Genomic DNA, 72,089 nt, shown 5'->3' with positions numbered 1-72,089 from the left:
TCCACTCCTGCCTCACAGTGATCCTGTGAGACTCAAATGAGAAGGCATAAGCAAAAATATTGCAAGAATTGCTAAGTGCACCAACAGTTTAGTGTTTTGCTGTAAGAATTGCTAAGTGTACCAACAGTTTAGCGTTTTGCTAGAATGCCCAGTGTTCTCAACTGTATCTGGGGAAGTGGAGTTTTAAAACATACGGATTTCTGGGTCCCAGCTCTAGAGTTGTTGAGTGGGCCTGGGGAGTGGTGTCAAGGGAATCTAATTTAATTTCTCTAGTCAAGTTTGATGATCAGCCAGGTTTGAGAATCACTAAACTATACTGTGAGCTCTGTAGAGCAGGGATTATATACTGTTCAACCTTGTATTCTCACTGCCTAACATAGTTCTTAGTATACAATAGATGGTCAGTAAATGCTTTCTGAGTGATTAAAAGACCAGACCTGTATACATAACTAAACAGAGGAAAGGCACAGCATTTCCGGAATCACCCTCCTCCTCCAATATGCATGTCTGTGTTGACCTACCTTCCTGTCATTCATTTAGTGGGTTTGTCCTTGAATTAACTAACACTGAGCTAATTAACACCCATGACTGTAATTCTTGAGCAGCTTGCACTGTTCAGAATCAGCACGGATGACGATCTCTGGCGTTCCTACTTTAGAAGTGGTTGCGAAGGTTAAGGGGATAATAGATAAGAAAGTGATTTTCAAGCTGCAGCTTGATCCAGTATAGGTAGTTAACGTTGTTATTAAAAAGAATGCACTAAGTAACTTTACGGTTCTCCAAAGCTCAGTAGGTATGGTGGCTGTAGAAGAGAGAATATTCTTTAGTCAGGGTCTCTATATACACAGCTTCATTAATGAACTCACTAAGGTGATTCAGAGGACAGATTTAAAATAAAGAGGCGTGAAAAGTTGAAATTATAAACCTGGACAGAGGTATACAGGCTAAGGGAACCCAAAGAATGCTGAGGGATAACAGTATTAATATTAAAAAAGTGGAATTCAAAGCAAAAGTGTTCAACAGGTATAATCTGAGCCCTTTATAAGAATGAAGCATGAGCTCCATAATGAAATATAGCTATCACAAATAGTTATGCACCAACTAACATAACCCTAAAATATAAGTAGTGAAACCTTCAGAAAATACCAAAAAAAAAAAAAAAAATTAAGAAATTGACAGAATCACAAATTGTAGAGGGACAACTTATTAAATCTCTTTGAATTGTGTTCAAGTGGACGCAAAGGTAGAGGTAAAGAGGATGTGAACATAACTTACAGACATTTCTGTAGAAGTATACTGAATCCTACAAACAGAGAATAAGCCTTTTTAAAAGCACCCATGGAGCTTTACCAAAACTTTACCATATTTTAGGTGTAAAGATATCTAATAACAAATAATATTGACCTGAGCTGCTCAGTGTGGGAGCCACTATTCACAAGCGGCTATTGAGTGCTAGAAATATGGTTAGTTTGAATTCAGATAGGCTGTAAATATACAATGCTTACCAAATTTCCAGGACATACATAGCACAAAAAAAGGAATGTAAAATACTTCATTAATTTTTAACATATTTCGTATTCTCTCAAATACATAATATCTTTGGCTATATTGTATTTATTATTTAAATTAATTTCACTTGTCTCTTTTATCTTTTTAAGGTGACTACTAGAAAAGTAAAGATTATATTCATGGCTTGCATTTGTGGCTCACATTATATTTCTATTAGAAAACACGTATAAATTAAATTTCTTGTCCATGATTTAATAATAGTAATAATAATAGTGATAACAAAAAGCCAAAAGATTGGAAGGGATCCATATTTGTGCCCACTCCAAAGAAAGGTGATCCAATAGAATGAGGAAGGCATCAAATAATATCACTAATAGCACATGGAAGTAAAATTTTGCTGAAGATAATTCAAAAACATTTGGAGCAGTACATCGACAGGGAACTGCCAGAAATTCAAGCCAGATTCAGAAGTGGGGTATCATTGCTGATGTCAGATGGATCTTGGCTGAAAGCAGAGAATATCAGAAAGATCTCTACCTGCATTTTATTGACTATGCAAAGGCATTTGACTGTGTGATTCGAAACAAATTATGAATAACGTTGCAAAGAATGAGTATTTCAGAACACTTAATCGTGCTCGTGTGGAACCTGTGTATAGACCAAGAAGCAGTTGTTGGAACAGAACAAGGGGATACTGAGTGGTTTCAAATCAGGAAAGATGTGCGTCAGGATTGTATCCTTTCACCATATTTACTTAATCTGTATGCTGAGCAAATAATCTGAGAAACTGGACTATATGAAGAAGAACGGGGCATCAGGATTGGAGGAGGACTCTAACAACCTGCGATATGCAGATGATACAACCTTGCTTGCTGAAAGTGAAGAGGACTTGAAGCACTTACTTATGAAGATCAAAGACTACAATCTTCAGTATGTATTACACCTTATCATAAAGAAAACACAAATCCTCACAACTGGACCAATAAGCAACATTGTGATAAATGGAGAAAATATTAAAGTGGTCAAGGATTTCATTTTACTTAGACCACAATCAATGCCCATGGAAGCAGGAGTCAAGAAATCAAATGATGTATTGCGTTGGGCAAATCTGCTGCAAAAGACCTCTTTAAAGTGTTGAAAAGCAAAGATGTCACTTTGAGGACTAAGGTGCACCCGAGTCAAGCCATGATATTTTCAATTGTCTCATATGCGTGTGAAAGCTAGGCGATGGATAAGGAAGATCGAAAAAGAAATGATGCCTTTGAATGATGGTGTTGGTGAAGAATATTGAATATACCATGGACAACCAGAAGAACAAACAAATCTGTCTTGGAAGAGATACAGCCAAATACTCCTCAGAAGCAAGAATGGTGAGACTATGTCTCACATACTTTTGACATGTTATCAGGAGGGACCAGTCCCTGGAGAAGGACATCATGCTTGGTAAGGCAGAGAGTCCGCAAAAAAGATGAAGACCCTCAATGAGATAGATTGACATAGTGGCTGAAACAATCGCTCAAACATAGCAGTGATTGTGAGGATGGCTCAGGACTAGGCAGTGCTTTGTTCCGTTGTACATAGGGTCGCTATGAGTCAGCACTGACTGGACAGCACCTAACAACGACAACATGATAATCAACAAAACCTCAAACCGTTTAGAAATTAAGAAAACAAGATAACAAATTGTAAACTCCCATTTAAAAACTTTTTTGAGTTGAAGAGGAAATCAAACCGGCAATGTGAGAACATCTAGGAAATAAATATGGATTATAAAAATAATATACATCATCACATAAGGGATTTACTGGCTGCTAACTGAGTGGTTTGAACCCACCTGGCAGCTCTGAGGCAGAAAGACCTGGTAATCTGCTCCCATAAAGATTACAGCCTAGAAAACCCTATGGGACAGTTTTATTCTGTCACGTTGAGTCACTATGAATTGAAAACCAACTCAAGGGCACACAACAACAACAATAACAAGGCACTTACCTCCCCCTTCCAAAAAAAAAAAAAAAAAATTAAGAGCCCTAAATACTTTCATTACCAAGTAAGAAAGAACGAAAATAAATGACGCAAACATTCAACCCAAGAAATTAGGAAAACAAAACCAGATTATCTACGGAGGTCAAGCTGGGGAAAGAAGACTAACAGTACACAATGGATGTCTAATTGCAACAAGAGCTCACTTATATCTAATTCTTTCAAACATACTATAAGGTTAACCTTATTACTCCAATTTTGCAGGTGAGGAAACAGATTCAGCAGGGTTAACTGACTTGTTCAAGGCCTCAAAATGAAGTTGTAGGTTTGTGATTGGAATTCTGGCTCTGATGTCCATGCTATTTCCAGTTCATCACACTGGCTCATGATGTGTTCAGTTACATAGTTGAAACTCCACAGGTTATAGAATAGGAATATGAAGGTGAGGGAATTGATAAGTCCAAACTGTCAGGTTTGCCTTGATCTGGCTGGCATTTCTTGGTTTACTCTTAGGAACTTCAGAGTCCTCCTTTATAAGACGAAGGAATGGCAATAGGTGATTGAGGCCTTTTTGGAAGGTAGCACTGAAAGGTGCTTTGAGCAGTTCAACTTCCCCAGTGTGTAATGGGTGTTACTGGTTCCTGCCAGAACAGGCCTCCCATCATGGGAGGGCATGCAGTCACATGTGTGGGGCATTCCTGACACGTGGCCCGTTATGAGTTCCCTGGGGTTTGGGTTGTCTAGCCAAGGAATATTCTAATACTGACTTCACATTTGGCCACTTAGCTGTTAAGTCTTCATTAGTTGTAAAACAGACTCAACCAGAATTTTTTTCTGCTTTTCTTTTAGGGAGAAAGGGAAAATCACAAAAAAATCCAAATTAATCATTCCTTGGGCATTCTGGTCAGTTGGATCCAGCTCAACACAGTTTTCAGACTCCTACTGTGTGCTAGACACCAAGGACAGAGCTACACACAAGACAGAGCACTTTTTTTTTTTTTTCCTTTTGTAAGAACAGAAGTCCTCAAGGGTTAACTTATGAGATAGGGGCCTGCTGTAGGGCTACACATAGGAATAAAGAAGAATAGAATCTCAGTCACAAGCCAGATCCCAAAGATCCTGAGTCACAGTGAGGGCACTGGAAGGGCTAGGGTCTTCCCAGGAACGCTACTCGAATACTGCCTCTCTTTCAGCTACCACCAATAAATTTATCTCTAATAGTGATCACTGCTATGTCAAGCACTATGCTAAATACTTTTCCATTCTAAAGACTCTCTTTATCTCATAACATCTACTGTCTCGTGGCTATTATTTTAGCTTCCTTTACACGTGTGTTTTGGTTTCTGGGTCTGTTATTAATTTCATAACGCTTTGTGTCTGTATTTCAAATGATTGTAAAATGCCCTGATTAGTCAGTCCGTTGATTTATTTAACCAGTGTTTATAGTTCTCCTGTTATGTGCCAATGTTGAGCTAGGTCCTGGTGATTCTACATTTAATGAGAGAGTTGTGTGTCCTAAAGCGTGTGTCTGTGTGTTTGTGAAGGAGGGAAGGAGGGGGAGAGATAGAGATAGATAGGTAGATGGATAGACTGATGGATAGAGAGACCAGTAAACCAATAAACAAACGTGATCCAACTTTTACTTTAAGAAGATCCTCCTTGATGGGTGGAGGAGAGATCAGGGGTAGGAAAGAGGGAGCAAGAATGGAAGAGGTGAGAACAGGTAAAAAGAAGCCTCTTCCAGTAATCCAGGTGAGAATGATGGCTTGGACTATATGGCTAGCAGTAGAGATGAAAAGAAGATGAAAAAATGTGAAAGTTTTTTAGAAGATATCCAAACTTACTGGTTGCTTGGATATTGGCTATTAGGGAAAGGGAGATTTCTGGTTTAAGCAACTGAGTTGGTGGCCATTACATTGGGCAAGTCTAGAGAAAGGGAGGGAGGTGGGGGAATAAGAGATTAAAATAATAAATTGTGGACTTGTTAAGTTTCAAAATAACAGAGAGAAAATATTAAATAACCAGTTGCATTCGGCAGTGTGAATCTCAGAGGAATTATTTGGACTGGAGATACAAGTTTGGGAGTATAGCTTAATAGATAGTGCTGAAGCCACGGTCATGGAAGAAAGAGATAATCCAGGGATAAGGGAAGAGATCCTCCAAAGAACCCTAAGGAACACCATTCAAGGGTCAAGAAGATAAGAAGGGGCCAGCTAAGTGACTAAAAAGGAAATGTCAGTGAGGTGGGAGGAAAAACCAAGAGATTGTAGTGTTATGGAAGCTGAGAGAGGAACTCGTGCAAAGGAGGAAAGTCAACTGTGACAAGTGCTGAGTAAGTTGAGGACAGAGAGATGACCACTGAATTTGGTAACATGGAGGTGGTTGATGATCTTAACAAGAGACGTTTTTGTTGAGAGATGGGAGTGGAAGACAGAGTGGGGAGAACCAAGAGTAAAAGGATGAAGCTAATGTTCCCTTTGTCCAACACTCTGTTTTATTCTTCTATCCTCACCATAGAGGGAACTTCTATCATGAATTCTGTCTGTATTTTTTCAATTCATTTAAAAATGCTATCATATGCAGATAAATATTCAATTCTTTCACTGTATTTTAAATTTTTCTAGAAAAATGTAGTTAAGTAGGAAAAGCCACAAGGGGGAATATTGTGTGTAGACAACTCTTGGCCAGTTTGGGTATGAATAAGAGATAGAGAAATGATGCAGACATTGGAGGGGTCAAGGCTTTTTTTTTTTTTTAAGGTTCCATAGCCAGAGTATCTTTCTAGGTGCAAAACTAATGGTGAAAATTATATGAGGGAGTGGCGACTGTATCCTCCATCAGTTGGCTCTGTATATTGTTTGGTTTGCAAACTACTCAGTCCTAAATAATTTAATTCCCAATTTGCTACAGATGGATTTAGCAATTGATGCAACTCGAATATGTTGATAAGCATGAGAACAGTTCAGTTCACACAGATTGAGTGTTGTCACATTTAAACTAAAGAGATGGTTTTGGCGTAACTCATGAACTGGGAACACAAATTAATAAAGAACGTCAGTATTGGAAAACCATTTTGCAATGTGTTGTTGCTGTCATTATAACAATCGCTGAACGTGGACTACAGCATGTTTGCTTGCTAATGGGAATGATTTAGTAGATAGAGGGGAAGTTGGATTATGTTCCAGGAATGGGCATAGATAAGTAAGTGCAGTCCTTCAAAAGGCAGGATGGAGTGGGGCTCAGTGCCCACAAGGAGAATTGGCTTTTATTAGACCTGAGAATACTTCCTCCATCATAGTAGATTAAAATAAAGAGACAATGAGTACAGAAACCATAGGCTTGAGAATAGATGGTAAGAAGATGAGGGATTTTGCTTCTGTTGGCTTCTATTTTTTCTCAACCAAGTATGAGGCAAGATCATCAGCTAAAACCATGGATGGAGATAGAGGAGGAAGTATGGCAGGCTCGGGGAGAGGAAAGTTATAAAATATTCATGTCAGTGAGTGGGAAAGTGAGCCTGTAGAGAAAAATGGTTGGCCCTCTGGGCAACAGGGAAAGCCCATGATTTTGGGATCATTACATTAACATGAAGCCCATCATCTCAGTTGTGTGATTGTTTTCTTTAGCAACATACAGCTGTTTGGGGGCAGCCTCAGAGAAAGGAGATGAGGTGGCTGGTGCTTGTAGACAAATATGATGGAGGGGGCTATGGGTAGGGAGTTGGAATATTTTCCAAGAAGTAATTAAAATGGCAGCTCATGAAATCTAGGATGGACAAGAAGGGAAGTGAAGGCAAGTAAAGACCAAGGGATGATGACTTAAGAGCATATGCTAACCCCAGAGTAGGGTTTCCAGAGGGTTATAGTGGATGGATTTGTGGGATAAGGATTGAGTTAGATTATGGGATATCCAAAGCAGCTTGAAGATATGAGCCCATGTATTTACTCATTGTTGTCCCTGAGGAGTCGAGTTTGCAAACTAGACTAATCGTAGGTAAAGGACCAGTCTATAGATGAGTCAGGGGTAACCGTCAAATCCCTTATGCTTACAGAGTTACCTAGAGGGGGCAAAAAATGTGTAGAGTAACTGAACAGTAGAAAACAAATCAACTGCTTCTGGACAACAATCTACTGCACAATGACCTACAAGATCAAGTGAACGCACAGCACGGAAATGGCATATTCATTAAGTTCTAAAATTTACTGTTGCATGCCTTTATAATGCCCTAACATATTGGCAGCATTGTCATAGGACTGGTCTCTGTACTTAGAAAAATCAATTTGGTAAACTTCACAGAAGTGGTGAAGTACCTGATTTAGACTTTCTTCACTGGTATGGCTTTTTAAGCTAGTAAATGTGATACATTGCTCGACAGGTTTTCTATCTGTTGGAGATATGTATCATAAAACAATACTTAGCTGATCTGTATAAGAAAGAGCAGGAGTGGAATCTAAAGACAAGCTGAAATATCAAGCTGTATTTATTATACTGAAAAGAGTCAATAGAACTTTATCACTTAAGTTATATATATATATATATATATATATATATATATATATGGTTGCCCTTTCCTGTGTTACCATATTTTGAGATGGATCAAACTGAGCAAAAATTCAAGTAAAAACAAAAACTTTCCATTTTGTGGGGACCCAAACACTTCATTTCTTCCTCAAAAAGATAGTCCATGTTTGTTGTTGCTGTTGTTAGGTGCTGTTGAGTAGGTTCCGACTCATAGCGACCCTCTGTACAACAGAACGAAACTCTGCCCGGTCCTGCGCCATCCTTATAATCGTTGTTATGCTTGAGCTCATTGTTGCATACACTTTGTCAATTCACCTCATTGAGAGTCTTCCTCTTTTCAGCTGACCCTGTGCTCTGCCAAGGATGATGTCCTTCTCCAGGGACTGATCCCTCCTGACAACATGTCCAAAGTATGTCAGATGCAGTCTCGCCATCCTTGCCTCTAAGGAGCATTCTGGTCGCATTTCTTCCAAGACAGATTTGTTTGTTCTTTTGGCAGTCCATGGTATATTCAATATTCTTCACCAACACCACAATTCAAAGGCGTCAACTCTTCTTCGGTCTTCCTTATTCATTGTCCAGCTTTCACATGCATATGATGGGATTGAAAATACCATGGCTTGGGTCAGGCGCACCTTCGTCTTCAGGGTGACATCTTTGCTCTTCAACACTGTGCAGAGGTCCTTCGCAGCAGATTTGCCCAATGCAATGCATTTTTTGATTTCTTGACTGCTGCTTCCATGGGTGTTGATTGTGGATCGAAGTAAAATGAAATCCTTGACAACTTCAGTCTTTTCTCCATTTATCATGATGTTGCTCATTGGTCCAGTTGTGAGGATTTTTGTTTTCTTTATGTTGAAGTGCAGTCCATACTGAAGGCTGTGGTCTTTGATCTTCATTAGTAAGTGCTTCAGGTCCTCTTCACTTTCAGCAAGATAGGTTGTGTCGTCTGCATAATGCAGGTTGTTAATGAGTCTTTCTCTAATCCTGATGCCCCGTTCTTCCTTCATATAGTCCAGCTTCTCGTATTATTTGTTCAGCATACAGATTAAATAGGTATGGTGAAAGAATACAACCCTGATGCACACCTTTCTTGACTTTAAACCAATCAGTATCCCCCTGTTCTGTGCGAACAACTGACTCTTGATCTATGTAAAGATTCCTCATGAGCACAATTAAGTGTTCTGGAATTCCCATTCTTCGCAATGTTATCCATAGTTTGTTATGATCCACACAGTCGAATGCCTTTGCATAGTCAATAAAACACAGGTAAACATTCTTCTGGTATTCTCTGCTTTCAACCAGGATCCATCTGACATCAGCGATGATATCCCTGGTTCCACTTCCTCTTCTGAAACTGGCCTGAATTTCTGGCAGTTTGCTGTCTATATACTGCTCCAGCCATTTTTGAATGATCTTCAGCAAAATTTTGCTTGCGTGTGATATTAATGATATTGTTCTATAATTTCCACATTCGGTTGGATCACCTTTCTTGGGAGTAGGCATAAATATGGATCTCTTCCAGTCAGTTGGCCAGGGAGCTGCCTTCCATATTTCTTGGCATAGACGAGTGAGTACCTCCAGCGCTGCATCTGTTTGTTGAAACATCTCAATTGATATTCGATCAATTCCTGAAGCCTTGTTTTTGCCAATGCCTTCAGAGCAGCTTGGACTTCTTCCTTGAGTACCATCGGTTCCTGATCATACGCCACCTCTTGAAATGGTTGAATATTGACTAATTCTTTTTGGTATAATGACTCTGTGTATTCCTTCAATATTCTTTTGGTGCTTCCTGCGTCTTTTAATATTTTTCCCCATGGAATCCTTCACTATTGCAACTCGAGGCTTGAATTTTTTCTTCAGTTCTTTCAGCTTGAGAAACACTGAGCGTGTTCTTCCCTTTCGGTTTTCCATCTCCAGCCCTTTGCACATGTCATTATAATACTTTGTCTTCTCGAGAGGCCCTTTGAAATCTTCTGTTCAGTTCTTTTACTTCATCAATTCTTCCTTTTGCTTTAGCTGCTCGACATTCGAGAACAAGTTTCAGAGTCTCCTCTGACATCCACCTTGGTCTTTTCTTTCTTTCCTGTCTTTTTAGTGACCTCTTGCTTTCTTCATGGATGATGTCCTTCATGTCATTCCACAGCTCGTCTGGTCTGCAGTCACTAGTGTGCAATGCATCAAATCTGTTCTTCAGCTGGTCTCTAAATTCAGGTGGGATATACTCAAGGTCATATTTTGGCTCTCGTGGACTTGCTCTGATTTTCTTCAGTTTCAGCTTGAACTTGCGTATGAGCAATTGATGGTCTGTTCCACAGTCGGCCCCTGGCCTTGTTCTGATTGATGATATTGAGCTTTTCCATCGTCTCCTTCCACAGATGTAGTCAATTTGATTTCTGTGTGTTCCATCTGGCAAGGTCCATGCGTACAGTCGTGGTTTATGTTGATGAAAGAAGGTATTTGCAATGAAGAAGTTGTTGGTCTTGCAAAACTCTATCATTCGATCTCCGGCATTGTTTTTATCACCAAGGCCATATTTTCCAACTACTGATCCTTCTTCGTTTCCAACTTTTGCATTCCAATCGCCAGTAATTATCAATGCATCTTGATTGCATGTTTGATCAATTTCAGACTGCAGGAGCTGATAAAAATCTTCTATTTCTTCATCTTTGGCCCTAGTGGTTGGTGCGTAAATTTGAATAATAGTCTTATTAACTGGTCTTCCTTGTAGGCGTATGGATATTATCCTATGACTGACAGCGTTGTACTTCAGGATAGATCTTGAAACGTTCTTTTTGACGATCAATGCAGCACCATTCCTCTTCAAGTTGTCATTCCCAGCATAGTAGACTATATGATTGTCCAATTCAAATTGGCCAATATCAGTCCATTTCAGCTCACTAATGCCTAGGATATCGATGTTTATGCATTCCATTTCATTTTTGACAATTTCCAATTTTCCTGGATTCATACTTCATACATTCCAGGTTCCTATTATTAATGGATGTTTGCAGCTATTTCTTCTCATTCTGAGTCATGCCACATCAGCAAATGAAGGTCCCGAAAGCCTTACTCCATCCGCGTCATTAAGGTCGACTCTACTTTGAGGAGGCAGCTCTTCCCCAGTCATCTTTTGAGTGCCTTCCAACCTGGGGGCTCATCTTCCAGCTCTATATCAGACAATGTTCCGCTGCTATTCATAAGGTTTTCACTGGCTAATGCTTTTCAGAAGTAGACTGACAGGTCCTTCTTCCTAGCGTGTCTTAGTCTGGAAGCTCAGCTGAAACCTGTCCTCCATGGGTGACCCTGCTAGTATCTGAATACCGGTGGCATAGCTTCCAGCATCACAGCAACACACAAGCCCCCACAGTACGACACAGTTCGACAAACTGACAGACACGCGGGGGAGTCCTTGTTCAGCGATTGTTATAATGACAGCAACAACACATTACAAAGCAGTTTTCCAATACTGATGTTCTTTATTAATTTGTGTTCTCAGTTCATGAGTTATACCAAAACCATGTCTTCAGTTTAAATATGACAACATAAATTTCTGTGAATCGAACTGTTTTCATGTTTATCAATCATATTTGAGTTGCACCGGTTGCTAACTCCATCTGTAGCAAATTTAGGATTAAATGATTTAGGGCTGAGTGGTTTACAAACCAAACAATATACAGAGCCAACTGATGGAGAAAACTGTTGCCATTCCCTCTTATACTTTTCACCATAGTTTTGCACCCCAGAAATATATTCTGGGTATAGAACCTTGTTTGTTTACTCTCCAGAAATTTTTGACGTGAATTTTCAAATGGCCCACTGTGATGTTGACAATCACTTGGTCCTCTTTTGGCACAATAATTTATATTATTAGAAGAAAAATTATTCCACAAAGCAGAATGTGTATTTCTGTGATTTCTGGGGTCTGCAGATGCAACAATTTCAGATTCTAAAATAGTTTCACTTTCTAAACTTATTATTTTTTTACTACAGCAAAGAATTCATATTCCTATTAGTAATTTCAGGACTAGCAGTACTAGTACAATGATTTGCACCCATTAAACTTGAGTGCCCAATGGAGGAAGTCTCTTCTGATTTATCAAGTTTTAAAAAGGAAGTTAATTTTGGAATGGCCTTTAAGGATTCACAAATCCTTTTATCTTCTGAAAGCTTTTGTTTTTGTACTCCACTTAGTTGTTGCCATTTCATTTTACCTGGATATAAATTTATGTCCCTTTTTAAATTTTGTTCTACTGTAGCAAATAAATTTGAGTAATTGAAAATAAACAAATTTATAAACAAGTAAAATTTATAAAATGAAATTTACATTCTAATTTGGACATTAACACAAAAATTTATATTTGCAAATTAGTACGTAAAATAAATTGATTTGGAACTTGTAGTTTTTTTCTTCAGGTCTGAGATAGTCCAAAGAAATAGTACTTACAAAGCAACAGGATATAATTTCATTTGTCTGTTGTACAACGTTTGTTGGCAGGCCCTTTACAGATCTCCATGAGGGTTTTATGTCCAGAGATAATACTTGAAAACCCGCACACTCACTTTCCGTCCTTTGATGCTGTGCTTCACGGTTCAGTGTACTACTGACGATACCTGACCAGGCTGAGAGCCATCAGAAAGAGCATGATAGAAATACAAGAATATGCTCAATCTGAAGATGTGCTTTCGTTTGCTTGGCACAGGATTAGATACATCAGGAAGCATGTGAGTATAGTGCCGGTGGCACGTTCTTACATGGTTGATGAGACAGAACTGATTGTGAGGTTATACCCAATAGGTTCAAAATGAAAAAGTAAATATAATTGTTATCATATACAAAATTTATAAAATGGTACCAAATTTATTTAGCGCCCTCTCAGTTCCCTTCCACTGTGGTGCCACTTTTCCTGGTGTCCCATCTGCTTAGCATCTATGGGTGTTTGCTTTGGGCAACTGATGCCCCTGTTTTGTTGATGCCTCTGTTTTGTTGATGCCTTAAGCATGTGCTTACCTTGCTTATTGAGTAACCTGTTCCTGGTCATAGGGCAAGCATATGTTTAGTATTAGTAGCTATTACCAAATGGTTTTCCAAGTGATTGTACCGTTTTCACTTCCTCCAGCTATGTATAAGATTTCCAATTGCTTCACACCTCACCAACACTTGATATTGTCAGTCATCATAATTTTAGCAATCCTGGTGAGTGTGGAATGCTATCTCATTATTGTGGTTTTAATTTGCATTTCCCTGATGATTAATAATATCAGGCACCTTTTCATTTGCTTATTGGCCGTATGGGTATTCTCTTTTTTTGAAGTCCTATTCAAGTCTTTTGCTCATTTTTAAATTGGATTTTTTTTTTGTTGTTGTTGCTTTAAAGAAGTTCTTTATATATTGTGGATATGAATCCTTTGTCATATATATGTAGTAAATATCTTCCCAATTTGTGGCTTGTCTATTCACTTTCTTAATTGTGTATCTTGATGAATAGAAGGTTTAAATTTTAATGAATACATTTCCTTATCTTTAAATTGAGGATAATAATAGGACCAATTTCATAGAGTGACTGTGAAGATTAAAAGAGTTTTTTGGATATAAAAGCACTTAGATTAGTGCCAGTCTCATAGTAAGCTCTTATTACATGTTAGCTATTGTTATTGGCTGATACTATTATATTATCTTGGGCTTTTTAATGTATAATTTTATATTTTTAGTAGGATGTTTTGGTTTCATATACCTTATTTCCCAAATTAGTTTTTAAGCTCTGTAAGGACAAATCTGGGTCTTGTATTTCTTGTATTTTCTTTGTGCTAGTCAGGTTTACCATATACAATACCACAGCAAAAGAATAATATTGAAATTTTGGTATTTTTTTTCACCTGAATGTCTGATATTATTAATTTGATCTTTTTGAAATGTTGATATTCTGGAGATAATGGTTGTGTTTCTTTTATACAGAGTTTTTACTTCTTTAAATATTTAGAGAAAGAGATAAAGAAAGCTTCTCTCAAGCAATAGAGTGAAAACTAATTCAGTCACTGAAGATCTGGACTGGAGTCTTGGTTTCTCTGTAAATTAGTTGTGCGATTTTCATCTCTGATCTCAGTTTCTCTAGATCAATAAAATGGGAACAGTATCATCTCCCTTTTAAGGCAACATTTAACTTTCTCTGATATTTCAATACTCAGATTAAAGAACACTTAAGTAATTGTACTTCTCCAACAAAAACACTATTTAGAAATAGCTGAACCACTGGAATATTGGAAATCTGTATTGCAGTCACTAGTTTTATTTGTATGTATATGTTAACAATATGAGCTAATAATAATAGAAAAGAGTATAGGCCAGTGTTTACTGAAGAAGGTACTCCGGAGATCCTAACTGGTGCTCCTGGCTAGGAGAGGGGGTTGCAAATAGATGAAAAACTTGAAAAACTGGTCAGTATCTTGAGTGCTAATCAATTGCATTTCAGGGGCCACAATTTGCATTTTTATGGACAAGAATTATTTACGTTACTATCAGTTTTCTACAACTTTCATGCTTATAAAAAAAGCTCAATGAAAGCTTCAGATAACCTAGATTCATAAACTAGTCAGAACCCCTATTAAATTTCAAAGTCTTTCATAATTTTTCTCTACACTATATGTTTTCTCAAAAAGGATGTTATTCTTGCTAATCCTTTATTTAAAAGTAGGCTTGAGTTTGTTATTTTTAAAAATATATACCTATAAAAAAAAATACCTATATAGCCCATTTAATGAGTATTTGGATAGAATATTTTCAATTGGAAAAGAGATTGAATCAAGAGAAAAAAATTCAGCATAGGAAGTGTTGCTTTTTGAAGGTGATTACAACTACTTTTTGAATCAATATATATTTCGTGAGTACCTACCACATGATTCAAAGGGAGTAATTGTGACACCTAGCCTTTACTGGATACCTACCATGCCCTCCCACCCTTAGTTTTGTGGTTTGGCTCCATGTTTGAGCAAAGATGTATGTCTGATACGGTATTTCCTGAAATCTGGATAATTTGGTCTAGAAAGCGACCATATATGAGCCTTCATTATTCACATAGAATTCACTTAATCACACTTGCTCGAGTGTAAATGGAAGATACATTTTCACATCCCTCCAGCCACCATCTGGTCTCTGCTTCCAAATTCCCTTGGAGAGTTGATTAAAGAAAAACATCGATGTCTAAGAACAAACAAGAATTTTCCTGGAGGAGTACATTCTGAATCTTTATTTTAAATAGCTATTTCTAAATAGTATTTTTGTTGGAGAAGTACAATTATTTAAGTGTTTTTTAATGTGAGTATTGAAATATCAGAGAAAGTTAAATGTTGCCTTAAAAGGGAGGTGATACTGTTCCCATTTTATTGATCTATTAAAAACTTTTCCATTATGAACAAATTCAAGTCCTCACATGTCAAACCTCTTTATTTTAGAACATGATCTTTGCTTTCTTTTTGCGTAACTAAAAGGTCCATTAATGTGCTTTTCCAAAAACAAAGGAATTCTTTGTTTTCAAAGGTTAATTCAAGCTTCTGACATTAAAATCTCCTGGCAGCTTTTTTTCTAACTCAAGTCCTGAAGCTTAAACAAACAAAAAAACAAGAAATGTGTTTCAGTGTTAGCCAGAGCACCATATTATGGATGAATTATTTCATTATAAGGGTGTGTAGGGCTTTCAGGCCTAAGCTAAAGGGTCAAAGTTGTGATTTCATAATTATTCAACCTATTTCTCATGTTTTTTTCTGTCTCTTATTATAAGCTATCCCTTCTCACTGCTTTTGGTGGACTTGCCTCTGAGGCCTTTTCTTCTAGCTTGTTGCTTCTCAATATTTTTAAGATATTGTGTACTATCGAGCCAATTCTGACTCATAGCAAGCCTATAGGACAGAGTAGAACTGGCCCACAGGGTTTCCAAGGAGCAGTTCGTGCATTTGAACCACCGACTTTTTGGTTAACAGTCTGAGCTCCTAACCACTATGCCGATAGGGCTCCCAAGTTCACGGTCAAAGCCCATGTATTCACCCATAGAACCTCTTACTCAGCACTCGCAGAGTTATTCTTTCTATGACAATATAACAAACTCTACACTCTCCTCTCACAGCTGCCAACATTGAGAGGAGGGGCCAAGAGGAGTCAACCTTTACTTAAAAGGTTTCCTTTGTGGGTGAATTTATAGTTTTTTTTTATGTATGTGCGTGTTGTGTAAGTGTGTATATTTGAATGTATATGGAGTCACCAGTAATGTATATCAGGGGTTGGCAAACATTTCCTATAAAGGGTCAAATAGTAGATATTTAGGTTTTGCAGGGCATAGGGTCTCTTGCATTCTGACACAGCTACTCAGCTTGGCCTTCATAGCACAAAAGCAGCCATGTTGCTGTTGTTCTTGTCAGTTGCCGTCCAGTCGATTCTGACTCATGATGACCCCACGGGTGCAGAGTAGAACTGTTCTACAGGCTTTTCAAGGCCGTTACCTTTTGGAAGCAGATAGCCAGGCCTGTCTTCCGTGGAGCCTCTGGGAGTGTTCGAACCAGCAGCCTTTTATCTAATAGTCAAGTGCTTGATTGTTTTCACCACTCAGGGGCCCCAAAAGCAGCCATAGACAATACGCAAATGAATGGGCATGGCTGTGTTCTAATAAAAGCTTAATTACAAAAACAGGCAGCGCCTGCAGGATGTAGTTTGCTGACCCCAGAATATACTGTAGTTCTGGACAAGGGATTAAAAACCAGGGCTCTCAGCTCTGTCCCTTACCAGCTGAGTAAACAGCTTAATTTCTTCGTCTGTCATTAGTTTATACCTATTGCCGTCAGGTCACTTTGGACTCATAGCGACCCTAAAGGACAAAGTAGAACTGCCCCATAGAGTTTTCAAGGCTGCAAATCTTTATGGAAGCAAGCTGCCATATCTTTCTTCCATGGAGCAGCTGGTGGGTTTGAACTGTCGACCTTTTGGTTATCAGCCAAGCACTAACCACTGAGCCACCAGGGCTCCTTTTTAATAGTTTATATTGTATATGAAAGAATAGTATAGTAAACTCTAAACTACATGTAAGATGGAATTCATATAGTCTTTCTTTTATTCAAGAAATATATATTGAATATATATATGTATTCAATAAATATATACTGAATGCCCATTGTGTGCCAAGAACTATCCTAAAACAAGGATGGGTCTCATGAGTTGTGGGAAGGATACCAATATCTAACTGATGGGTGATTGTCAGGTTGGGGTCATAAGGTAAGATGACAGTCTTGGTAGGTGGGGGTGGAATTTTCCCCTGAAGTTAACTGATGTTCACACAGTCAATCATTTGGGAAGTGGTTAATTCTGGACAGGAAATGAGTTGGCACTTTGGATTGGGGGTGGTAAAACTTCTTTTTGTCTCTGGAACCAGGAAGAGTTGGGCCAAGAATCTAAGTCATGGAATAGCCTGGGCGGTTTTGGTTGTGGGGAGTGAGCTGTGTGGCCCTGTGGAGCTATGCCTAGAGTGATGGGATCCATTCAGCGTTTGACAGTGACGAAGAGGAGAAGCAGCCTGTTTCTGGAGCAGCCAGCATCAGAGCACAGGGCTGTAGAGGCTCTGGCCTCAAGGCAACAAAATCCCTTCCAGAGTCCAGAGGTAGGTGTAAGGGGCGGGGGATCATGCCACAGGAAATAGGTTGCAAGAGTAACTATTTTGTATACACTGGCAGGAGAGGCGTACTGTATTTAGACATTGTTGTTACCAAGGAGTCCACAGTCCAGCACAGTACGCAAACACAAAATCATAACATTATAGTACCGTCTGATGAGTGCTTAGATGGAAGTGAGGATGTCAAGGCCCCCAGTGGCTGCCTAACTTAGCCTGGGAATGGTTTTTGCGAAATGATGTCTGAGCTGAGATCTTACTAATGAGGCCAAGTTAACCTAGCTGAGAAGGGAGGGCAAGGTCCTTGTGGGCAAAGTGATGAATTTGTGCAATGTGAGGAGGCCTCCCAGCAGTCCACGTCCTGGTTAGGGATGCAGGCTGGAGGCTTACTGTGAGCATTTACATCCCGGCTCTTCAGCTCCTGAGCCGCTTAAACCCGGACATGCTTGTTCATTTCTTTGAACCTCTGTTTCCTCATCTGTAATATGGAAACGGTAATCTCAGTCTCATAAGGATGTTATGAGGATAAAACAGACTGCAGTATTTGGAGGCTTCAGTATAGTATTGGGACTTGTTGAGTGAACATTCAGTAAATGGTAGCAATTATATATATTTATATAATATAACCAGTTGCCATCGAGCTGATTTCAACTCATGACAAGCCTATGTGTTGCACAGGAGAACTGCACTCCAAAAGGTTTTATGGCTGTGACCTTTCAGAAACAGATTGCCAGGCCTTTCTTCTGAGGTGTCTCTAGGTAGTTTCAAACCACCAGCATTTCCTTAGCCGCTGTATGCTTAACTGTTCGTGCCACCTAGGGACTTCTTTATAAACGATAAAGCTATTTTAACAAACCAAAACAAACCAAACCTCATAGCAACCCTATTGGACAGAGTAGAACTGCCCCATAGGGTTTCCAAGGCTGTAATCTTTATGGAAGCAGACTTCCACATCTTTCTTCTGCAGAGCAACTAGTGGGTTTGAACCTCTGACCTTTCGGTTAGCGGCTGAATGCTTAGCCACTGCTCTACCAGGACTCTTTCTCTATAGGTAATGAAGGAGAAGCACAAAGAGATCAGATAAAATTGAGAACTATGTATTCGAGTCTATGAATGTAGCTTTGTTGTTGTTAGGTCTTGTTGAGTCAGTTCTGACTCACAGCAACACAATGTACAACAGAACAAAATATTGCCCGGTCCTGTGCCATCCTCACAATCGTGGCTACGTTTGAGCCCATTGTTGCAGCCACTGTGTCAATCCATCTTGTTGAGGTCTTCCTCTTTTTCACCTACCCTCTTCCTTACCATGTATGGTGTCCTTCTTAAGGGAATCAATGGTACTAAAGAAAGAAGTTGAGGTTGCACTGAAGGCATTGGTGAAAAACAAGGCTCCAGGGGTTGATGAAATACCAATTAAGATGTTTCAAGAAACGGATGCAATGCTGGAACCACTCGCTCATCTATGCCAAGAAATATGGAGGACAGCTACCTGACCAACCTACTGGAAAAGATCCATATTTGTGCCCATTCCAAAGAAAGGTGATCCAACAGAATGTGGAAATTATTGAACGCCACCGTTAATATCAAACACAAGTAAAATTTTGCTGAAAAGAATTAAAAAATGGTTGCAGCAGTACATCAACAGGGGACTGCCAGAAATTCTAGCCAGATTCAGAAAAAGACGTGGAATGAAGGATGTCATTGCTGATGTCAGATGGATCTTGCCTGAAAGCAACAAAGGCCAGAAGAATGTTTACCTGTGTGTGTGTTTGGCTATGTAAAGGCATTCAACTGTGTGAATCATAACAAATTATGGATAACATTGCGAAGAATGGGAATTCCAAATACTTAATTGTGCTTATGTAGAACCTATATATAGATCAAGAGGCAGTCGTTTGAACAGAACAAGGGGACACTGCATGGTTTAAAGTCAGGAAAGGTGTGTGTCAGGGTTGTATTGTTTCACTATATTTATTCAAACTGTAAAATGAGCATATAATTTCAGAAGATGAACTATATAAAGAACACGGCATCAGGATTGGAGGAAAACTCATTAACAACCTGTGATATGCAGATGACACAGCCTTGGAGAGGTAACTTTGGCGGTAGGAACTAAGCCTCTTTAAGCATTTTCTTGCTTTTGTCCTCATCTGGTTGTGTCAAACCCATGATGGGTTGTGGACTTTCTTTCCTCTAGTGCTTCTGCACCTGAGGCTGACTGCGTCAACCCAGCTGATAAAATGAAACTAGCTGTGAGAGCAGAAGGCAAAGTCAGAAGGTCATGGCAGTTACGTCATAGGTGTCTCCAGCAGTGGGAATGAAATGATGAAATATTTCAGCTGATTGTCTCTTGGAGCCTTCTAGTGGTAGAGTGAATCGGACTTCAACTCAGCATGCTCTTAACTAGCTTAGCTGGTGCCCTCAGCTAGTAATTCCTTCATCCAATTTACAGTGAAATTTAAACATTTCCCGAGAGCTGACCTTCTGCCAGACACTGCTCTAGGTGCTGGGCTGCAGAGATGGCTTCCTTGTCTTCTAGGTGCTCACTTCTAAGTGGGAGGAAAGATGAGAAAGCACCCATAGTCCATACAATCAGGGCTGCTGCTTGGTGAGGTGGAGGAAGGGTACCCCAATAATCTATCTCCTGAATATTCGATTGGTTTATCCAGTTTAGTTTTCCCTCAAGTATGAAATCATCCCTGGAGTGGTGCCTCATGGAGACCTTTGCTGGCTCAGAGTCTGTTTTCTCAGATGCAGATGGGAGGAGGCCTTAATGAGCTTGAGGAACTTTAATTCCTCTCAACTAGTTTTGATTTTTTTCGAGCTCCTTTACTGACAAGCAAGCTCCTTCACTGATGCTGAATATAACAAAAAAACGCATATTTGTATGCCTTTCAAGTTTGTTATGTATGTTTATTTTCCAAACAGCTTTGGGCAGGATTAATTTTCCCATTTTATGGCTGAGGTAATTTCATTTTAGGGAGGTTCTGTGATTACTGATGTCATAATTAGTAATCACCTGAGCTAGGGTCCAAGCTCAGGTTTCCGATGCTAAAGTCACTGTTCTTTCCCATCTGCTACCCCAGACTTATTTTCTCTCTCTACTTGACCATAGGGGAAGTGCAGCCCTCATTCAAGCTTCTGGACTGTATGCAAAGATTTCAACATATCGGGCAGATCCTTGTCCCAGCTCTAGCCCAAGATTCCCAAGGGACAGAGAGCTAGACCAAAAGCAACTTTTAAAACTTAGCAATAATGTCTACAAATGAATACCATCGTATTGACTTAATTAATGATTTTTTTGTTGTATCTAGACCCTCACATTTGTGTAAGTAGCAGAAGAGGAAGGGAGGATCCATTTCTCAAGGTCCCAATGGGGAAAGTGAGGGAGCATAATGGATTCTAAGCAATCTTTGCCACTTAACAGGAAAAGTCGTTGAAACTGTGCTCCTCAAACTGTAAGGTGCCTGTGAATCCCCTGTGGAGCTTATTAAAGTGCAGGTGCTATTTTTAGTAGGTCTGGGTGGGTGTGAGCTTTTACATTCTAACAAGCTGTCTGGTGATGCCAGGGCTGCTGGTCCCTGGACACAATTTGAGTAGCAAGGATTTAAACCACCGACTCTCAAACTTGCCTTAAAGTTTGGGGAGCTAAAAACAATGCTGATGCCTGTATTTCAGCCCCAGAGACTCTAACATCATTGGCCTGGGTTGTGGCCTGGCCATCAGGATTTTTAGATGTCTTTCGTTTGATTCTCATGCACTGTAAAGTTTGACTTAAACTCTCCAGACTTAGTATTTTCACCTACAAAAAGTATTAGAATAGCATACAGCTATACATTTTTTTTTTTTTATACATAGGGGTGAGGTCCCTGGGTGGTGCAAATGGTTAATGTGCTTGGCTGCTCACCAAAAGTTTGGAGGTTCGAGTCCAGCCAGAGGCCTGTCAGAAGAAAAGCCTGGTGATTCACTTAAAAAAAAGTCAGCTATTGACATTTGACAAAGTCCAACACCCATTCCTGATAAAAACTCTCGATAAAATAGGTATAGAAGGGAAATTCCTCAACATAATAAAGGGCATCTACACAAAACCAACAGCCAACATCATTCTTAATGGAGAGAGGCTGAAAACATTTCCCTTGAGAACTGGAACAAGACAAGGATGCCCTTTAATGCTAGAGCATTAAGGCAAGAAAAAGAAATAAAGGGCATCCAAACTGGTAATGAAAAAGTAGAACTGTCCCTATTTGAGGATGGCATGATACTATACATAGAAAACTCAAAAGACTCCGTGAGAAAACTACCGGCACGGATGGAAAGATTCAGCAGAGTAGCAGCATATAAAGTAAACATTTAAACCATAATTAACGACACACAAACTCCAGAAGATAAGCTAGATAACTGGGATCTTCTAAAAATTAAACACTTAGACTCATCAAAAGATTTCACCAAAAGGGTAAAAAGAGAACCTATAGACTGGAAAAAAAATTTTTGCCTATGACAAATCTGACAAAGGTCTAATCTCTAAAATCTACAGGAAAATCCAACACCTCTACAACAAAATGACAAATAACCCAATTAAAAAATGGGCAAAGGAAATGACCAGCCACTTCACTGAAGAAGATATTCAAGCTGCTAACAGACACATGAGGAAATGCTCACCATCACTAGCCATTAGAAAAATGCAAATCAAAGCCACAATGAGATACCATCTCACTCCAGCATTACTGACACAAATCAAAAAAACAGAAAATAGCAAATGTTGGCGAGGCTGTGGGGAGATTGGAACTCTTAAGCACTGATGGGAATGCAAAATGATATAACCATTTTAGAAAACGATATAGTCCTTCCTTGTTTTTAGTTGCTGTCGAGTCAGTTCTGACTCGTAGTGGCCCTGTGTTACAATGGAACAAAACACTGCCTGGTCCTGGGCCATCCTCACAGTCGTTGTTATGCTTGAGCCCACTGTTGCAGCCACTGTGTCAATCCATCTCATTGAGGGTCTTCCTCTTTGTCACTGACCCTCTACTTTATCAAGCACGATGTTCTTCTCCAGGGACTGATCCGTCCTGATATGTCCAAAGTATGTGAGATGTAGTCTCACCATTCTTACTTTCAAGGAGCATTCTGACTGTATTTCTTCCAAGACAGATTTGTTTGTTCTCCTGGTTGTCGTATATTCAATATTCTTCACCAACACCACAATTCAGAGGCGTCAATTCTTCTTCGGTCTTCCTTATTCATCGTCTAGCTTTCACATGCGCGTGAAATGATTGCAAATACCATGGCTTTGTTTGGGTCAGGTGCACCGTAGTCTTCAAGGTGACGTCTTTGTATTCAACACCTTAAAGAGGTGTTTTGCGGCACATTTGCCTAATGCAACATGTCTTTTGATTTCTTGATTGCTGCTTCCATGAGTGTTGATTGTGGATCCAAGTAAAATGAAATCTTGCCACTTTTCTCTGTTTATCATCACTTTTCTCTGTTTATCATCATGTTGCTTATTGGTCCGGTTGTGAGGATTTTCATTTTCCTTATATTGAGGTGAGCTTCCTTGGAAAGCTAGAAATAGACATACCATATGATCCAGCAATTCCACTCCTAGGAATATATCCTAGAAGAATAAGAGCTGTCACACAAATAGACATATGCACACCCATGTTCATCGCAGCATTGTTCACAATGGCAAAAAGATGGAAACAACCTAGATACCCATCAACAGATGAGCGGATAAACAAACTATGGTACATACACACAATGTAGTACTACACAACGATAAAGAACAATGATGAATCTGCAAAGCATCTCATGACATGGATAAATCTGGAGGCCATTATTCTGAGTCAAATGAGTGAAACACAAAAGGACAAATATTGTATGAGACCAGTACAAAAAAAAACACATGAAAAGTTTTACGTACAAAAAGAAACAATCTTTGATGGTTACAAGGGAGGGGAGGGATGGGGATGGAAAAACACTAAATAGACAGTAGATAAGTTGTAACTTCCGTGAAGGGTAATACAGTACACAATAGTGGGGAAGCCAGCTCATCTTGTCCAAGGCAAGGTCATGGCAACTCCATAGACACATCCAAACTTCCTGAGGGACCAAATTACTGGGCTGAGGGCTGTGAGGACCATGGTCTTGGGGAACATCTAGCTTTGGTGAGTAGCACCTAGGGTCTTAAAAGCTTGTGAATGGCCATCTAAGACACTCCACTGGTCTCGCCCCATCTGGAGCAAGGTAGAATGAAGAAAACCAAAGACACGAGGGAAAGATTAGTCCAAAGGACTAATGGACCACAAGTACCACAGCCTCCACCAGACTGAGTCCAGCACAAACAGATGGTGTCTGGCTACCACCACCGACTGGTCTGATACGGATCACAATAGAGGATCCCAGACAGAGCTGGAGAATAATGTAGAACAAAATTCTAACTCACAAAAAAAGACCAGACTTACTGGCCTGACAGAGACTGGAGAAACCCTGAGGGTATGGCTCCTGGAAACCCTTTTAGCTCAGTAATGAAATCACTTCTGAAGTTCACTCTTCAGCCAAAGATTAGATAGGCCCATAAAACACAAAATGAGACTAAAGGGGCACACCAGCCCAGGAGCAAGGACCAAAAGGCAGGAGGAGACGGGAGAGCTGGTAATAGGGAACCCAAAGTCGAGAAGGGGAGAGTGCTGGCATGTTGTGAGGTTTGTAACCAATGTCGCAAAACAATGTGTACTAATTGTTTAATGAGAAGCTGGTTTATTCTGTAAATCTTCATCTAGAGTACAATAAAAAAGTAATAATAACAAACAAAGGGACATATGGTATATTTATTAAATGGAATATTGCATAGTGATTAAAAATAATGAAATATATCTACATGTATAAAATAAAAGAAAAACTACTCTTTAAAAAAAATCAGCCATCGAAAACACTATGGAGCACAGTTCTATTCTGATATACATGGAGTCACCATGAGTTGGAGTCAACTCTATGGTAACTGGGCCATGGTAGTGGGTTCACAGGGGTAGGAAGAAATTTATATGGTGGCTATACTATGACTGACTCATAGAAGGAATTCAGCAACGTAAGTGAAAGTTTGATTTTCCCCCTTCTAAATTCTCAGATGACACAATTGAATTCTGTTTTCTGAAAATTTCTAAGAAAAATGATGACTTTCAATTTGCATTTCCATATCTGGTGAGGAGTTTTATTCCTTGTTTTTTTCTGGATTTGAGAGCTTTTCCCTTATCATGGGTCTGTGTTTCAAGTTTCTGCCTTGGGCTGGAGTGCGGGGACTCAGTGCTGAATAAGATCCATCTGGTTCCTGTTTTCAGGGGGTAGCAAGGATTTAAACAATCCTGTTTTCAGGGAGTTTGGGTATTGCAGAAGATGTATTGAGGGAACTAGTAAAATTTCATGCAACTCAGGATGGAAGAAGCCTAGAAAAAGAAAGCAGGTAATTAGGTGAGGTCAGAAGGGTCAGGGAAGACTTCTTTGAGGAGGTGACATTTAAATGGCAAGCAGACAATGATTGGAGTTAACCAAGCAAAAGAGAGGGAAATGAGTATTCCAGGCAGGAGGAAGAACATCTGCAAAGACCTGGTGAATGCAGAAGGTTTGAGGGATTGAAAAAAGTTCAATGTGATTTGAGCATAGAGCACGGGAAGCGCACGTAGGTGGGCAGATGAAGCTAGGCAGAGACAGAATCTAGATGGAAAGGGATCTGGTTTCAATAGCTGAGAGTTTGTATTTGTAGTGACTGGAGCCTGGAATGTAGGTTTAGAAAAACTGGGGCTTGAAACCCAGCTCTATCAACCATTGCTTGGGTGATGTTGGCTATGTTACCCAATGTCTTTGAGTCTCAACGTCCTTGTCTGCAGCACGGGGAAAATAATGTCTACCTCCCAGAGGTATTCTGAGGAGTAAATGAGTGAGGATATGAAAAGTGCATAACATGTAAGACCTTGACAAACTATCATTATTATTATCAATCCCGACAATAATAGAAGGTTATTATTGCCGTATGGAGATGGGATTTGTAAGGAGCAAGACAGGAGGCAAGGATTTGGGTTAGGAGGTGATTAGGGTAGTGCAAGTAAGATGATGGGGCTGGGGCTAGAGAACTGGCTGAATCGAAGAGATGTTGATTTGGTGGGGAATGGAAAAGAAGGGGCATGAGAAATTGAGACAGCTCTTGAGATTTGGAACACAGTAATAATGGTAAGCTTGGGTGAGCATTTTGAAGTCAATTTTGCACCTGTTCAGACTGGGGTGTGTATCCATCAGGGATCAGTTTCAGAGAACAGACTGCTCTAGCTTGTTTAACAGGAAGCAATTCATCCTGGAAATTAAGTGGCTTATATAACTGTCAAGAGGACTGAGGGAACAGAAACCAGGTTGAGCTCTTAGGGATGTTCAGGAGCAATCTCTAAAGCCACTCGTAGGAACCGGGCTGCCATAGTAACTGCTGTCTCTTCAGCGCTCTTGCAATCAGAAAGCTGCCTCCTGGAGAACACAACATCACTGTTGTGAACAGGAAACGACCACAATCAGGAAGCCGCTACTGCTGCTAGTTCTAGAACTTACGTGCGTCTGCTACAGACCACGTCAGCAGGATGGCTGCCCACTCCCCACCCCGACTCTGCTACAACTACCAAGCTAGTATCTGAACACTGGAACCTCTGCAAAGCAGCTGCAGAAAAACCAAACGCCTCCACAGCTCTGCTTGCTTGCTGAATGGACAAACATTCCAGAGTCTTGTCCATATCAGACTGAACTATGTCAGAGTCCAAGCTGCATGGGAGTAAGGGAAAGTATATTTTTAGCTTTCCAACTTCCAGAGTAGGAGACGGCACACTAGAACAGTGTTTTACAAACTGTGGGTCATGACTCAGAACATCATAAAATCGATTCAGGTAGACGCAACAAGAAATTCTTTTCTTAGTTACAGATGGTAAGGGTATTGCTTCATGAAAGGTTTGTTTTCGGTGAACGCGTGCATGCATTCGTGTTTGTGTGTGTGCGTGCATGCATGTGCACGCATCCTTGCTTGTGAAGTAAAATGTTTTTTCCTTTGGGTCATGGTGAAAGAACTTTGAAAACCACTGCATTAGAAGGAGGAGTGAAAGCTACTCTGTGAGAAGTGAGTGGCCTCAAGAGAGAGCTATGGGTAGATCCCAGCGGCTGCTGAATATATGGAGTTGGGTTTTAGGCGCAAAATCAAGGCTGGGGATACATAGATTTTGAAGTCACCTGCAGAAAGATGGCATTTGAAACAATGGGAGTGGATTAAGTCATCCAGGAAAACTGTGGAGTGGGAAGAAATCTGGAACCAATCCTGAGGAACATAGACATTTGAGCTTACATTTGAGTTTAGGGAAGAAATTTCCTTTTGGGGTTGTGGCTATCCCTTCAATCTGGGATTTCTTGTTTACCCCCCCAGGAAGCAGGCCCAGAGTGCTTTGGAAAGGTGTGTTTCAAACCCAAACATGCTGAGTGGGGCTGGTTTTGCAGCAGGCTGGCAGAGCCATAGTGCATACCACGCTGGGTTGTAAGCCGGCACCTTGCATGGGGCCTGGCAGCACACTGGTACTCAGAACATGCCAGTTAAATGACTGCACAGAGCAGAGAGGTACGTAGAACAAATGGAAGAGCTCTTCAGATTCCAAAGACTAAATAAACTCCAGCTCATGAGCTGTGACCACAGACAGATCTAGAAACTCACTAGTTATGGCTAACTCACTAGCTTTGGGGCACAGTTTATAATTTTCAAGGAGTATTTTTGTTACACAGAAAAATGACAGCAAGGGTGGGGTCTGTACAAGAAGATGTGCTTACTGCAGCTTTGTGTGTAATAGTGAAAATCCTGGAAGCAAACTGAATGTTCATCAGTAGAAGAATGGACAAACTGTGGTTCATCTAAACAAGGAAAGAAATATTCTATAGCGGTTAAATGAATGAGCCAGATCTACTTGTATCAATCTGGATAAACAGAAAAAATTAGTATTAAGTGAAAAAAACCAAGTCACAAAATGTTATGTAAAGTATGGTATTATTTATTGGAATTAAAAAAATTATACTATATATTCTTATGGGGAAACAAGTTCAAAGTTATGCCAGTGAAGGGAACATACAAACTTAAGGGCAATGACTACTTCTAGGGGGAAAGGGGGTGGTAGGGAAACAGATGGAGGAGTGGTACTTTAACTGTATCTGTATTATTTTATTTTAAAAGAAATAGAAGCAAATATGGCAAAATAATAGTTGTTAAATAAGCTGGTATGGCATGGGAAAAATAATATTGTCTGTTCTTTTCATAATTAAAAATAAATACAAGCATATATAAAGTTTGCAAGACCCAGAGCAAGAGGTTCACCTGACCCAGGTTAAGCAGATGGACTGTAAAACAACTACTAGGAGAAAGTATATATACGCTCAAATACACACACACACACACACACACGTGTGTGTGTGTGTATATATATATACACACACACACGTATATACTTATACATCCATCTATACACACACACATATAGGACTGCCCCATAGGGTTTCCAAGGAGCAGCTGGTGGATTTGAACTGCTGATCTTTAGGTTAGCAGCCAAGCTCTTAACCACTGTGCTACCAGGGCTCTGCACACATATATGTACATACGTACACACGTAAACATATGCATGTACATATGCAAAATCTCAAATTAGACAAGCTTTTAATTTTTGTCTGGAAAAAATAATGGCTTTGTCATATATTTCTCCAGTTTCTGAGAGACAGAGATTTTATACAGTGGGACCCTAACCCTTCTTCTCTGATTTGATCACAATACTGACTCTATATGGGATTGAGGTGGGTTGGGGGGAGGGAGGAGTAGAGGAAATCCTTGAATGCTGGGGACTGCTTCATTGTATGGCTGGCCTATGGAATTACAGGAAGGCCACAGGAGGAGAGCAATAGCGCACGGTGGGAAATAATGGGGAGGACTCAGGAAGCAGGGTTACTAATCACAAGTGAGGACTCGGACAAGTCTCTGCCCCCTATCGGGCTTCCATTCAAACATTGGCATAAGTACTCTCTCAGGATCTTTCCAGAGAAGACACTGGCTGACTTCTCGATTCTTTTAACTTGAGGGTTTTGTTCCCCAGTGCCAGAATAAACTCATTGCCATTGAGTTGATTCCAACTCATAGTGACCCTATAGGAGAGAGTAGAACTGCCCCATAGTGTTTCCAAGGCTGTAAATCTTTATGACAGCAGACTGCTACATCTTTCTCCCATGGAGCTGCTGATGGGCTCGAACCACTAACCTTTCAGTTAGCAGCCAAGCACTTAATGTCTGTGCAGCCAGGGCTCCTAAGTGCCAGAGTAATCAGTGGTGTTCCAGCAATTCTGGAAGGTTCCCTCGTTGGGTAAATTCTGCCCAACTTCCCTCAGCACTTCCTCCGCTTATTGCTGTTTATATGAAACCCTCAGGGGTTACTGGGCCATTTTATGAACCACCTTTGTGTGATTAGGGGTTCAGAGAAAGAATTGGATAGAAGAGTTACAGGAGGCACCAGCAGGTGTGGGTGATGGGGAGATTAAGTGCAGAAAAAGTTACTGAATATGGAGAAAGAAAGCTATGTTAATTTTCCAAAGGCAAGGATACACTTAGACTACATTGATTTGTTATTTTTCATTAACTCACACATCTCCTTCCTCTACAAGTTCTGCATGTATTCTGTGTGTGAGGGGCAAAGAGTCTGCGAGTTCAATTTGAGCTTTTATCAAAGAGGCATATGTTTCAGGTAGCCCAGGTTCCTAGTTAGAAAATGATTTATTTTACTTGCAGAGATGGTGTCAATTACTCAGAACAATTCCAGGGGCTGGTTAACCTACAGGCATGACAGAATTTTGTTTTAAATTTCTTGATTGTCTACTCCATAGGTACTTATTGTTTGAGTTATTAATGATTGTTCTCTTTTACTTTTTTGTCTCGCTACAGGTTGATTTTAACTACTGTGTCCCTTGTGTCTTCAACTGTTGGCTTTTGGAGCATTTCTTGACAGAGACTGAGATTAGGGACTGGAGCCCTGGTGGCGCAGCAGTTGAGAGCTACGCCTGCTAACCAAAAGGTTGGCAGTTTGAATCCACCAGCCACTCCTTGGAAACCCTATGGAGCAGTTCTACCCTGCCTTATAGGGTTGCTATGAGCTATGAGTCAGAAGAAAACCCTGGTGGTGTAGTGGTTAAGAGCTATAGCTGCTAACCAAAAGGCCGGCAGTTCGAATCCACCAGGCACTCCTTGGAAACCCTATGGGGCAGTTCTACTCTGTCCTAGAGAGACTCGCTATGAGTCGGACTCGAGGGCGATGGGTTTTTATGAGTCAGAACTGACTGGATGACAATGTTTTGTTTTTCTTTTTAACAGTGCAAAAGTCAGGTACCTCTGCTCAGAGGAAGCTTGGTGAGAAGGAAAAATGTAATCTTTCTGGAATTAAATTGTGAGATGGTAGAAAATTTGCTTTTGATTATATAAACTTACATTTTGTGCACCTTTTCAAGAATGCATGAGTTGGTTTAAGCAAGTTTCCATTTTCCTACACGGAGTATGACTCTAGCCAGATGTCCCCTCCTTCTCTAATTGTTGAGTCCCCAAAACCAGCCTTTTTTTTTTTTTCTTTTTTAACACCACGTACCACTTGGCTTGCTAATTCAACACCTCTCCAAATGCTCGCTCCTGTCAGAGCATCTACTCACGGAAAGCATTGAAAACAATGTAGATTTTACGGAATATTTCATGGAGGAGACCAAGGAGAAGGTGAACACTGTACACCGCTCAGCAAATAACTTACACATTTCTCTTCAACATTTTTATTCTCCCAAGTCCATCTTATCTGTACCACCATGGCTAGGTTTTTCTTTCTTTCTTTTAAATCTTTTCTAGCCTTTCTTGGACAAACTTTCCTGGATTTCTATTCCCTTTCTTTCTCTCTTCTCTCCTTCTTGAGAAAAAATGCAAGTTTCACTCTATTCTTTTGCATGGAAGTTAGGGGGTCTGTTTTTGTCTTTTCTTACTGAAGCATAACCTCAGGGACTTTCACACCAACTCAAATGGTTTGTCAAAGTCTTTTTTTTTTTTTTTTCCCCAGACAGATAAGGTGCTTCTCCAAAGATGACGGACAGCTGCAAAGGCTGACGCAGCTAGAGAAATCTCACAGCGACTCAAATCAGTAGAGGAGGTTGCCATTGCTCAGAAGTTCTCATCATTTCCAGCCCTTTTCTGACAGGACAGCAGTACCGTCTGCTGTCCACTTATTGTCAGTCTTAACTGGAATGGAGTCAGGCCTGGTTGGATGGTTTTCCAAATACCCCGATGATCTTTTAGATTCTGGATTTTCAGATGGTCAGTTCGGCAGTTCTTTCTGTTACATATTTTTGGATCCTGTGGTTCCTACATTTCTGTATTTCTTATATTTCTGCAAGGCACCCTGCACCTTGTTCCCATACTCTGAGTCTGTTGAAGCACAGTGCAGCCCGATGCCACTAGTACCATCAGCTTTGTATGGGTGTGGGGGCCTTTCTTTGGTTGGGGGCTTCCATAACACTGTGTGGAATCTCAGCTCATAGGCCTGTAATAAGAAAGTCTGGTCTTCTGAGATGGAAGAGACCTTGGAGAAGATCAAATCTAGCCCCCTCATTTTTCAGACGTGGGTTTTGAGTTCCAGGGAGGTGAAGGAATGGCCCAAGATCATACAGTGAGTTAGTGGTAGGGCTGGGTATATACCCATCCCTTCAGATTCCCAGGTGGGGCTCTGTCCCCCATACCATATTACTTCCCTGCCTTTTCTCTGAAAGATACTTCACTTAAAACTCATTTTAACCCTGGAGCTGTATCTTCCCAAGAGAAAGAAGGAGAAGAATTCTATTTAATACTCTTTGTGGCTTCAGTCTTGGTCTAAAGTTTTCTTTTTTGTCCAAGTGTTTGGGTGGATGAAGTACTGTAAGGTGGAGAGTTTCTCTCTTCCTGAAGGCCAGGAAAAGCTGTTCAGTCTGAACTACTGTACAAGAAGATGGACAACACATTTTCAAGAGGGAAGGTATCTGTATCCACAAACTCGAATTTATCCACCCTGACTGATACGGTGGTGTTGACCTGAAGGTGCTCCAGCAAGAATTGTGAGAGATTCTGGTATATATTTTTGGTTTTCACTCCAGACTCACACACTGTCACCAATGCCTGCTTTTTGACCACCTCATTGACGAGAAGCTCCAACTTCAGGTCGATAGAATTTTCTGGGCATTGAGGCACGTGAAATTGCAGTTGGCAAATGATGAAGTACAAACCTGGGAACTGGATCACCAGATTCCCGTCTTTATACTTGACTCCGTCAACAATGCCATCTGCATTCCAAGACAACTTGGTTTGCTTTATATGTTTTGACACTGGGAAAAGAAGTACAAAAAACAGAATTATTGAGCAAGTTTCAAGCATAGGGTGGAAAATTTTAAAGTCTTTATTCAGAATTTCTCGTTTAAGAACCATGTTTTCTACAGCGTTGCCTGCCGTTCTAACCACCTGGAGTATTTTCCATGTTACTGTCTCCGGGTTCTACTTATTATTCAAGGTCTACGTACAAAAGACCCCTTCCTCTAATGCTCAAAGCTGAACTGTCAGAACATCCAAAAAAAAAAAAAAAAAAAAAAAAGCCTTTTCCACTTAATACTTGTTTTATTATTATTCTTTCCTTTTCAGAGTATAAGCTCCTGGGCTGCATTCCCTACAAGGTCTGGACTATCATGTTCATTGATCCGATGAATCAATGAGCATTTGGCGGAGAACTAAGATTTGGTTTTAGAGCACTAGAGATAGAACATTCCATACTTTTCAATTAATAACCAAATGAGGTATCAAGAGGTCCAGGAGAATCTCAGTCTGTTGACTTTCAAACTCATTGTCTAATTTTTTTTTTGTATGTACCATAATTTATTTAATCTGTTTCCTATTCATGTAGATTTTTCCAGGATTTTTTTTTCTAAATTCTATTTATTTACTTTTGTTGTTATTGAGAACATACACAGCAAAACATACACCAATTCAACAGTTTCTACATGTACAGTGACATTGATTACATTCTTTGAGTTGTGCAACCATTCTTACCTACCTTTTCTGAGTTGTTCCTCCCTTGTTAACATAAACTCAGTGCCCCCTAAGGTTCCTATTTAATCTTCCAAGTTGCTGTTGTCAATTTGATCCCATATAGATAGTTCTTAAAATGCTCAAGGCAGACCTTTTTTACTTGTTCAGCTAAACTATTGTTTGGTTTTAAGATGACTTCAGGGAATATTTCTGGTTTAAGGTTTAAAGATTATCTCAGGGCAGTAGTTTCAGGAGTTCATCAACCCTCCATGGCTCCACAAAGTCCATGAAAATTTGGAATTTTGTTCTGCATTTTTCCGCTTTTGATCAGGATTCTTTTATGGAATCTTGGATCAAAATGTTCATTAATAGTATCCAGGCACCACTCAGTTCTTCTGGTCTCAAGGCAAAGGAGGCATTTGTTATGGAGGCAATTAGCCACACATTCCACATCCTCCTCCTCCTATTCCTGACTCTCCTTCTTCCTCTGTTGCTCTAGGTGAACAGAGATCAATCAGTGTACCTTGAAAGGCCACTTGCAAGCTTTTAAGGCCCCAGGCGCTATACATCGAACCAGGAGGTAGAACAGAAGCACTAAACACATTATTAGGTCAATTAACTGGGATGTCCCATGAAACCATGACCCTGAACCTCCAAATCAAGGAAACAAATTCCATGAGGTGCTTGGTTGTACATAAGCAGCCTCAGCAGCTGTTTTTTTCTGTCATTGTTGTAAATATCACACAACTTTTGCCCGTTGAACTTTTTATAGGTGTACAACTTATGGACAGCAATTACAAAAATCAGCTATGAAAACTTATCCTTAATCAATGCAATTTTTCCATCACTGTTAATCCAGCTTTTCCCTTCCGCCCTTCCTTTGGTAACCACTAATAAACTATGGTCTCTATACACTTGCCTTTTCTTGTATTTTTATATAAGAGAGATCATACAATATTTGTCCTTTTGTGATTAGCTTATTTCACTTAGCATAATGTCTTCCAGCTCCATCAATACTTCATTTCTCCTACTGGCTGAATAGTATTCCACTATATGTATGAACCACATTTTGTTTATCCAGTCTTCTGTTGATGGACAGTTAGGTTGTTTTCACTTTTTGGCTCTTGTGAATAGTGTTGTAGCGAACATTTGGTGTAAGAGCCTCCTTAAGTATCTGCTTTCAAGTCTGTTGGGTATATACCTAGGAGTGGAATTGCTGGGTCATAAAAAAAAAAAAAATTTTTTTTTTTTTTAAGGTAGTTCTGGAGCCCTGGTGGCATAGTGGTTAAGAGTTCTTCTGCTAAATAAAAGATCAGCAGTTCGACTCCTTGGAAACTCTATTGGGCAGTTCTACCCTGTGTGTAGGGTCTCTATGAGTCAGAATTGACTCAATGGCAACGAGTTATGGTAGTTCTATTTTTAATTTTTTGAGGACATTTTCTGAATTTTTTAATGTCTTCCTTTCTTTGAAAGGGCAGCCAAGCAAAATTGTGTAGGTTCTTCATATGTACATTAAGGGCTTTGGCCATCTGGGATTTACAGAAAAGCAGAGAATCAGCAAATCCTCTAAGCCATGTTCATGCCAGAAACTAAGTCTCTCTGAGTCATAAGGAGTGAACATCAGCACTCACTAGTAAGGATCCTTTCAGAACTGAGATGATGGTATGTTAGTTTTGATTGGCTCCATGCTTTCCCTTTAAACTCTGATACAATTTAATTGAAAAGGGTAAGAAGTAATCTAACTGCAAAATTGAATTTTTCAAATGCACAGAATGGCTGTTCTGTTCAGAGAATCTTGGCCATCTCCTCCATACCTCATTCTTTCACAGTGTAAGTACCACTTATTGTTCTGTTTTTAAGGGGCCTCTTACCTGAAGCATGCTGCAATATGCAAATAGGTACTGTGCCACCATGTTCATTAAGTTGTCAATCTGGTGTAAAAGCAATTTTGTGGCTCCCTTGTGGATAACTCCATGGAGGCGGAGATTAAAAGCCTGCTTCCTTTGCATTTGGAAAAGTACTGTGCACTTGACTCTAACTGGTAGGGGGCTGAATAGAGAGGGGTGGTGGTGGGAGCCAGATGGGATAAAAATGCCAGCAGGGGCAAGGTGGGCAACAGGAATGAATGAATGGGGCTGAGGAAGGTGGAGCCTTGTAGCTTTGGAGAGAGACACTCTCCCTTTTAACCTTAAGGTATTTACATTTAGACTGTGTGTGTGTGTGTGTGTGTGTATAAATATATACACACATATATACATGTATATGTATATATGTATGTGTGTATTATGCAAGAGAAACAAAACACATCCACAGGTCACATTTGACTATGGGCCTCTTCTTGTGACTCCTGGCTTAGGAGTTTTAGAAAGGCTGCAGGAAGTGGTGTTCCTATGGTCAGGGAGCCCTATATTTAGTTACTGACCTTGGAGGTAGGCCCATGACTTCTTGAATGGAGCCCTTTTCAGGATACATAAAATGTTCTCCGAACAATTTCCTAAAAATAAAGAGATCACACATTAAATGTCTTTTGCTGCTCAGGGAGCTGACCCTTTGATAGAGAGAATTATTATTCTGTTTCCATTTTGGAAGCAAAGGGAAAACCTCTTTATTTTTCATTTTTGCCATCAACTTCCTTAGGGTTTCTTTTAACTGATTGATTAAACTTGGGTTTTGAGAGAAGAGAAAGTCAGGGAAGAAAATGAATATGACCGGAGTTACTATAGTGTACCTGGTTCCGTTCTTGTCACTTGGCATACTTCACCTCACTTAATCTTCACAGCAACTCCGTGAGAGAGGCATAACTAAGCCCATTTTACAGATGGAAAGAAACTGAGGACTAGAGAGGATAAGCAAATTGTTCCATGCCACTCAGCCAGGCAGTAGCAGTCAGAATGGTGATATTGATGGTAATTACCACTGTCCTTCCTTGAAAGCCTAGTGTCTGAGCACTTCTGCATATACCAGTAGCCTAATTCTCAGAATAACCTTCTACAACAGAGTGATCGTCATTTCTGATGCTTAGACAAATGATGGGTTTAAAGTCAAAAAGCAACTTGGTGGGAATACGAGGATTAATCCCCTTGTCTGATTCCAGGGGCCAGGTTTCCTCCACTACGGCCATTTTGCTAGACAGTGGAGAGGAACATGTCCTTTTGCTCAATTTCAAAAGGAAAGAGGATTAAAGAGATCTCAGCAGGAAGCCTGCTATCTGAAGTGTCCTTGGCAGAAGAAAAGACAATGTTTATGCCATTATGGCATTTAAGAAATAAAAATGCTTTTAATATATTTGCAGGCGAGTGTCACTTAGATTTTTATTATTATAGCAACTGTTTTGTGTGCAAAGGCCCAAGTGATCCATTTCCTGAAATGACTCAGGAATTCAACTGATTCAGGCAAGTCTCTTCTCTTTGGGCTTTGGTTCCCCAATCTAAGAAACTGGGAGCTTATGTACTGACAATGACGTCTTTTCAATGATGTCACCAGAAATGGCCATTTGTTACCATCCATCAGCGATCAGACTGCCATAGGCCATTCAACTGAAGCAGCCACGCCTGCTGTGTTTGCTCACTGGACCCCTGAACGGTAGCTGTCGGGCTCAGAACCTTCCCCATTGCCTTCTCTGCCAGGGCCTGAGAAAGTCCCTCCTGGCCTTCCTCACAGCTCCAGGTTTGGGGTTGGAGGTGGGGTGGGGGTAGGGGAGATCTTGGAAAGGTTGAAATTTAAATGAAGAGTTTTCTCAGCTGTCTGAACAAGATCACTGCTAGAGGCACCCCCAGCAGAAGCAGGGGCAGACATTTTCATCCTTACCTGCCCTCTACCTGTAGAGAGGCTGTGGTCCAAAGCTTCCCTTGGTGATGAGGGCTGATGGGCCAGATGCCATTCTCTTGATCCTATCTGTCATGGTTAGTCTATGTGTCAACTTGGCTAGGCTGTAAACCAAACAACCTATTGCTGGGGAGTCAATTACGACTCAGCAACCCTATAGTATGGAGTAGAACTGCCCCATAGGGTTTCTGATGCTGTAAATCTTTGAGGAAGCAGACTCACATCTTTCTCCTGCGGAGTAACTGGTGGGTTTGAACTGCTGACCTCTTGGTTAGCAGCTGAGTGCTGAACCAGTGCTCCACTAGGGCTCGCTAGAGTACCCGGTTATTAAATGAACACTAATGTAAAAAAACATTAGTGTTCATGTAGGTTGCTATAAATTGGAATTGACTCGATGGCAGTGGGTTTAATCTAGGTGTTGGTGTGAAGGCATTTTGTAGATGTGGTTAACGACTACCGTCATTTTGAATTTAAGTAGAGAGGGCTACCCTGGAAAAAGCAGATGGGCCTCATACAATCAGTTGAAGGTCTTAAGAGTAAAAACAAGTTTCTTAGGTAAGGAGAAATTCTGCCTCTAGATTGCAGCATAAAATCATGCCTGAGTTTCTAGCCTGTCAGCCTGTCCTACAAATTTCAGGCTTGCCAGCTTCTATAATCACATGAGCCAATTCTTTAAAATAAATCTTCCTCTCTCTCTCTTTCTCTCTCTGTCTATACGGGTAGTCCCTGACTTAAGACATATTCAAGTTACAACGAACTGCACTTAAGACCATCAGCTTCCCCCGCCGCCCCGTGTGACTTATCGTTAGTAATATATACTACGTACAATGTTGCAGAATGTAATTTGCTGATGTTATCATTCTCATGCCAACCCCAAAGACAAACAAAGGTCAGATTTATAAAGATACTGATAATGAAAAGCAATAATAAACTAAAAATAAAAAATGAGGTATTTGACTTACATCAGAATTGATTTACAAAGAAGTTGTTGGAATGGAACCCTTTTGCAAGTCAAGGACTACCTGTATATATATATACACACACATATACATATGTATATACACACACACATATGAAATTTGTAGGGCTGGCTGGCAGGCTGGAAACTCAGGCAGGATTTTATGCTGCAGTCTAGATGCAGATTTTTTTCTTCCCTGGGAAACTCATTTTTGCTCTTAAGGCCTTCATCTGATTGGGTGAGGCCCACCCACATATTCCAGGGTAAGCTTCTTTACTTAAAGTCACCTCCCTTCTGCTCTTGTACTATGTTCCAGTGATGCTGATGCTGATACTAACAGTAATAGTTGTGATAGTAATAACAATAATAGCTAATACTTATTGAGTACTTATTTTCTAGGTATTGTGCTAAACCCAGAAACCCTGGTGGCATAGTGGTTAAGTGCTACAGCTGCTAACCAAAAGTTTGGCAGTTCGAATCCATAGGTGCTCCTTGGAAACCCTGTGGGGCAGTTCTACTCTCTCTTATAGGGCCACTATGAGTCGGAATCGGCTTGATGGCAATGGGTTTGGTGCTAAACCCCGGTAGTATAGTGGTTAAGAGCTATGGCTGCTAACCAAAAGGTCGGCAGTTTGAATCTACCAGGCTCTCCTTGGAAACCGTACAAAGCAGTTCTACTCTGTTCTATAGGGTCGCTATGAATCGGGATCGACTCAGCGGCAATGGGTTTGGTTTTTTTTTTTTTTTTTTTTGATGCTAAGTACATTGCATGCATTGTTTCATTTAATTCTCAAAACCTCCCCATGAAACAAGTAATATTATGATTTCTATTTTGAATGTAAAGATGCCAAGGTGTTAAAAGATTAAGTGACTTGTTCAGTTTGCACAGCTTGTCAGTGGTGGCATGGAGATTCAGACCCAGGCTGTCTGACTGATACCCAAGCAGATTTTTGACCACGCTTCCAGAGTTTGGGGGCTTGCAGTACCCCAAGCACTGTGCTGATTTTTCATTCCTCCTTAGCTTCTGCTATTCCCTCTGCCTGGAATCCCCATTTCACCTATCAAGCTATTCATCATTTAAAACATAGCCTGGCAGTTATCTTCCCTGAGAAACCTTCTCTGGCCCTGCCCTATTTTCTATTTGCCTCCTCCATTAGACCCTCAGGGCACAGACTGCTATCTACGTGGCCCCACTGCCCAGCCCAGGGCCTGGATGGTCTGTAAGTGTTCATTGATTGAGTCATCTAGTTCATTTCTCTTGTTTCCGTCTGTGGATGCCAGGTAAGTACTCAGGGCACAAGTGAGGGGCATGGGGGATACATGGCTTGCCTTGCCTCTCGGGGTTGGAATAACAAAGGGCCTCATTCTCATATTGACTTTGCAAGTTAGGTTAGATGGGTAGATAAGATGGGTACCCTGGGCTGAGGCCAGCACAGCCTGCCAAGACCAGGCTCTGCTCGTCGGCCAAAGGCTTCTCACACCATGCCACTGTTGGTGACATCTAAGTCAAGTGAGCTTCTGTAAACAGGTGGCTACAGCAAGACAAGTCCAGGCTTGTTGCCTCTCATACATGCAGGCTCTTTTGTTTTTTCCCATTTGGTCTTAGCACATTTAGTGGGGTGACTTCATTTGTAATTCTGAGAAACCCAAGGATGGAAAAAAACAAAACAACTCCCCTCCCTGAAAAAAAAAAAAAAACCTACATTGAAGCATTTGCATTTTCCTGAAGTCAAATGGCAAGCGTATTTTAATTTTTTTCTTAAAAGATCTTTTCAGATGGCTTCAAGCTAAAGGAAAAACCCTTCTCGGCAGCCCTTTTTAAGAGTGACGTTGCTGGAGTTGGTTCAGAGAGGGGACTGGGAACCGGAACACTGGAGGAGCAGTTGAAGGGTGATAGGGCTGTTTAGCTTGGAAAAAACCTGGAGAAGGGCACATTTGTCATCCTTTAAGGTTTGACACGACTGTCATCAGAAAGACAATGCTGTCTGCTCTATAGGGCCCGAGCACAGATGCTCCAAGTGGAAGTTTAGGAAGATAAACTTGCCTAATGGCTATCACTTCTCTCATCCCCATTTCTTGGATGAGGCAACGGGGAAATGGAACAACTAAGTCAACAGAGCTGGCCGCTCAAATAAGATCTGACCGGTGAGTGCTGTTCAAAGGTGGGGTGGCCTGATTTCATGGGTCATCATCTGTGTGGCTTAAATCTCCTTATCACCTTGATACAACTTTCTTTTATGGTTATGGAGACAGGAAGAAGTGACTTGTAAATAGGCGGTGCTACGTGGAGCTGGAATCCTGTAATGCCCCTGGAATTTTGAATGCTGGGAGCATAGGGAGGAAAATGTACTCCTGCCTTAGTCATTTTTCTGCTGAGTGTGCTTGGGGGACTTGCAGGGCTCGGTTTGAAGAACATGATACTTGGGTGGGGGATAAGGAGAATCATTTGCAAAGAGTGGCCGAGTTGATGGCCTGGGAGTTCGAATCCTAGAATTATCCCTCTCCGGGCTTCAGTGTCCCTTTCTGGATGAAGAACAGTGTGGATTTGATGATCAAGAAGGGTCCTCTGACTTCTTCTAGCAGGATGTGTAAACTCAGCTGTCCACTGCCAGACCTGCTATAGGGGAAATTTTAGCCCCAGCTCCAACTGTCTACATTTTGTGGGCACATTGTTCTACCCAGGTAGGAGACTGTGTCTTCACACACTGAGATTTCCAGACAACTGAAGTGGTGGAATAGAATGCTTTCACTCTGGGGACTAGCTGACTTATGAACAGTCTGATTCCATAAGGATTTGCTTGGTTCATAGAAATTGAAGTTCTCTGAGAGATTACTTGGTCCAAATTTGGCAAACACATAACACATGTGCTTCTCAATGTGACCCCCATGGCAGACTTGTCCTAGGTCAAGGTCATCCAGTGAGTTAGTGACAGAAGCAGATCCAGAGCTCAGGACTTCTTAATCCTTCACTGGGGCATTCTATCTTTCATACAACTCAAGCACCCTGTGAATTCCACTGAGGACCAAAGCCTTTAGATGAGTGAGATTTGTAAGTAGTCTTCCCAAATTTTGGCCTTTTCTAGAAGGATCATAATCCTTTCTTGGGCTTTGTTGGAAGCCTGGAGAAAAGGACATATCAGTATGCCCCTCCTGGTCAATTGCACAGAGGCGATAGGGAGAGAGAGGTTGCTAAAGGTGGTTTGTTGAAAGGATCATGTTCTAGAAGGTCAACATTACAGAAAACTTAAGGCTGGACCTCACCTTGAGATATCAAAATGTTAAACCTTGAAGGGCCCTTAGAGTCATGTTAACTAAGACTCTAATTTTATAAGCAGGGAGACTGACCCCAGAGACTGAACCACAGTTGCAGAGCTGGGTCCAGAACCGGTGCTCAGTCCTCTGTCTTTTAGTCTTTCCTTGGAGCAAGGAGGGTTAAATACAAGAGGTGGGTTTCCAGTTACCATAGACACCGGAACTGAAAACTGATGAGAGAGCTGGAGGTGCTAGGAAAACAAGCCCTAATGAGCCTTCTGGTCTCCCTCTTGCAGGAAAAATGCCAGTAGATGACTTCACGCCCATGTGCTGAACTCTGCCAAATCACAAGTTAGGGGCAATTGGGCTTCCATAAACACACAACAATGTGCAAGGTAGCTCTGCAAGGGCAAAGTCAATCACTCCAATCATCCGGACCAGATGTTATGTGGTCTGAGTGCCAAGTACCTTCCAGCTCTACAGCAGCTTTGATGGTAGGACAATTCAGACACAGTGCACCTTGAAAAGAGCATCTGGGTTATGGTCGAGGCTTTTATCCTTGGGTCTGTTACTTCTTACGGGACCTCAGTTACTGCATCTGTGAAGTGGGGATAGTAACACTTATTCCAAATGTAAGGATGTTGTGAAGATGCAATGAGATTATGGATGTTAAGTGGCCAGTGCAGTCCCTGGCTTAGAGGAGATACTTGGAAAATTGTAGCTCATTGCTCTCTTACTTCCCTTTTCCTTGTTAGAGTGGCACAGTTTAGCAATGCTCCTAACTAAGCAGAGCGATCTGGTTGATGAAATGCTCATTAAAACAAAGCTCATGGCATTATCTGATGGACTGGAGTTTCCTAAGTGGTTGCAGCCATCCGATGCTTTCAGGAAAGTGTTCATAATCCTCCTTCCATCTGTTGAAACATTTTTATCCTTTCAAGGAAAGGATTATCTTAATGACTGGATCTCCCCTCTCCTGGCTTCTTAGTTCCATCCTTCTGATAGAATATGTAGTTAACACAACAGTGACATCTAGGGGAGAGTCTCTCCATTCTCAGTAGAATTTGAGATCAAAGTGTATCCCTTAACTTTAAGGGTCGATTCAAACACAGGGGTGTACGGAGGATAACCGGCACCCAGGGGTAGTCTCTAAATTGCATTTCTCCCCCAAAATTTCAAGATGAATAGACGTTGGCAGCTGTGATGAAAAAGAGAAGTCCAGCATTCCTGCAGCTGAGTGCAACTTCCTGCAGAGCCTGCATCCTGGGTGGTGATCGGGGTCGTGGTGGCGTGGTGGCTGTGGTGGCGGTGGCGGCGGCGGTGGTGGTGTGGGCAGTGGGGAGAGCAGTGCCTCTGGGCTGGTGAATCATCATGGTAGACAGGAAAGCCACAGCAGCAGAGAGCAGCACCAAAATATGGTTGAAGCGGGCACGGATTTTCTGGAGCAGCTCAAGTCCTGCATAGTTTGGTCTTGGATGTATCTCTGGACCATGTGGTGTCACTCCCTCTGACAGTGTCAGTGTCACTTGGTGTGGTCTGCACCCACCTGTATCCCCCTAGTGATACCATGTCATTCCACACCTCATCTGGTGCCCTTGGACTTGTGCCCCTGGGCAAGGGCCACCCCCCATGCGTCTGTTCAAATGGTTTCAATTTGACCATTTCCTTGATGCCACTAGGTCAACTAGTGATGGAGACGTGAACTCCAGAATTGGTCTTTTGTCAAACAAAGGACAACTTGGTGACCCTGGATTTACAAAGAGCGTTTAGGGAATACCCACTCCAGTATGAAGCACGTAGAAGTTGATTAGTAAATACAAATTGAGATCAAGTTGGAATTTGTTTCAATTCTCTGAAGGTTCCTTTGGAGTTTTGTGTCTTTTCAATACTGGTGGGAGAAAGATGTGGCAGTCTGCTTCCATAGAGATTTACAGCCTTGGAAACCCTATAGGGTCGCTATGAGTAGGAATTGACTTGATGGCAGCAGGGGTTTCAATACTGACCTGTTGGAATTAACTTATACCAAATGCAGGTTGAATTGCCATTATTGGGGGATATTTAAGAAGCAGTTTTAAAGTGTGTAATTTAAAAGGAAAGATGAGTCTGGTGTCATATGGGAAACTCTGCTAACATTTTAAATAACTTTTTGAAAATATCTCCTAAGCTATTCTCGATGCAGGAGTATGGTGGCACATTTAGAAAGCTGGGCTTGGGAATCAGACAGACGGGTTCAAATCACACCTCTGCCACTTACTAGCTGTGTGGCCTTGCACTTGTCACTCAGCCTCTTTGAGTTGTCCTTCCCCCTTTTCAATAATAATATGTACTTTGACGGGTTGCTGGGAGAATTAAATGAGATAATGCGTAACAAGAAGCCTGGTGTCTACCACATAAAATATACTAAATAACGGTTGGCTCGTATTCCCTGGTCCAGAGTTTGCACTGCTTGGATTAGGAATTTAAGCCAACACATGTGGAGTCCAGAGAGTTGACTGAAATAAACAATTAAACTAGTTCGAGGATTAGGCCAACCTTCCTTTCCTTCCTTCCTCCTTTCTTTCTTTTTCTTTCCCCAGAGCATTTGAAATGTGGGGACCTCTTAGATTGTCTCTGAATTCAGAGACTTGTGACCTGCCTGTGCTAAATTCAAGTATAAAATTTCACACACATCTCAGCCCTCCAAATGTTTTGCTTTCTTTTTCTTTTCTCTCTTTTCCTCTCCTCCCTTCTCTTCTCCTTTCCTCCCCTCTCCTCTCTGTGGCAAGGGTGGGGCGCTTAGGTGAAGATGGCTTTCGCACTCTGGATGCCTCCTCGTAACCCGATTTCATCTTATTCCTAGAGGCTCATTTTCTAGTTTATTTCTTATAGAGAGATCCTGCGTTCTCTCAGCTCTGACGAAAGAGAAAGACAGTGAGTTTAAGGGTGGGTTTTGAACGATGTACGTGTGTTCAAAGTAAATAGAGTACAGGTAGGCCTGTACCTACCTGAAAAGCAATTTACGCCCTGAGTAGGAGCACTCCCCCTTACTAGAGCTGGGCAATCTAGATACAAATCAGCCCACCTGATAGAAGCGAGGTCTCTGCTAGTTTTCTGTCTTTCTAAGGGAAGGAGGAGGGGGGCTGCTGCTCTTCCTCATTCCTCTCCTGTCACCAATATGGTACCTGGGGGGGACTTTGACCACTGGAATCATAGCCATGAAACATCACGAGAGCTGGGGATTGGTGAATATCCAGTCTATGTAGCTTAGTTGCTTTACCTTCAATGGCCGCTTCTATTGTTTCTATGGGAATCGGTTCACCAGGTAAGATTAGCAACTCAACCTCACTTGGCCTCCTCTGATGGCTATATATATATATATTTTTTTTTTTTAAGTAGGAGGATGAGAGAGAGGAAAAAAGCCTGCCAAGTTACATAAGAATTACAAAATCCTGGAATGGTAAAATGGTTGGAGAATCCTAAGATATTGGTTTGATTCATGGAATGTTATACTCATAGCAAAATCCATGCCAGGGCTAGGTCATCTGGCTTGCCCCCGCCTTTTCCTTCATGTTAGAAATGGGAAACCAAAGACACTGAGAGAGAAAGTACATTGCTTCAAGTCCCTGAGGCCCACGACTGGAATGCAGGTGAGCTTCAAATTCCAGTCCAGTTCTCTGCCTTTGGGACCATGCCTTCAACTGGAGACTGAATTCAAGGGAGGGTGAGAAACACGCTGACAGGGCTGTCAGGACCCACACACGGCATATCTACTGTTTCAACTTCCTCGGGGCCTCTAGGGTGAGGGCAGTAGTGGGTCAGTGGAAGAATTCTCACCTTTTGTGAAGGAGATGTGGGTTTGATTCCCAGCCAATATGCCTCATGCACAACCACCGTCTGCCTGTTAGTGGAGGCTGCATGTTTTTATGATGCTGAACAGGTTTCAGAGGAATTTCCAGACTAGGAGGACAGGCTAGAAGAAAGGCCTGGGGACCTGCTTCCAAAAATCAGCCAGTGAGAACCCTCTGGGTCACAACAGCCCAATCCCTTCGTGCATGGGTTTGCCATGAGTTGGGGGCCAACCTGAAGGCAGCTAACAACAACGGGCCTCTAGGGACCCCTGGGATATTGGAGGCTGCACAACATTCCCGGGAAGGGTGAAAAACTCTTTTAGCTGGCAGACAGCGGGGAAGAAGTCATCCAGGGTGACATAGCTCTTTGGCTGAGAAGCTGGGGCTTCAACTCAGCTTCTAGATCCTCTACCATGGACCTTTCTTCCTCTACCACTCCACCTCCCACACAAACCCATGTGCGCGGTCGCCCTAATGGCCCTCTGCCCCCGCACTTGATAGCAGAGTACGCTGCATAGACATGAAAAGGAACAGCGGGGGAGCAGGTGCAGAGCAAGTGATAAAGAGTGTTGGAATGATTCTTAGATGTGGAGAGCTGGAAGGGCCACTGGCAGGAAGCACAGCACTGAGTTTCCTATGTGTCTGACCATAGGATCCTGGCTAAGCATAAGGCCTTCAAAGTGGGACTCCTTACTTGCTGTGAAATCTTAGGCAAGCTGGTAAACCTCTCTGCTTTGATTTCCTTACCTATAAAATGTGGACAATAATTATCTTTAGGGAGTTGTTGTGAGAAATAAATGAGTGGACTACAAACCACTCAGCACAGTGCTGGGCACACGGTAAATGTCCCACCTATGTTACTTATTTTCACTCTGCCAGATGCTCATACATACATAGTGAGGGAAGAAAGAAAGCTATCTTAAAAAGTTGACTACAGAATTCCTCTACCGGCCATAAGAACTGTTATTTGGTTGGTGGGGTATTTTGTTATGAAAGGGTCCCGGGCCTATTGGAATGAGACCAAGAAACCAGACTCATTCCGCAAAATAAAATCAGTAACATTTGAATTTCTGCAGAGTTTATGAAGAGAGATGGGAGGGAGGCTTGTCTATGGGAGAAGAAGGCCATAAAAACAGGTAGGAAGGAGAGCAGGTCAGCACACATGGCAGAGGGGGAGGAGGGATGTCCCTGTGGCTGCAGTGGCTGAGGCCATACAAGTACAGAGGGGCCTGATGTTCAATTCTACCTGTGTGCTGGGCTGCATGGGGAATGTAGTGCCCTCTTCTTTACAGACCCTATACCCTTCTGTATACTGACTGCTACACACAAATTTTGGGTGAGTTGCATCTCTGGGGAAATCAAGGCAAAGGTGGATCCAGTCTCACAAATGCATGTGAGATTCAAAATTTGGTGGAAGCAGAAGATTGGAACACGAAGGAACCAGGAGGAGCATAAGTCTCTCTCTTTCTCCTCACCCTCCTTGGTTTCCCACCAAATATGGGATGGGATTTTTTTTTTTTTAGAGACCCCTTATTTGAATATAAAAGAACAGAGTGGACCCTGTGCCCGAAGGATATAGGCTCAGCCAGGCGGCAGGCATGGGTGATCTTTGCTGCCCCATTTCATCCTCACCAAAGCTCCATGAAGGAGTCATTAGCTCCACTTTCTAGATGAGAAAAATTGGACCGCAAGAGAAGAAGGGTGTGGTGAAAGGACCTCCTACCAGCAGCACCTTTCCTGACACACAGCACTGACTGAACCCCTGAAATGGTCCAAGGAAGCTTAAGCTCAATAGAGTGACTGTGAGGTGATAGTCTACCATGGGTCCTTCTAGTTGGGAACGGGAGGCTTCTGTTAGGACTCAGAAATCCCTTCATTACCAAAAGGCTTGGCTTCCTGTGGTTTCCCTGCAGCTCAGTGTCATCCCGTGTTGTTGCTTTGGTGTGTGTATATGGCCCCAGGCTCTGGGCTGCTGGTGGCTTCCTGCTGATGCGCAGAAGACTTCCATCAGCCAGTGGCAGAGGGTTCTCTGGGAGGTTTCTGGCTTCCGGCCTTGTCTGTCCTAGTGACAAACCACATGCTATCTCTGGAGTGTCCTCTCATGAGTGTCTGTGAGATGATTCATCGCCACTCTGTATGTCTTGCAATGGCTTTTCCAAAAGGGGCACTTTGCTGCTGTTTAAGGTGGGCTTGCTGGGGAATGAGGCTATGGCTTCATATTTCCTTAGGATTATTGTTGAGGCTCTTTCCTTCTATATTTACAGATTAGATACGAGAATGATAGTATCATAAAGTGTCCAAGCTGGAAGGGGCCTTCTAGTTCATTTAGTACATTGCTGTTATGTTACAAATGTAGCCTAGAGAGGAGAAAAGACTTGCCCAAAGAGACATAGCCTGCTGATGTTGAAGTCAGTTCTGGAACCAGGTCTTGCTCTAAGTTCATATTCTGACCACTTTATCCTGTGACAGTAGACCTGCTAGTTTGCATTTTGCTGAGCTATGAGAAAGGCAGGCTTGCATTAAAGGAGGAGAAAGTCAGGAACACACAGCAGGTCACCGGTATCTCATGGCGCAGAAGCATTTCATCCTAGGGAATAGGGAGGAGCCCCGGAGTCTGATCCTTGCCTTGCTGCCAGCTCCTCATCTGCCCTTAGATAAGTCATCTTGATGTGTTGCACCTCAGCTCTGCATCAACAAATGATGAATACTAGTCTCCAAACTGCTCCCTCACAGCACTGAAGCTAAGATCAACCAAATGGAGGTGTGGGAGGGTCTTTAACAAAAATTCTCAGTCCTGCGGGGATTATTAACCGCATTTTTTTTTTTCTTTTAAATCTGGTTGTGGAAACATTGGATTGCAAATTGAGATTGGTTTTGGGTGGAGTTTGTATTCTTCTACTCACAGTCATGGCCCAGCTACATAAAATTATAGATATCAGATAGCAAGGGACCCTACATGTGATCTAGTCCATAGTTCCCAAAATTTTGAATGTCACAGACCAAAGAAATTTCCCCCCAAAATGAACATTCCAGGACCACTACAGAGTGGGCAGCTTTTTAATTTGCCTATTGTGACCGTGAAAACAAAACAACTATGACAAAAAGCAATCCAACTGAACTCCCATCTATATCAACTTTATGTTATAAAAGAAAGCACATTTTAACACCAAGTTTTAATATAGGATAGGAAGGACATACTCTCAGAGGAAAGGAGTGCCCCTATATTAAAAAAACCAGTTATGTGAAAAAGGGGCTATCTTGTCCTTCTTTTTCCCACCCCACTCTGGGCTGGTGAAAACTTTGTTATAGCGCCAGCACCACCAGCTAGAATGGCACCCATGATTGAAGTCCTCTACTGGTGAGAGAACTGGGATCCAGAGTGGCTGAGCTCTCATTACTTAATCAAAATGATCCTTGCGATTGTGATCATGGTTATGTTAAAGGTCACCACGCCCTCTCAAAAAATGTAAAGCTCCTGTCTCACTTAGAGAATCTGGGTGGAGATGGTGGTGAAATGGTAGGAGTTGGCGGGGGGGGGGGGGGTGGAATTTACATTTATTCAGTCTGTTTTGCTTCACTCAAGGCTCCATATGAACGCGCGTTACATGTTTAACTCACTCATCTGACTCCAAAGCCTGTACTGTTTCCACTACAGGAGCTGGTAAACTCTGGGCTGTGGGCCAAATCCAGCCTTCTATCTCTCTCTCTAAATAAAGTTTTTTTGAAACACAGCCATGCTCATTCATTCACATATAGTCTATGATGGTTTAGCATCACAGTGGCAGTGTTGAGCAGTTGTGACTGAGACCTCACGGCCCATAAAGCCTGAAATATTTACTCTCTGGCCCTTTACAGAAAAAGTTTGCTGATCTCTGCTTTATACAATGTTCCTTTTTACATTAATGTGATTGTCTACCCGGGAGTTATCGGAGCGAGGTGACATGCTAAGTAATTAATTGTTGGTGAAGCTGTGATTCTTAATCTACCTTGGAAGATAGAGAATCCCTCTCTGTTTGGGGCCTTTTGTGCCTGCTTTCTGAGTCTCTCTGTCTGACAGACAGCAGGAAAGGCATGGCAACGATACCCTGAAGGAAAACTCAGTGTGATGTGCTGATATGAGGAGCTGTGTCCAGATACCTATGCCTTCTTGTCCTAAGGATGTTCTGGTGTCTCTAACTGGGGCCTATGATGACCCATCCCTTCTCCTTTACTTTTTTCCTTGGAGTTGTCTGATTATACAGTGATGTTTGCTGTTTAGGTTCTAAGGATTAGAGGGCTAAAATGAGGTTAATGTTCTTGGGTGGAAAGAATGCTGAATTAAAAATGAGGACATCTGGATTCTAGGTTTGGTTCTGTATGACCTTGGACCAGACACTTTCCCTCTCTGGACCTGACTCTTCCTCCTCCGTACAGTGAAAACATGAATCAGAGGATCTCAAAGTTTTCATCTTCAAGGCTAACTGAATTCTGCAGGTCACCTCTCTGGGGCTACTGGAGACAATGCGTTCACTGGTGACTTCAGTGATTGGAAATGTGTGTGGGGGTGGTGAGAAGGATGTCAGTTTGCACAAGTCCTAGACTTCATTAGGCATGTTGGCTATTACCAGTTATTTGGTGATTATGACGTGCTAGTTGTCATGCCAAGAAATTTACGAACGAGATCTGATTGGCTTCTCCAATATGTTCGGGGGGTGGATGTTATTATCCCCATTTCATAGATGAGAAGCGGAGGCTCTAAGGTGACAAGTAGAGCCAAGATTTATACCCATATTTGCCCAACTGTAGATTTAAAGCTCTTAACATTGTGCTACTTTGCATTCCTGTCAGTTCTCATGCGATATCCTTTGCCTCAGGTAGGAGTTTTCATTAGTGGGAGGGTCACATTCTGGTGGGAGACTGGTGGGGACAAGAGTATTGATCAGGAGCCACTCAGATGAATCTAGATGCATCAGCTTAGCCCTGAGGCTGTCCCCCTCCCCTGCTTTACTGTTGGGCACTCTCATAGTGTTTCCAGTTACTAATTAGGTGCCACACCTTATGACATCATCTGTGTGATTCACTACACAGTTATTCCTAATTCCAAGGTCTTACCTCCTTTAAGGGGGGCGTTGTCAGGTGGGTTGGAAATGGAGTCCTGGAAGAGAAAAAAGAAGCAACATGAGAATGACGTCGTATCCCAACACCCCAGTACCGTTGAGTCGATTCCGACTCATAGCGACCCGATAAGACAGAGTAGAACTGCCCCATAGAGTTTCCAAGGAGTTGTATAATACATGAGTTATCGTCAATGTACTACACAATTTAGAATTCACCTTCAATCTGACTCTTAAGTTTTAAAAATGAATTCACTGATGTAGTTTACCAAGGGTTTTCTTACCCATTTCCTTGACTATCTGCCTATCAGAAATGCAAGGCAAGGATTATTGTTCACATTTCACAGGTGAGGAACCCGGGGCTGAGAGAGGTTAAGTGACTGTCCCAAGGTGACACGGCACATTTATGGCAGCTCAGGGACCAGAAAATGGGATTCTTAACCCCTAGTCCATTGCCTTTTCCCCTCCACGTGTGTTTTTCTCTCTTCAGTCAACATAACAATTGGGAGTAGTGTATAAATGTATGTGTGGGTTTTTTCCACACTTGATTCATCAAACAGTAAAAGCATGTTGTAAATATACTTGGGAAAGTACATCTCTATCTTTCCTGTGGTTGGAAATTCTAAATTAATTGAATGTTTATATGTCAAACATTGTGAGTATATCATAAATTGTATATACATATATATGTTTGTGTATATGTATTTAAATATAACATTGTGAGAGTATCATAAATAATAAAATTGGGCCCTTGCACTTTTGGATGTATTACAGGTTTATATTTTAATATAATATATACATATTTATCGGTATAAAATATTATAAATAATATACCTGTATATATTTATATACTATAAAACATTCCATTATTTATTATATAATAAACACACATAAATAACTAACTGTTTATACAAATAAGTAAGGGGATTGATAGAAACACATTGTCTTCCAAAAGAAGTGGCTCCCAGGTGGGGCATTGGAGGGGATTAAAGGAAGGTCCGGTTCAGGTGGTCTGAGCAAGACGGAAACCAGAGAAGACTGGAGCACAGCTCTCCCCCAGCAAATGTCTTCAGTGACCAACTTCCTGACCCCTCTCCTCTCTCCTGTCCCAGCCATGGAGACACTCCTCAGATATCTCCAATGAGGAATGAAGGAATGAAGTATTTTATTCATCTGTTGATCTGCCCAGGTTAGAATCCCCTATAGTGTGCTGAATTTAAATATCAATGAAGACTTAAAGAGGTGTGAGCATTTACATGGACTAAACAGCTTTCCAAACTCTACCAAAGCAAGCAGGCAGCAGCTGCCCGCATATTATTTTCTTAGTGTTTTATATGAACACCTAGGACCATCTTGAGTTCCCTTTTTTTATTCTACCATCTCCCTAGGAGCTGTGTCCTTTGCCTTCCACCAAAGGAGACATACATGGATCTCTTCTCCAGCCCAAGTGGGTGGTCATGAGGTAAGAAAGACTGCTAGAGGCAGAACCCCAACATAGCACTGCTCTGGAGATCCCAGGGAAGTCAGTTTAAACTTTTGGGCCTAAGCTTTTCAGGAGATGGGAGATGGACTTGACCTGTAAGTTTCTTCGGTCTCGTCTCTAATATTTTATGATTTTGCTTTAGTTGCGATCCACTTAACGTAACTGTGCTGCACCTTTGTGGTCTCTCAATTATACACGCAGCTTATAGGAAAAATTGACATCACAAAATTCCCCTTCATGTTGCCTCTGTATGACAACAAACAGCACTTAGAAATAATAAACACCTAATTTACTGCCAACATGACCACTGATTTGTGTGACGTGTGAATGCACAAAGAACAAACATTTACATTTAAATGCGGTGCGAAGATTGTTGAATCTGTTAGGTGCCTAGGGACATGTCCAGGGACAATGAGAGAATGCTACAACAGCCAATTCCAGTGGAGCCATCCCAGAGGCCAATAGCTAATAGCTATTGGGGAATTACCAGAGAATCATTCATTCAGCACACATTGAATAAGCACCTGGTGTGCAGTGGGTGGTGGGTGTGCCAGCCATGGCATTAGTAATTGGAAGACATCTTGGTGGGTTTTATGGTTTAGTAGGGGAGGCAGTCATTGAAAAATACAAACAAATATATATAGTACTTCGTAAACTTTAACATGCATATAAATCACCTGGGAATCTTGTTAAAATGCAAATTCTGATTCAGTAGGTTTGAGCGGATTTTGAGAGTCTATTTTCTTTATTTCTAACAAGGTCCTGAATGATGCTGATGGTCCATAGACCATACTTTGAGTAGCAAGGTTATAAGAGATAATATCAGGTAGGAAGGACTAATTTATACTGGGGTTGGGGAAAGCCTCTCCCTGTCATTTGAGTGATTTCTGGTTTCCTAACTTCAGACAAAAAAAAAAAAAAAAAAAAACCCAGTGCCCTCGACTTCAGACAGGTGGATGTCAAAAAAAAAGTATCTTGGTTCGGGAGAGTATCTTGATACTTCAGTCTTCCCCAGTGCTCCAGGGAATACAAAATAGAGGTGTGCTATGCCTATTTTTGAAGTCCTGTAGGGGTGAGTTCTCCACAGCTTTCCCTGGCTGCCCATGTGGACAAGAATCATAGAATTGAACCCAGAGAGGGACTTAGACTTCTTTCAGTCCAACAAGCTAATTATACAGGGGAGGAAACCGAGGCTCTCGTGAGTCAGTGCCTGAAATTCCCCAAGTCCTGTAGGGGTGAGTTCTCCACAGCTTTCCCTGGCTGCCCATGTGGACAAGAATCATAGAATTGAACCCAGAGAGGGACTTAGACTTCTTTCAGTCCAACAAGCTAATTATACAGGGGAGGAAACCGAGGCTCTCGTGAGTCAGTGCCTGAAATTCCCCAGCGTTCTTTCCACTACCCGGGAAAGAGGCCATCTTCAGAGGCTAAGGATAGAAAAATTCATTCTCTTTTTTGATTAGCAGTCCTTGCATTTGGGGGTGGAGAAGTAGGGTATAAAGAGATGATGACTGTTAAAATTTGCTGAGGACTGTTTCATGTCCTAGGCACCATGCTAAGTGCCACCTATCAACTCCTTGGACATGGTATTTCCCAGCCCTAGAATTCCCTCGCAAATCTTGCCTGGGGATTTGGGTCCTGGCTGGGAAAATGCAAACCATCATGCTCAGCAGCTTGGCTTTGAGTAAGGAAGGACATGGGCTAGACACAGACACAAGCAAATAGACCCTCTTAACTTGATGGCTGCTAACCAAAAGGTTGGCAGTTCGAATCCACCAGGCGCTCCTTGGAAACCCTATCGGGTAGTTCTACCCTGTCTTATAGGGTCGCTAGGAGTTGGAATCTACTCGAGGGCAACAGGTTTTTTTTTTTTTTTTTAACTTGATGTTCCTGGCTCCATCGTGTAGCTCAGGACACCTCATTCCCATGGTTACCAACCAACTACAGTTCCATCTGTTTTTTATTTAAGATGTGCTTCCGCCTTTTGCAGACTCAGTGAGTATTGATGGGTACCCCTGACAATAAAAAACACCCTTCCTCTGTATGGAGGGAGGAACAGTTAGATTCAACCTGTTCTTCCCCAGGTGAAACCACACAAGTCCAATCATCTTCTCTGCCTAGGACTGTTCCTTCTCTCCTTTAATCACTGTGATTAGAGGGGTAATAATTAGAAGGCCACTGGGTCATTGTGGGTATAATAAGATATTGTATATAAAGTGTTAGTAAGTGCTTGAAAATGGTAGCAATTTTGGATACTACCTTAACCATAATGCTGTGCTTAATTTGTTCTAATATTTTGAAAGGCTCATTTCTTTTCACAGAACAACAATGTGCAGAGGCTCCCCAATTTGCTCTTGCCAAAAGATGCCCCCTTTGGTTGAAAATTTTCAAAGGCATCTAATGTCTGGAATATCTCAGGAGAAATTCCATATCCCCTTCCTCACTGGCCTCACCATTGTCTTGTAAGCTGGGTTCTGATTCATGGCCCATGAATGCTTTTGTCGGGGATGCCTCTTCTATTTTTAAGCTATCATGTATTAAGCACTTAAGGAGAGTTGCTCCTGGGGTTGCAGGCATTATATGCCTTATCTCATTTGGTAGTTGCCTTGACCCCAAGACTGAGGAATTGACTAAGACTTAGAGGAGTGACATGATTGGACAAGGTCTTAGGCTTTGCATTTCTGATGATTTCTAGGTGATGCCAATGCTGCTGGGCCATGGGCCAGCCACCCTTTGGGTCACAAGGGCTTAAACATCACTCAGGGGGCAGCAAGAACATCTGAAGTCTTCCTTCCCCAAGAGATGGCTACAGGGGGCTGAATGTGGAGTTGGGCTCAGATAGGGGTTTAGAAAATCTCCTTCCTAGTCCAAAGGTGGGGTGGCATTTTGTCCACACAGCCTCCTCTATCAATGATTCTTGCCACCTTGTTCTACTTCCCCCGTACTATCTGGACTGACCTCCATTGTGACCCCACCATTATTCTCCTCACACCTGGGTTTGCCTTGCTTCTAGAGCTGTGCCTCTGCTCACTTCTTTGCTTCAGCTGGAATGCTCTGCCTCATCACTTGTACCTGTTACCATCCTCCCACTGGACAGCTCCTCTCTACAGAAGAATGCTTGCTGATAAATGTAGAAATAATGAGATAATCATCATTAATCAACCCCCAGTACGTTAATAGATTCAGACAAGGATTGCCAAACCATTGAGGGAAGGGTATTTATGTCTTCAAAGCATTAATCTATAGATCGCTTATTAAAAAGAAAGAAAAAATGTTTTATAAAAGAGCTATCCAGCAGTCATCACCTTATTCAGGTGACTAAACATATCACCGATAATGGGACAACCTGACATATGCCTCTAGCTGTGACACAATAAGAAGTGTATAATATTACCTGCGTACCATTCTTTCCAAAGATGTTTCATCTGAATATAATTGTAAGGATATACTAAGACAAATGCAGAATGTGAAACATTCCGTAACAGAACTAGCCTGGACCCCTCAAAACAGCCATTGTCATGAAAAACAGCCAAAAAAAGACAGGGAGATTGCCAAACCAGTGCTTCCCAAAGTTTAATGTGCATGAAAATCACATGAGTGTCTTGTTAAAGGCAGATTTGGATTTAGTAGGTGTTTATAGATTGAATCGTGTCCCCCCAATAATATGCATTGTAAATCCTAACCCCTATACCTGTGGATGTAATCCCATTTGGGAACAGGGTTGTCTTTGTTATGTTAATTAGGCTATATCAGTGTAGGGTCTGTTTTAAGCCAATCACTTCTGAAATAAAAAAGAGAACAGGGAAGACTGACACTATCTGAAGGTGACAGACCGTCTACAAGCCCAGGAACTCCAAGAATGGCTGGCTAGAGAAGCTGAGACAATGATTTTTCCCAAAGCCAACAAAGACAGACGTCCCCTAGAACTGGTGCCCTGTATTCGGACCCCTAGCCTCCTGAACTGTGAGAAAATAGATGTCTGTTTGTTAAACCACCGCTTGTAGTATTTCTGTTGTAGCAGCATTAAGAAACCAAGACAGTAGGTCTGGGGTGGAGTTTGAGATTTTGCATTTCTAACCATCCTTTAAATACTAACATTCTAGATTCAGACATAACTAAATGCAGTGTGTCAACCTCGATCAGCTTCTGGATGCCAAAATAAAGCAAAGCAAAACAAAATAAACAAAAAGCTGTAAAAGACATTTTCAAGCAAATGGTGAAATTTAAATGGAGCTATTATTAAATGAATGTTAACTCTCTTAGCTAACAATAAGGGCATCAGGATATGGGTGCTAAAGTATATGAGGATGAAGAGTCATGCTATCTGCAACTTATTTTTATATTTGTATATTGTATATAGAGAGAGCACAGATAGGGCAAAAGGTTAACACTGAGTGAATCTAAGTGAAAGGCTATGTGGGTTTTCATCATCCTACTTTTCGGTAGGTTTGAAATTTTTCAAAATAAAACTTTGGGCATAAAAAGTGATTCTTCTAATTCTTGGAGTCCTGGCTTCTGTTCCTGCACTTCTGCAAACCCCTACCTCATCCCACGTAAAGATTTCCTCCGTCTCTTCTGATCTGTGGCATTCTGTGCCATCTGTCTGGAGCTCAAGCCCTTGTGTTTGGACCTCATCTCCTCAAACTGACAGAGTTCCCAGAAGACAGGAGTCCTGCCAAGCCTGCCTGGGCCCCCCTCACAGCTCAGCACAGAGCTTGCTCCTGAGAATATTCTCAGGAAACGTTTTTTGGATTGATAAATGGAATGAATGCTAGGTGGAGAGAGTAATTTGGGTAGAGGCAAGAATTACAAGGCGTTTCAACTCACCCACATATGCATCTGGGCTTAACAACAAACACGAAATCACATCACGATCACCAGCAATCACCACCCCCCTAAACAGGTGCTCAGCTCGTTGTTGGTGGGAAGGTAGAATGGTATTGTGAGAATAAATGAAAATTGCCTTTTCTTTGTTTATAAAGTGAAAAGAGACAGCTTCTTTCTCTTCTCCTCTGGAAAGATATCCTTGAAAACATAATGACCCTGAGCCCTTGCTCTAAACTTTTGGAATGCACATGGATCCCTCCAGGGACCAAATCAGCCCAGTTTCCAGTTTTTCAATGGACAGGTGCCTCCAAGGTTGAGAACCTTATAAGAAACAAACAAAACAGCTGCCATTGAATGGACTCTGACTCATGGTGACTCCCATGTGTGTCAGAGTAAAGCTGTGTTCCAAAGGGTTTTCAATGGCTGATTTTTTAGCAAGTAGATCGCCAGGCCTTTCTTCTGAGGTGTACTCGTACCGTACCTCAAAACTTTCTGTTAGCAGTGAAGCATGCTAACTGTTCACATCACCCAGGAACTCCACAGAATCAATCTAGAAGCCTATCTTGTTGTGTAACCTTTTATCTCTCCAGGACATAAGCGACATTTTATTTTATTTTTTTCTTTTGCTTTGCTGTGTAAGTTGGGTGACATTTCCTCCTGACTATCTAGTCTCTTGTGGCTTACCTATATGCGTGTACTGTTGTGCTTACTCAATAATAAATCAATTTTCTTTCTTTCTGTAGTTAAGTGAGAGAAGTCTCTTTGTTGGTAGGGGTTTTACTTCTCCAACAGTACAGTTCCTTTGGACTCTGAATGGCAATATTTATTGAAATGAAAATCTACATTCCATTCCCTTCACTGGAATTTATCCCACAGATATACTCACAATTGTGTGCTCAGGGTAAAAATTCCAGAGAAAAACATTAAGTATCCCTCACTGGGCACAACTAAAATAAATTATGTAGCATCTGTGTAATAGAACACTATGCAACTCTTCAAAACAATGAGATGGACTTCCATGTATTGACATGAAAAGAGATGCAAGATATACTGTGAAATGAATGAAGTAAGGTACAAAATTGCTGCTTTACTAAAATGATGTGTGTACTATATACTTGCAGGTGCACAAGCGTTTTGGAAGGACATGCAGGAGTCTATCAATGGCGGTTATCTCAGTCAAGAGGGATTGGTGGTTGAATGGGGGAGAGTATGAAAGACTTTTGCTTTTCTTTCCTTTCCCTTGTTGGCTATTTACTTTTCTTAAACTATGTGAATATAGTATTTTATAATTAACAAGTTAAAAAAAAAATACAACCACCACAGAGACTTTAAAGACATCACTAGAAAGTAAGTTCTATAAGTAATGTGAGAGCTGGTATTTTGTTGGTTTTGTTCAGAACTATATCCCTGGCACTTAGAACAATGTCCTGTACACAGCAGATGTTCAATAAGTATTTGAGTTTGAAACCTAAGTTCCTTTTTTTTCTCTCCCAAAGCCTTTGACTTTGGAGTTATTTGTTCTTCAATCTAATTATTAAGGTAACCTTGTTGATTTTCCTACATACACTGCATCTTTTCTCCTTGATACCTTTGCTCACCCTGTTCTATTGGCCAGGAGCACCCTCTCCTCTGATGTCACTTCTTCACCTGTTTGAAATTGTAAGCATTTCTCAAGCCAACCCAAAACTCCAATCTCCAGTGACATTTTTGTTAAATGTGCCTGGATAACTCTCTCTCCCTAACTTGTGATCTCAAGGAAGCCTACCTTCCATCATCGTCACCTATCATAGGTGTATATTGTTTTAAATGTTGCCTGAGTATGTGTCTTTTGATCTAGAATTGTGACTTCTTAGGCCAGTAAAACCATTCTCATTGTTTTCCACTGCTGCCCCCATTCACAGCTAGGACAACCTCATGCACAGTGTTATGAGGCCATCAACCTATTCTATTTTTATTAATGGGAATGTGAGTGTAAGTTCTTTATGTCTTTCCCATTGATTTCTTTCCCAGAGGTCCTGTTAGAACCTTTTCACTTGTCTAAGTTCTACCTGTCCTAAAGCCAGCCTATGTTCTTTTTACCTGTACAAAGTCTTCCCTGATAGCTCAAGCTCAAGGGAACAACTCTCTTTTTAGTTATTACAACAGTTAATGTCTGAAAAATTTATTGGAAATTATATGTGTAAAGCACTTAGCATTTAATATCACTATTACTTTTGATATTACAGGCCTTAGCTTTTAAGCAATTAACTGGTTTTTCACAGGATAGGAAATCACAGCACACGAAACCATGTAATTAGATTGTGAAGCGAGTCCTTTCATATCTGACACGAGGGGTAGGTAAGACAAAGAAGCAGATGCACCAGAAGAAAACGGTCCCAAAAGTAGAGTGAGAAAAAAGTTTCTTGACGCTCTGTGGCTGTATTGGCAAAGGCAACAATCAAGCAGTCTTGAGTCTATCACTTTCTCAGGATGAGACTTAGTTCAAACCTTGTCCCCTCTCTGGTCCTCATTCTCCACATCTAAGAAAATGAGGCAGAAAGATTCGCTTCACTTGTGTCGGCAGGAATCAATTCAACTAAAAGATGGATTTTAATGGGTACCATTCTGGAGCTCTCTCTAGCTTTATATATCATTACCCTCCCCTCTGAACCCTCCTCACCATCCTGATTTTCTCTCTCTCTGACTTTCTTCCTCCCCCTCTTTCTCCATTCCTTCCTTTTTTCCTCCCTCCCTAACTCCCTCCCTTCCTTCTTCCTTTTCTTTTTAGTTCTATCAGCATCCCTTAACTAAAGAACGTCTTAAAAGCTATTTCAGTTTCTTTTCTTCGGCCGTTCCTGTAAGATGACACATCTCTAGTTTACTCTAAACTAGAATTAAAGAAATTGAAGAGCTGCTACACACACACACACACACAAAGGTGCCCTAGAATATCTTCAGGAGTATTATACTTAGAAGTAGCTGAGCCTATTAAATTATGGTTTTTTAAAAAATTCACTACCTAAATAAAATGTTAACAACTCTGTTTTCTTTCACTTTTACGGAGACGTGAGCTTCAAAGCTTCATTTACATTTCTCAGCTTGATGACACTCAAGAAATGGATCCAAAGCCCTTTAAAGCCGTGTTATTTTTAACGTTTGAAAAGTTATAAAGCATTTGGCCTGAATCAAGTGAAGAAACACGAAACAAATTCTGCGGGATTGTAATACTGTGAAAACTGGGTGCTATGAAGTAACGAACGCAAGATTTTTCACTTTAGCAAGGTGGGGGAGGGGAGGTGTTACGTTCTTAAAAAAAAAGTTCAGGAACGTTTTAAATGAAGGTTTTGTTTTTAAGAACAGGTAGTTCTTAAATTACCTGTTCTTAAAAACAAAACCTTCATTTAAAACGTTCCTGAACATATATGGTACCAGTGCAGTGTTTTCAATAACATACATACTAGTGAGTTCTCTCTAAACATCAATTTTCTAAAATATGAAGAAACTTCCTCCTTCATCTCATCTTCTATTTCTGGATACAAATCTAAACATTTACTTCAAACAAAGTAAGTGTGCAGAGACAGCTTGACCCTGAACACCGTGTACCTTACAGTTGCTTGCAGTTTTAGTATTCTGAGGAATCTTTGAGGGAACAGGTGTTAAAAACATTTCTGCTTTCTGCCTCTGTGGTCCACGTTTCTTCTGACATTCTAAGCTCATCAGAGCGGTGGCTTGTGAAACTAGCTTTCAGTTCGCCTTGTGGGCTTTAACGTTGAATGCCCAACACTTTAAGGAGTTTGGGCTTTCCTGCTCCTTCGTTGAGAGACTTTGGCCTCTGAAACTTAGCTCTTTGTTAAAAACTCTTGGCAATGGATGAGGCCTCAGAAACCTCAGGAACATTTAGATTGAGTGTATGGAACACTGAAATCTGGTCTCAAGGCCTTGAATACATGATAACAAGTTGTGTAAACATGTCAGATTCCCTTATTGCTTCCTTCCTTGATTACAAGTCTCTGTCTCTAAAGGCCAATAGCTCCCCTCTACTCCTTTGGCTCATGTGAGCCTAGAAAGTTTTGAGATAATGGTTCCACAAATGTTTTTCTGAAAAAGCCAGACTGTTTCAGAGAATAAAGTTCCTGTTTCTTTTCTCCCTTTCTCTCCATGATATATGTATGTTGTTTTTGCTCTCAGCGAATCCATTAGTTTGTTCTCAAGGCTCTTTCTGGGGGAAACAACAAAAATCAGAAAGGAAAGGCGAGGAAAAGGAGGCCACTTACCGTTCTCTGAACTACCAAAACCATAATGGTTGCCACAGCAAAGATGAGACACAGTGCCAGGGTGGCTGTGATGAAGTAGAAGTAACTCCGGCTCGTGGTTCCCAAGTGGCTGGCGACGGAGCCTGCTGGCACATGCATGGCTGTGTCTTGAGAAGGGGCCACGCTGTTGAGTGCTTGCTGCAGCCCAGGGTCCATTCTTTATATAGTCTCCCCCACATCACACCTTATCTCTCCTCATCTGAGTCGGTTCTGGGCCCATCTCTGTTCCAAGAAGGATTCTCCCCCTGCATCCTGGATCATGTGACTTGGAAAAAAACCTTCACCGGCTGCCTTGTGAAGAAACTCTTCTCTGGGGGCGTAAGGCAAAAGGCAGCAGCAAGGGTGGGGGAGAGGTTCATTTTTCATCGCCAGGGATTAATTTGAGTGCAGAGAAACTGTAGCTACAGAGAAGGTAGCTGATGTCAGAGGGCGCGTAGGAAAATGACGGTTTCCCTCCCTGTGTGTGTGTGTGTGGTGTGTGTGTGCACGAAGCAACTTCTGTTTCACTTAGACTCAGCCACAAAACGCCTTCCTGCTTGAGAAGCTGTACATTCTCCTCAGCGAGGCCTGCTGCTCGGAAGACCTCCTCAGAGAAGGTCTCTTTGCTGGGGCTGAGGAAGGCCAGGTTCCTTGGACTGCAGTAGGATGACTCAGAAGGGTTCAGTTTGAGAATGTTAACTCCTGGGGAGAACTGGAAACACTTCAAGATATTTGAGAAGGAAAAGCCCTCAGATGTGGAGATTTATCCAAAGGGAGGCAAGCTCCTGGCAGTTTGAAATTTGGGAACAGGTTAAAAGATACTGTCACAGAGCAGGAATCTAGAAACCTTGCTTCTGAACAAAAACTCCTGCAGAGTGTTTTGGAATCTGTTAAACTTGTAGATAAACCGGGGCCTGCCATAAAGCTCATAAAAAGGGGAAGGAATTAGCAGTGGGGGTGAAAGTGGGGAGGTGGTATGGTGCGGAATGTGGTGTGTGTGTGTATGTGGTGTGTATTCTGTGTGGTGTATGCATGTGGTGTACGTGTGGTGTATATGTGGTGCGTGTGTGGTGTATGTGTGTGGTGTATGTGTGGTGTATGTATGTGGTTATATGTGGTGTATGTATGTGGTATATGTGTGGTGTACGTGTGGCTGGTATTATGTAGTGTATGTGTGGTGTATATGTGGTATATGTGTGGTGTATATGTGGTGTATGTGTGGTGTATGTGTGGTGTATATGTGGTGTATGTGTGGTGTATATGTGGTGTATGTGTGGTGTGTGGTGTGTGTGTGGTGTATGTGTGATGTATGTATGTGGTGTATGTGTGGTGTATGTATGTGTTATATGTGTTGTGTACGTGTGGCTGGTATTATGTAGTGTATGTGTGGTGTATATGTGGTGTATGTGTGGTGTATGTATGTGGTATATGTGTGGTGTACGTGTGGCTGGTATGTATGTAGTGTATGAGTGGTGTATATGTGGTGTATGTGTGGTGTATATGTGGTGTATATGTGGTGTATGTGTGTGGTGTACGTGTGGCTGGTATGTATGTAGTGTATGTGTGGTGTATGTATGTGGTATATGTGTGGCTGGTATGTATGTAGTGTATGTGTAGTGTATGTGTGAGGTATGTATGTGGTGTGTGGTTGTGGTATGTGTGTTGTGCATGTATGTGATGTGTATGTGTGTGCATGTGACTACCACAAATGAACCTCTAGCATAGTGCTAGGAGCTTTACATATATTGCTTTACTCCCTCCTCACCTCCAGCCTCTGAGGCAGATTACATGTTTCCGTTTACAGATGGGAAAAATTGAGGCTCAGAGAGGATACAAACTGCCAGAAACAGTTACACAGTCACAAATGCTGTTCAGTGAAGGAGCCTGGGCACGCATCTACACCGGCTTGGCCAAAGTCCATGCCGTGTTATTCAATCTGAAAACCTGACACCTGGCCTTTCTCAGCCCTATTTCTTATTAGCCTTGGGTCTTTGAACAAGTACTTATGCCCCTCCTTTTTCTCATCGGTAAAATGGGCTAAGGATAGCAGCGTTGACAGTCATCGTGAAGATGAAATGAGATAAGGATGTAAAAGTGCTTTGTAAATGGGAATAGACTTGGCAGATGGTGTTAGACCATTCCTGTTAAACACCTCAAGTGGTCCTCTGGACCAAGCCTGGAATTTAGATAGATCCAATAGGTAGATTCTCTGGGGAACAGAGCTGTGCCACATATTTGTGGTTACTAATGACTGGATTAGGAATCTCCCTGGTTGACTCTCTATTTCAAAACACCATTTATTTAAAATGTGAATCACTGCCTAGTTGCTGTTTCCAGATGTGCCTGTTTGGAGACTTCATTTGGTATCACCCTGGGAAGTAGCGGATAATTTTTAGTGCTCCTCCCTTTTCTGCTTAATTTTTGGCTACATACATCTCTGAGAGCCATAGCGATCCCAGACCTGCCAAAAGAAATGTTCTGTATCCAAAACCAAGCTTGGATTATTACCACTGCCACCCCCACATAGATCCTAAACTTCTGAGTATCACCTGAGTTAGGTCAGGCTCTAGGAGTTGGTCTGGATGTCTCTTCCCAGTGAATCCACAAAGTCATGGACCCTGGAGATGGAAGGGACATCAAAAAGTGAATTGTTTTCTTTGGCTAAGTAGAATGGTAGGCAGCATACCCATTTGACAGTTGAGGAAGTTGAGATCCCCTTGATCCCAAGTTGGGCTTGGTGTTGGAAGAAGTGGGTGTACACGTTCATTTGGTCTGGTGATTGGAATGAGTAAGCCAGTATTTTCTGGGGGGAGGGGTGCATACTGACTGATTTGGGGAGAAGGCCAAGTCCTCTGGTGGACATGGGCAGTGAGTGAGTTGTGGGGGCTCTTTAATCTGCCCAGAGCTGCTGAGAACAGGCCGCTTCCTCGGCCCTCTGTGTTCAGCCTCTTTGATGAAAGTGGAAAACTTCTAATTATTGAATGGAAGCTGTGGGTGTTGAAAAATAAAGATGCTTTGCTTCAAGTGCTGGTCTTCCTGAAGGCCCAGGGGGCTGAGAAGGGCAGTGGAAAAAAATGTTTGTCTTACAGTTACCAGTTTTGCATACAGTGTAATGTCCTAGGAGGGAAGAGCTGACAAGGGGGAAAATCGCCCTTTGTTTTTACTCAGAACCTTCTGAGGAGTTGAGATTTTCAGATCAGTTTGTTTCTCTAGCAGCTTCTGGGCCAGATTTCATCCCTGTCCATGTGCACTGCTCTACTGATAAACCTTCGATGGTTCCCTATTTCATGCTCTTGCTGGTTTAAACTCCTCTCTGCGTTTCAAGCTCTTCCAGAATCTAGTCTGACCATCCTAGCAGGTCTCATCCCCTGTGCTAACTGGCTTCTTTCTCTCTTCTATTCAGTTACCCAACGTAAGAGTGGAAAGAGCCGTTACAGAGTATCTCGTTGAATGGCTTTCAAATCCTTTCTGGAAGTGAAACTGGATGGAGAGTTTAAAAATGCAAGAAAGTGGAGCTGCTCTGGCTGAAACAAAGGTGGGACAACAAGAAGAGCTGGGTCCCACCTGCTCAGTCACCTTCTTCTGGCCTAGGGCCATTTGATGATGGAATAAAATTAGAAAGCTGATGTAATCCAAACTGCTAATTTCTCAAATCCGGAAACGAGGACACAGGAATGAGAATGGCCTGAGGGAGTGCACACTGGCAGGAATAGAGACAGGCTTAGAAGACTCCTGTGGACATTCTCAGCCCTATTCTGCTAATACTTCCCCTGCGTCCAAGCCTCCTCTCATGTTTTCCTCACCCTTCCATAGCTTCAGATCCTTCCTGTCCTTCCAAGCTCTGCCCACCTGCTTCACCTCCTCCAGGACAGCCTGTCCAGATCTCTTGAGTCCACCAACATCCTCTTTCCAGAACATTCTATCTCCATGCCACATTATCTCACATCTTATGGAATTATCTACTTGTCTTGACTTATAGCTCTCAAGTGTGTGAATATGTGTGAATTTGCCTTCTGTGTGAGAGTCAGAGTCCCACTGAGGGCGGTCTGCATTTTCCCAGTCTTCTGAATACCTGTTTTACTTGGTGTTAGGCCTATGGTCAACCCTCAACAAATGTTTGTCTTAACTTTGTGTTTATGAAAAGAGAAAATTCTAGAAGAGTGGTTTATACAAAGGAATTGTGTGATGGCATGTTTGCCTCTTCTCATCTGCCCCCATTGCCCCATCCTTCTCCAGATGGCTTACCTGGCTGCCCACTGGCCTTTGCATTCCCACATGGCCCTGTGAGCATGACCACCAGCTTCCTGTCAGCCTGTAATTAGTTGCTGAGGTGTGGCTGCAGCACCTGAGGCTCAGTGGACAAACAGTCTCTTATTTCTTCAACTGGGAACACCATTTTGAAGATATGAAGAGGAACCAGTTGTAGGGACACTCATTTTTTCCCCTTATAAGGGACTGCGAGAGCGCTAGCATGCTACTAGTAGTTCTCAAAGCATGGTTCCTGGACCAGGAGAGTCAGCATCGCCTAGGGAATTGGTAGAACTGCAAATTATCAGACCCCACCCCAGACCTACTGAATCAGAGGCTCAGGCTGGGGCCTAGCAATCTGTTTTAACAAGTGCCCTAGGGAATTCTGATGCCTGAAACCATTTGAAAATTATAAGTTTAAGGAAAAAAAAAAAAAAAACCTATCATTAGTTTAAGGAAAAAAACTATCTAACTTCCAGAATGAAACTTCAAGAGATTACCTGGTCTAGACCCTGGACTTTGGGCAGCTGAACTACTTCCCCCATTATGCAGATGATAAAACTGAGGCATAGAGAAGTTATTGTTCAGGGTCGTGTAGCTGGGTTAAGTTGACATGAAGACTAGTTTTTCTGCCCCTTGATTGAGCCCTCTTTCTAACCTGAAATGTGGCTGTAGGATATGAAAATACTATTGCTTATGCAAATGGGGATATATTTGTAATAAATTGGAGATAATTTTACTTATCTACATTTCTCTTGTGGTGATTACTGCTTGTGGTAGAAAAATATTTTTAAGAACTACCGGTGTACATGGAGCCCTTGTGGTGTAATGGTTAAGAGCTCTCGGCTGCTAAACAAAAAGCTAGCAGTTCCAATCCACCAGCTGCTCCTTGGAAACTTTATGGGGCAACTCTACTCTGTCCTCTAGGGTCGCTGTAAGTTGGAATTGACTTGACGGCAATGCGCTTGGTTTTTTTGTTTATTGGTGTATATGAGAGAAGGAGAGACTCCCAGGGTATGTGTAAGCAATAAAACATGCAAGTAAACTAAAGAGCCTCTGTCTTGCTGGGGCTAACTTGAGACACTGGGCATTGGAGTTGGGCCAGAGTGACACTTCACTGAGAGGAGCCAGGGAGGGTAGGTACAGTGGGTGGTAGGGTTAGAGCAGGGGTCAGCAAACTACAGCCCACAGACCAAATCCAGCCAGCTGCCTATTTTTTAAAATAAACTTTTATTAACCATGTCCATTTGCTTATGTATTGTCTATGGCTCTATTTGCACTACGACAACAGGCAAAGTTGAGTAGTTGCAACAGAACCCTCATGGCCTGTGAAGTCTAAAATATTTACAGTGAAACCTGTGAAAGCTGGAACTTGATGGAACTGCCTTGTTTTTCTGGCTCTTGCAACTTTCCACCTTTGACAGGGTACAGTCTTACCACTTTTCCATCGCTCTCTATTAGTGGAAAATATTGGAGTTTTCTTTCTCTGACAGGTTTTTGCTTTACACAGATTCCAGCTTTTGCAGGTTTTACTGTACTGTTTAACCTTATAAGTCCTGGTTGATGCAGGACAAAAAATAGACTACTTAAGAGGACACAGAAGCTGAAGGATGGGGTGGGGGTGCAGGCAGAAGACATCTGGAAGGTATATAGATAGATACACTTTCGGTATTGGATGTATGTGTGTATATGTATTTAACCCCTGCCTACCTTTTTTTTTTACCTTAAAAAGGACCACTGGTGGCATAGTGGTTAAGAGCTATGGCTGCTAACCAAAAGGTTGGCCGTTTGAATCCACCAGGCACTCTTTGGAAACTCCATGAGGCAGTTCTTCTCTGTCCTATAGGGTCGCTATGAGTCGGAATTGACTCGATGGCAGTGGGTTATTTTTAAAAAGTTTTGAGGCAACTTACAACAAATGCACAGATGTAGAAGAACTGATACCATTAACACAAGGCAAAATGTAGCAGCCAAGAGAAAAGGTAAAGAGTAAAGTGAAAGTATTAAGAAACTCTGGCTGATGACAACTTCAGCAGTTCAGCACAACATGTATACCTCTGAGCTTCCCGCAAATAGGGCAAAGAAGAAAACACATTAGGTTACAACATGGTCTCTGACTGGTCCTGAAAAGCAGCTGAGTTCAAAAGGAGAAATAAACACCTTGCTGCTTGCGTAGGTGCTTTGAAATATTTACATATTCAGAAATGGCAGCTGATAGTCATCTCTGAATTTTAAAGCATACCATTGCAATCAATTGGGATGAGACCCAACCCTAAAAATGAAAACAGTGAAACATTTTAAAAATAAATGTCACTTTATGATTTTCAATGGCCCAGAACTAATGATGAAGTAGGGAATACTAGGAAAGTGGGAGATTAAAAAAAAAAAAAAAAAAAGAGGCATCACTTTCCTGGCCTCAGGGAGCTTCCAGTCCAGTTGAAGGACTACAAAACTTTAATGGTTACATGCTCCTTAAGAACTTCACTGTCATTCAGTAAAAAGAGATGAGTCTTCACTTTTTGCCAAGCTGAGGAAAAGGTCCTTCTACGTCAACATATAATGGACGTGGGAAGATTCCAGATGTATATAGTGAAAGCAGGGTGATGCATTCTATGTTATGTACCCATTGGGCATTTGAAAGCTTGCTATGGGCTAGGCAAAGCTGGTGTAACAATGAGCAAGACAAACATCACCTCTGTCTTCATGAAGCTTACTATCTGGTGGGGGAGATGATCAATTAAAAAAATAGTGATAATTCAATATGATTGACATTAATAACAGATGATTCAGGGTGTTATGAATACACAGAGGGGAAACTCAAGCTGATCTATCACTCTCTAGGGGACTTCCTTGAGGTGAACTCTTGGACTTCTACAGTAGTTTTATGGGTAAGAATTCACCCAAAACTCCTGCTAGTTCATTTCACTCCTTTCCTCTTCCAGTTTAAAATCTTTCACTATATTCCCTTGTCTGCAGATTCCTGCTCATGTTTCTTTGCCAGGCCTCCCTGACCTGGCCCTAAGCTTTGTTTTCAGCCTTTGCTTCCTTCTCTGACTCTGTCTTTGTGCCTGCAGCATCCCACCTGAGCATAGAATGCCATTTCTTATATCTCTTGCTCTTGCAACTCAACATTTTTTTTTATAATTTACTGTTCAAATATCATCTGTTCTCTGAGCTCCCACATCCAGCTTTCAGTGAGAAACATATTTTGCTTTTGGTTGTAGGAGTTCATAGCAGGCTACAACTTCTGGTCAATGATGAGTGATAATGATTATTTTTGTGATTACAACAATCACCTACATTTAGTGAGCTCATATTGATTATGTTCCAATCATATTACATTCATGATTTCATTTCACTTTTACAAATAATCTTGACGGTTGCTAGCATTCCCATTTGACGGAAAAGGAAACTGAGGCTTGGAGTTGCAGAATGACTTTTCCAAGGTCTTACTGTTATTAGGAAACCCTGCTGGCGTAGTGGTTAAGAGCTATGGCTTCTAACCAAAAGGTTGGCAGTTCAAATCTACCAGGCCCTCCTTGGAAATTCTATGAGGTGATTCTACTTTGTTCTATAGGGTCTCTATGAGTTGGAATCGATTCAACAGCAATGGGTTTGGTGGTTTTTTTTTTTTGGTTACTGTTATTAGGTGGGGAAGCTGGGATTCTGACACTGCTCTGCCTGATTTCAGAGCAAGTTGCTGTAACTACCATGTGATTATATTATATATAGTCTAGGTAGCTATTTAAGGCTCTGTCTCCCCACCCAGACTGTAAGCACTTTGAAGACACAGCGCGTTTATTCTTAGAGTAAGTGACTTGCAGATTTCCACAACTAGCCAGTTCCCAATAAATGTTTAAACCGAACATTTACCTAATAAATCCACTATAAATACATAATGTTAAGGAAAAACATTAGTAGTTTTAAGATATATATATATATATTTATTTTCATTTTCAGAAATCTCATATTAATGAGGTATAAACAGCCTGTCCCAGGACAGAGGCTCCATATCTGGCCCCCACTCCAGTTCCACCCACTGTAAAGGGTGTCTTATTTTGTGTGTGACTTCAACATACACCAACTAACTTTAAATATAACTCTAGCTCTCTGATATCAGTTGCAAATGTGGTATTTCTTCCTTTAACCCTAACCACCAGAGCAAGATCAGATCTTAAAAGTTTAAGGGCATAGGCCTCCAGATAGCCAAGTCTGCTCAAGACTTCGGATGCCAGCTGCAAGGTTGGGAGTCCCCACACCCTCACTTCTCACTTGCTGGCTACAAATTGGGGGGGTCTCTTTTATCTCCTCAGGATATCAGCTATAAGCTTACTGGTCTGTAGATTCCCCTCACTTCTGACCTGCTAACTACAAATTTGGGGATTCTCATCACCTCCTTTGGTTTGATAATTCACTAGAATGACTCACAGAACTCAGGAAAATGCTATATTTATGAACGGAGTTTAATTACAGCAAAAAGGATTCAAATGCAAGGACCTATAGGGTGAGATCTTGGAGGGCTCCCAATGTGGAGCTTTCATGCCTCAGAGAAAGCTCTACTTTTGCCCATACATTTACGTCTATCAACAACCAGGAAGCTCTCTGAACTTCAGTGTCCTGAGCCTTTATTAGGGCCTTCTTACATAGACATGATTGATCAAATCATTGCCCAATTAGTGGAACCCAACTACCAACTGCCTTTTCCCCTGAGGTCGGGCTGATATGACAAGGTGGGTCTTTCTGGCCTGGAAGCTTCCACCCAAGAGCCACCTCATTAGCATAAACCCTCAGGTTTGATCAGGAGCACTCATGGATAACAAAGACTCCAATCACTGGGGAAATTCCAAGGTTTTAGAGATTGTGTTTTGGGAATCAAGGACAAAGACCAAATTCTTTGGGCAAAGTTAATTGTAAACTCCACACCCTCATTGCCTTCCATTCTCAAAACTCCTGTCTCTCCCTACTTAGTCCTTGCCTTTAAGTGTATTCATACACAGCTGTTTTTGAAATAGAAGTGGACAGAAACTGCGACAAACAGATTCTAAGAAAATTGATGTCTTTTTGAAACAGTGTTTGGAACGTAATATATGGGCAAAAAAAGTGGATGAATAAATGCTATTTGGAGAAAAGAAAAGAAGAAGAGAAAATAGAAAATTTGAGTACATTTTAGAAGTTTGGGGTATGAGATTTTGTTTGAAAAGAATGGCTCATTTCTCTTTAAAGAGTGGGAAGTGAGTTTCTGAGTTACTCAATTAAACTTTTTCATATAGAATCAAGCTTGTATTCTCCTTTTTAAGGATTTTACTTGGAGTGGAGGTTGATACTTAAAGATGTCCTAAAAATGTTGTTTCCTGATATTTGCGAAATCAGGAAGTGACCTTTCCTTTTCTCTTTAAAGTGGGCTTTTTTTTTTTTTTTTTTCCAACTTCTATGAAATTTGAAGGTGGATGGATCTTGATTTTGAAGTAAAAATCAACTTATCCCTGGGTGCTTAGGGCAAATATGTAAACCATTTCAGATTGCCCAGATGCTTTAAATGGGCAAAGACATGCATTTTCAGGTGTGAAGGGACAAGCCAGGGAGAAAACATGTGAACCACAACAGAATGCACAAATTCATTTTTCATAGTTATTATTTTTACTGAGAAGGAGAACAAAAAAGTCCCAACCTAACTTTACCTTCTTAACATCAAATTTTCAGCTGTTCTGAGAAAGGGGGGATTGGCAGAGTGTGAATATTCCAAAGTGTGGGTGTCTGCTTGATGCTTATGGACAGAAGGGATAACCAATGAGGGGGAATAAAAAAGGTGTTTGATAGATGGAAAACTTCTAGCAGAGTACCTCTATGGGAAATTCTTTTGAGTGATGCTATGGGAGATTGTGGATGTTTGGAGAAAGGCTCAGAGAGGTATCACGGAAATATAGACCTAGCTTCCAATCCCCTCTCCCTTCCTTTCACTCCACAACAAACATTTGTTGAGCACCTGCAGTAAGTTAGGTGCTTGTAACTTTTGGGGATACGACCTAGTTACCCCAAGTCTCAGATGTTTTCATAAGTAATATGACAACAATAGTATTCACTTTTGGGGTAGTTAAATGATTGGTCTCATGTGTTTAAAACACCTTACAACACAGCCTGGTGCCCAGGGGGCACTTGGTTTACTTTTGTTAAATGTACCTGAGTCTTTCATTTTTTTTCTTAATTTTGACCTGCAGCGTTAGAAACTGTTGTTGTTGTTAGCTGTTGTGGAGTCGATTCCGACTCATGGTGGCCCCACACATGCAGAGTAGAATGGTGCTCCGTAGGGTTCTCCCTCTTTCTTTTCTGATTTGCCCTTCTGCCATCCACTTGTTCTGATATTCCCTCCTGCTGACTCTTCAGCTGCAATTTTACTAGGCATATTTATCTCTTTTTATTTTTGCATTGTATTTGCTTGCATGTCCCAAGTTGTTTAGAATGAATATGCATTACTTTTTATTAGGAAGATACTAGAAATAACACTTAATCCCAACCTATAGGAAAGACCACAAGTAATATCTTGGGATGTTACTCTGATATGTGTGTGAGGAAATACAGCCTAAAATTAATACATTTGGAACATAATAGAGATTGTTGTCCATGCTGCATTGGGAGGTTTAATCAAATAATTTTAGGTTAAAATAGAAGGGCTTAATCTACCCACAGAGTACTCTGGAGAATATCGGTAACATTGTGATTAAAGAATTACATGTAAAAACTAGAAACAGCTAGAAGAAAATATACATAAATATTGATTTGATCTGGGAGTTGGCAAGGACTTCTCAAGAGTGGCATAAGTTAGCTAGTGTTACTGAAATGCCCATTCTATGTGACCTCCAGCACTGGTCTTGGGCTTATCTACACCACTGCTTCTCAAACTTTAATGTGCATAGGAATATCTTGAGAATCTTGTTAAAATGTAGATTTCATTTCAGTAGATTTGGACCTGGACTGATTCTGCATTTTTAATAAGCTTCAGAGTAATGCTCATGTTGTTGGTCCACAGACCATACTTTGAATATCAAACTTACCTGACTACAGTGGTCCATTTCGTTTAGAAGAATATTGCAGAAGGAAGTCAGCAGTTCAGGGACTGTTCCTCAACCTCCCTCCCCCATTTCTGCCCATACAACATCAAACCAAACCAGTAGCTGTTGGGTTGATTCCAACTCATGGCAAACCCATGTGTATCAGAGTAGAACTGTGCTTCACAGAGTTTTCAATGGCTGATCTTTTGGAAGTATATCGTGGGGACTTTCTTCCAATGTGCCCCTGGGTAGACTTGAACCACCAACCTTTTGGCTAGCAGCCAAGCACTTAACCATTTACACCACCCAGGGACTTCCTCACATAACACAGTTATGAGTTAGTGAGACTCTACAGTTGAGTACAGCAACTGCCCTAGCTTAAAAGCCCCAAGTTTCATAGGAACCTGTTATGGATTGAATTGTGTCCCCCAAAATACGTGTTGTAAATCCTAATCCCTATACCTGTGATTTTAATCCCATTTGGGAATGGG

At 41.4% G+C, this 72,089-nt stretch overlaps 1 protein-coding gene across 1 annotated transcript; it reads right to left on the bottom strand.

The window, feature by feature from the left end:
- Positions 1 to 30,280: 30,280 nt before the first annotated feature.
- TNFSF8 (TNF superfamily member 8) lies at positions 30,281 to 60,811 on the bottom strand. Its single transcript, XM_003407783.4, has 4 exons — positions 60,287 to 60,811; positions 49,722 to 49,764; positions 35,191 to 35,262; positions 30,281 to 32,074 (listed from the first exon to the last, which is right to left on the bottom strand). Exons 1-4 carry the CDS (start codon positions 60,479 to 60,481, stop codon positions 31,677 to 31,679), a joined length of 708 nt encoding a protein of 235 aa, XP_003407831.1. The 5' UTR covers positions 60,482 to 60,811; the 3' UTR covers positions 30,281 to 31,676.
- Between the last annotated feature and the right edge of the window lie 11,278 nt (positions 60,812 to 72,089).

The sequence above is a fragment of the Loxodonta africana genome, chromosome 9, assembly GCF_030014295.1.
Source record: "Loxodonta africana isolate mLoxAfr1 chromosome 9, mLoxAfr1.hap2, whole genome shotgun sequence".
NCBI lineage: Eukaryota > Metazoa > Chordata > Mammalia > Proboscidea > Elephantidae > Loxodonta > Loxodonta africana.
The sequence above is the reverse complement of the archived record's forward strand: the minus strand, read 5'-3'. Positions and strand labels throughout refer to the sequence as shown.

Coding starts and splice junctions, on each gene's coding strand:
- TNFSF8 (XM_003407783.4), bottom strand. CDS start 60,481: ATGGACCCTGGGCTGCAGCAAGCACTCAACAGCGTGGCCCCTTCTCAA. Junction 49,765..60,286: donor TTTTGGTAGTTCAGAGAACG/GTAAGTGGCCTC, acceptor TTTCTCTTCCAG/GACTCCATTTCCAACCCACC. Junction 32,075..35,190: donor GTCATGGGCCTACCTCCAAG/GTCAGTAACTAA, acceptor TTCTTTTCCCAG/TGTCAAAACATATAAAGCAA.